Source organism: Erithacus rubecula, assembly GCF_903797595.1.
Source record: "Erithacus rubecula genome assembly, chromosome: 9".
NCBI lineage: Eukaryota > Metazoa > Chordata > Aves > Passeriformes > Muscicapidae > Erithacus > Erithacus rubecula.
In genome coordinates, this window is record NC_136660.1 from 27134087 (window position 1) to 27195034 (window position 60948).

Below are 60948 nucleotides of genomic sequence, written 5' to 3' on the forward strand. Positions count from 1 at the left end.
TGGTGCCCTGTGCTGTGGGGAGATGCTGATGGCCAGTTCCATGCCAAGGGAGAAGCCACCCTTGATGTCCTGCAGAAACTGCAGTACCTGAGTCCCTTCAGTCACTCTGTCGTGAGGAATTGGTGACATTCCCACTTCCCTTCAAGGGACTGGCTCACACCATCTGTGCTGCTCATGGAGAGCTGCACCAGCAGGGCCTGTGGAAATCTCAGTCACATGGATTCCTCCAAAATTTCAGCCCCATTAGGGAACACATCAATATTTGCAAAGGTTCTTCCCTGCTGGTGCTCCCTTGGTCAGAGCAAGGCTAGAAAGTGCATGTACTGACTGTTCACCTTTGGGTCTGTGCAGATGGCAAGGTCATCTGAGATGCTCTAAGAGCTTTTTTGGTTTGTTTCTCAGGGATGAACACTTCTTCCATGTATGTGCCTCACCACAGACAGCCACTTCCCTCCTGCAGGCTGGCCAGTGTGGAACTTGGGGCATGCCAGCCAGTTCCTAGAAATGCCACTGGAATTTTCAATGTTCCTTTTGGCCTCTTATCACCTTCTAATTTATTTCATGCCTTAAAGAAGTGGAGAAGCCAGACAAGGCTGATACAAATCTTTCATTCAGGAAAATCCCTTTAAATGAAACCTCTTCAGTGACCAGGAGCCCTTTGCTTGCTGCTGACAGTTCCTTGGTGGCTCCAACTTCCAACAGGACCAGCACTTTGGGGGGCACCAAGCTGCTGTGGTGGCAGCAGGACCTGCCACAGCAAGTGTCTGGCCATGTCCAGTTTTTCATCCTGGTGTGTCTGAGTTGATCTGTGCCTGAGAATTTGTTTTGTTTATAACCCAGCAGTGGAGGATGAAATTGAAACATTAAGATCATGGCTATCAGTGCTGTTAATCTTTGTAAATGTTGGATGTTTATGATGTTTGTCACAAAGAGTAGGGACATCACTGAGCTACATCCTTTTGTTATTTCCTACCTCTGTAAGTTTTCCCAAGAAATTTGTTTCTGTTTCTGTCTGTGTCTATAAAACAGCATAAAGCCATGGTTTATGCCTCAAAACTGTAGGAAGGACACTGCCTCCATCAGTGATGAGGGTTGCACAGTTCTTTAACCAGGAGAAGCCAATGTTTTCAGCAGCATCTACTGATCAGTCACATACTCTACACCAGGACACTTTTTGTCAAAATAACCTCATTTATATGCTAAATGTCCTTAAACTAACTAAATGCCCTACAGGAATTCTGGCCTTCTGTCCTCCAATTTGCCCCTCTTCTATTTTATTTAATGTCCAAAGTCATTCTTCACAGATGTCATTTTGCTTCCCAGCAATTGCCCTTGTGCTCCAGTTTCTAAGAATAAAAAATGTATTCTGGCAGCATAACATTTCTGAGAAATCCCCAGTAGTGAAAAAGTAGCTGGGGGGGAAAACAAAGAGGAAGGAAAACTCAGTCATGAGGAAGAGCTATAAACAGCAAGAGGGACTGTGGATAGGAAAAAAAATATATCAAAGATGGTAAAACAGGAGTTCTCTGCTGTAAGTACATTTTTGTTATATTTGGTGTTTAAAAAAATAAAAAATAAAGTCTGCTTCAGGTTATTTCCTAGCATGAGACAAGTGGCAGTAAATAGTACCTGCCCTCAAGGTCAGCTAAAACACTGGAATAACCCAGAGTAAATATGTGTCCAGTCTCTCTGGCACCTGGATGAAACATCCCCTGCACTATGGTCTGGTCACCCTGGGATCTTTCCATCCATTTGTCTTCTTAAGTCCTGCCAGTGGCACAGATGCTGATGACCAGGGCTGGGAACAGTGCAGGGATATTCTGGCTCTGCAGGCAGGAGACAGGAGGGTGACAGTGCCTGCAGGGGGGGTGGGCACTGCTGTCAGCCCCACAGGGTCCCACACCAGTGACCCACACCTGCCAGGGGGCTGTGGCACCATGTCGTGGTGTCAGCTGTTCCTTTGGTTGTGTTTGGTATAAAACCAGTGAATCAGGGCCATTAAAGTTCCTGCATTGCCCCATTCAGAGTCCTCAGAGAGCTCACAGACCCGAGAGCTGCTGCCACATCTTGAACTGAACCTTTCTGGAGCACGGGGAGCTTGTGGCAGGTTGCTGCACTGGTGGGATAAAGCCAGGATACTGTCAGGGAATGGTGCACAGCAAGGAGGTTTAGAAATGCTCAGAATTCCAACATTCCCCTGGTTATTCCAGCTGGAGTGGAGGGGACTCTGCCAGTGGTGCAGGATGCGACCCCCAACTCCTGCTGACAGCAGCTCCAGAGTCACTCCCTGCTGTCCTCAGCCTGACTTTTTCTCTAAGTCACCCTTTGCCAAATGAGCCCAGGGGACATCCCTGCTGCCCCCACCCCACTAATCTGCTAAGCACTTGGGTAGTTAATAATTTGCTAAGGAGCTGTCACTGACTGCACCACCGTCCTGCTGCATTCACCCCTCTCCCTGACACTACTTTGTCAAATACGGAATAATTTGGGTTTATATGGCAGAAATCAGGAACCTTCACACACTACTGGAAATGTTTGTCATGTCCATAAGAGCCCTGCCATGTCCCCCTGCCCCAGGGCTGTCAGTCCCTGCCCCAGTGATTCTGGGGGATGCCAACTGCCCTGCCTGGCTCTTGGCCCCACAGATGAGCTCCAAGGAACCAGCTGGGCTGTGACCATGAAGGTGGCAGTGGAAATCCAGGCTCCTGCTGTGCTGCAGAGCTCAGTTCCTCAGATGGTCGCTGGGTAGCAGCACAAAGAACAGAATTTCAGCTTTACCTCCCTTGTTCAGGCAATAGATGTGACCAAGAGCAGGGCAGAGAGCCAAGTAAATAATAAGGCCTCAGTAACAAGAGAAACCCAGCCTGCCTTTCTGCTTGCAGAAGCCCTGCTGAGATAAATGCTCCAATCCATCTCTTCTCTGAAACAGGAGCTGAAAAGTGGGTCAGATCCTGCTGCTGGCAGTGTTGTGTTTGGGGAGGTCTATGCTAGGAGCTGACAAATGAGTGGGGTGATCAGAAAAAAAATCAACTTTTCTTCTCACAACAGAGTTCACTGAAATCATGGCTTCTGCAGGGAGGAAGGTCGTGGTGGACAAGCAGGAGGGGAGGGAGGCAGCAGGAGGCAGCACATGCAGAACCCCACAGCCAGCCCTGCTCTTGCTGAACTCTGCCCCAAAGTCACCCTTGTTGGCATTTGTGTCCTTGTGTCACCTTTCCCTCTGGTGCAGTGCTTGTATCTTTTTCCCTGAGGTGATGAACTTTCTTCCTTTTCCACCCTTAACAAGCAAGACAACGTACAGAAGGAAAGGTGAGCAAAGCTTAACTGAAATGCCAAATGAGAAAGCTTAGAGGTTTTTAAAACTGTTTGGTTTATATAAGAACTTATTGGAAACTGGCAGAAACAAGCTACTATCTGCTCTGAGATACCAGAGCAGATGTGACAGAGTGGAAAACCCTCTTCCCTGCCAAAGTATTTGCTGGAGATTTGATAACAAGGTGCCATTGTACAACAGTGGGTAAAGGTCCAGAGTAGAAAGGAGAAAGACAAGAGGCCTCCAGGCAGTGCAGGGCTCTGCCCTGTGGGCTGCAGCTCCTCCAGCAATCCTCCTGCCAGCAGACAGCAGGCAGAGCTGGATAGATTCAGTGGGAAGGCAGCAAACTCTCCTGTGCTGCTTTCCTTCTCTGCAAACAGTGACAGACTGTCTTATCCCTTCATTTCTGTTAGAGGCTGAAATCTCCTTCCAGCTTTTTCCTGCACTGCTGGGGAGAATATTAAATTCAACACTCCAAATGCACATTTATAATCCACGGCAAGATGTGAAACTTAAGTACAAGATCTTCAATTTTTAATTATTGACACTGACAAGCTTTCAGTATTTCCTGTGAATTTCATTTATCCCAGTCATAATTCCCACTGTGTAGTTTACAGACATTAACACTGAATATTTTGCAAACACACTTGGTTTGGAATAGTGGCTATTGAATAAAATTTCAAATTGCATCATTTCACTATAAATCCTTAACACATAAAGCAGCCTGTGACCCACCCTTAAAAGTAATGGTCTTATTTATTTTGGTTCTGAAATGAGAAGTAGATGGTTTTCTGCAGCTAAGGGAGGATAGAAATGTTTGGGCTGAATTCTCTTTTCTCTAAACTTACCTGCTGGTTTTTTTTTACTAAAGAAAACTCAACAAAAATTATTCAGACATAGAAAACACATCAAAGCAATATCTGCATCTTTACCCTGACATGGAAATAAATCTCCCACAATCACCCCAAAGCAGTCTTCAGATCCAAAATTCATGTGCAGTCAAAATCAAGCCCTAATTGCACAAAGGATGTATCTGAAGTCACACTTCCTTAAAAAGAAAATAAACTTAAAAATGGCAATTTATCCTAACAACCTTTATGAAGCTCAAAGGAGCAGACAGGTTTGATCAAATAAGGGAAATCCTTTAACCATTCCAGTGGAATCTCAGTTCCTTTCTCCACCCAAAGTTCCTGTCAATTGTTAGTTCCCATCAAGGTTTAAGGAGACACTGGCACCCTGAGGTTCCCTTTAGCTGCCCATGTGCTTGTATTCTGCAGTGTTCACAGTGCCCTCCCAGCAGCCTCCCCAGTGGTGGCCCCAGGCTGTGGGTGCTGTTATTTATCCCAGCCAGCCTGAAACCCAGTGCCTGAGTCAGCACAGCCAGGAGCTGCTCTCCTCATCTCCCCTCTCTCCTCCTGCCACCCTTTTCCAACAGAGTTGCTTTTAGCTCATTTATCTGCCTATTGGGTGATATGTAATCAGAGCAGGAGTCCTGATGGGAAATACAAAGTGATTCTTTAGAGGGGCTGGCTTGGAAAGCCAGTGTTACAGCTGCCCCTTTCATTTGCTTTGCCTTCTGGCCCAAGCCTGTCAGCACCAGACAAACAGGAAGAGCCTTTGGGATGCTCCCAGGCCCCTCTTACCCTTGTGAAATCTGCTGGTATTTGTGTCAGTACAAGCTGACTCCTCCACCCCACTGTCCAGGGGATCCTGCTCTAGTGTTTCTATAGCACCACAGAGATCTTAGTCCCATACAGTGTCTGAGAAAAGGTGGCACCTTTGCTGCAGGCAGAACCCCCAGTCTCAACCACAATCATGGTTTCACCCATCTCTAATGCCAGCACTGCCCAAAGACAAACTCAATTCTTCATTAGGAAAAGAAGAGCCAGACTCAAAGTCCTAATTAAGGACATCTGTACAATAACACTGAAATTTAGTCTATCTGTATTCCCCAAAGGACTTAAAGTGCTGAGATCAGAGAGATGGCCCTTGGAACCACCAAGACAAGGGAAAAAGTCTTGTCACACATCTTCTCACAAAATTCTTGTTATATTTAGTTTTCCACATCTGCTAATGTGCCCTCCCACACAATCTAATCCTGTTATTAATCATGTTCTTTATTATAAAGAGAACAAAAAATAATTCAGTCCTGAGTTTAGATTCTGAAAATACTTTTTTTCCATAAAAAAGAGGCCAAATAAGTGGGTAAGATGGATATCTCCAACCACGAAAGTGGATGAAATGCTGTGGAATTCATCTACACAAAAACCAGCTGGTGGAAGTGCAAATACAAACTAGAAAGAGGGAGGAATGAAAGCACCCACTGGGCCAATGCAGGAATACCTACAGCAGAGCAGAAAGGCTCCAGCACTAAAGCCCTTCTGCTTTAGGGACTGAAACAAGCCCATGACCAACTGCTCCACATTAGGGCAGGAGTAACTGGGACAGCCCAGCACATAGCTGTGTCTTCCATGAGACACCATTCCTGGGAATAGCTTCAAAAATCAAATTTGCTTTCAAAAGAAAAAAGACCCAGCCCTTCATTCTGGGTAACAGGCTAGGAACTGATAGCAGGAGGTACAAGAGAGGTAACAAGTGCCTCACACTCATCAGGCTGCACTGAAAATTGAATTGTTTGGGTTCTGAGTTACCACTGGCACAAACTGAGGGAACTGTAAAACCAGGAGCAGCATCAGCCCAGGGGGATCCCCTCTGCACCCCACCCACACACACTCATTCTCTGTAAGAAGAGTTATTCTTGAAAATGCAACTATGGAAGCAAGAAGATGTCCGAGTTGTGACTAAGATTTGACTTTAGGGTGCTTATTCCAGCCTCCCATACTCTGTACAAAAATTAGTCAGGAAAAAGACCCTAGAGGCCAAACATTGCATGGCACTAATGCATAATTCCTTAATGATTCAACTGGTAAAAACAAGTGCCTGCTAAATCAAATCCCTAAATTTGCTCTGATTTGTACAGGGCATTAATTGAGGTTTGGTATTTGCAAAAGCCATAAAAGATACTTCTTCATACACCTCCAAAAAAGAGTGGAATCCTAGGACTGAGCATTCCAGTCCAAGACAGTTCTAGTGACAGCCAGCTAGCACTATGCATGATGCAAAACAAGAACTTCAGATTCTCTTAACTGCTTAATTTAAACTGAAGCATTTAACAATGTAATGTCAGAAATACTCACTCACAATTCTTTTAGCACAAAGAATCTTTTTGCCATCAGTTTCTCAGTTATTTCTCTCACAAGACAGAAATAAAACAAGTGACTTCACATTACAGAGCTCATTGCTCAGAGACAAGGATCTGTTTATACTTACATTGATGATTAAAAGAATGTTTTTACAACAAAATAGCACTGAGGATTCCAGACAAGCTACTCTGAGAGGCTGGGGAATGATTCTTTACATGTGATTCCATCCTGGAAGTCAGGAGAAGTTTTTATTGAAGTGATTAGAATTTTACTAGTGTGCCTGCATGCACACTCATACTTCAGTACATAAATACCAGGCAGATACAGAAAAAGCTGAACTGGATAATCTGGTGGGAATTGGCAAAAAATGCAAAGTGAAATTTATCTTTCTGCTGCCAGGATTAGTACTTGCTTTGTTTTTCCCAGAATTCAGGTGACAAACCTGTATATAAACAATCCTGCAAACCCCAAAGGAGATTACATGGTGAGGAACCACTGCTGTGCTTTGAACACCTGAGGAGAACTGGCACTGAAGACATGAGAAACTCTAGAGCAGCAACATGCACAGCACATTCACCAAAGATATTGCAGACAGGCTGTTCAGGATAGCAACTCTGGCACTGAAAGGATGTGCACTTTGCTCAGAAAGAACACATAGGCATAAGATACATTCTTTATTTTAAAAAAGATCACTAAAAAACAAAGCAGAAAATCTTGAGCAGATTGTTGAAATGTCTTTTGTAAACAATTGTCTAAAGTACATATGCTTCAGGAGCCCAGTACTCTCTCACAATATAAGTTTTTTTTTAGCAAGATATAAATCACAATAGTCAATTCTGCCTCATGAAATGAGCTTCTCTGAAGCCTGAATTGACAGCATGTGACATAACCTTAGTATTGTTTCATTTATTACAATAACTTGTTTTCAGAAATTACCCTGGAGACTGCTTAATCCTCAACATTGCACATCTGAGCATCTCCACAACCTGAGGAAAACTAAGAACAGGGGAAAAGGAGTAAGACAAAAAAAAAAAAAACCCTTAAAATATGAACTTGCAAAAATGATAAGTTATGGCAGGGGGGGAAGGTAGTAGATGTACAAGAAATCAAGGTGCCTTATTTTTCTTTCCCCAAATTTATCTATCTTTCTTCAAAGAATGGCAGTTTAGTCCTCCCTAAAGAAAGCTTTGTGGAAAAGGGAGATAAATAAAACTCACAGGAACTCAATTCCCAACCCAGCCTATTTCCTTTGAAATATACATTCTTCCTTATATTTATTTATGCCTATTGCTCTCAGTCATCCAGTCTCTAAAATGCATTTCCATCAAGCTCCTTTCTCTCCAGTCACCAACATTTACAGTGGGGATGATTTTCTGTGGCTTCAACCACTGAACAAAACGCTTCATTTCCAGGTAACTGCTGTGTTCACTGTAAGGAATTCCTGTAATGAAAACAAATCAGACATCTGTCAGTCTACTTAGCTTCCTCCAAGCCTTCCAGCTAAGAAACACTTAGATAAAAAGGTTTTTTCAATTCCTATTTGGGATCTAAATTTATAGCTAAGGTAAAACAATCTCCCCTCCTCCAATTTTCCCTTCTAGGAAAACTACCTTGCATTAAGTCACCAAGATATTCATCAGTACAAGACAAGCAACATCAGTGACCTGGTTAAAGGAATGGTAAGGGATCCAGCTCCACCCACCAATAAGAACTGAGAGGAAGACACTCTCAGAAACAAGTAAGATACAGAATGAAATCTTGGATCTGGAGCTACACTGCCACCAGCATCAGTCAGAGCAAGACTCCATCCCTGAAGTCTTTACCTGTATCAGATGGAAGTCTCTATAGTCTTTATTTGCATGAAAAGGACGTGCAAAATGTATGGAAAAATCTGCATTTATGGTGTTTGCTATTACTCATTTCACAGATCTCTCCTGAAGAGATCTGTTCAGTTTCTCAATGAATTACCAGAAAAAGCAGCAGTTACAAAAATCAGGAGTTTCCAGAATAAAAACAGGAAAAGCATCCACACAAAGCCAAATGCACTGAATCTCAAACTCTTATACCATATATAGTGATTTTTCCTCTTGTCTGAGGCTTGATATCCTCCAGAGAAAGGCATGAATCAGAGTAGGTCCAACCCGTGGGTTTGAAAGCCAGAATTTGATCAAAATTCTCAGAAAACTTATTCAAGTGATCTTGCAAACGCTGTGAAAAAAAATAGCATATAATTAGTCCAACTAAATAGCTGATTAGACTAAAGGTTGGCCCTTTCATGATTGAGAGGTTTCAGAGTACATTTTATTTTCATATGCTGGTGATTTTTAATTTTAAGGATCATCTACCTTGATATTATTAATGATAAATATTGACATTTGCAAAACAACTTGTCCCTTGGATCTAAATTTCTTCATTTGAATTAGGCACATATGAACAGCTATGCATTTCAGATTAGAACACAAAGAATAATCACACCTTCTTACAAATCTTGCTCCACAAATCATTCATTTCCTCCTCTAAACTAGTGGTCAGCAGTTGAATGGAGATAGAAGATGGCAAAATGCTGCTTCAGTACAAAATGATCCAGTTAATGCCACAGAGGTTCTGACACCTGCTTATGCCCAGAAGTAATCAGAGTTAATTAACCTACCCCAAAAAACCCTAACAGCAAGCCCATGCACAAGCTGAGTATTGCACTGAGCACTGAACCATGTTTTACCACCTCTACAAGACAGGAGGGAAATCAACTCTCATCTTCTCACTCTAAAAAGAAAATTATCTTGAAAAAGTTTCCAAGTATGTAAAATACTTGGAAAAGCAAAGTCAGTATTCCTTCACTTTAAAAATAGAAAATCAATTTCATGCGTCCTTGTATAAAATCTTACAGGCAATTTACTAATTTGAAAGCCCTACAAGGTTACAGAGCTCAAAATCATAAACTTTATATTAGCAGAAAGAGGAGTACAAGATAAAGACTGATGTAAAATGAGGGTAGAAGGGATGGATGGGCTGGGATAGAACATTACCCAACCTGTCAGACACTTGATAACCACAAAGCAGGGCAGCAGAAAACTGCCACATTTAATACCCTCACTGCAATGTCCAGTAGCAACATACAGAACCCATCAAATCAGGCACATAAAACAATTTCTAAAAACCCTACCACAGCAGACATTTCATTCAGCAACAGGAATTATGGCTCACTGCTGTGACTTTGAATACACTGAGAATGTTCAGTCCTCACTTGATTAAAGGTATGACTGTAGCAGTCTAATTCTCCTCCACACTTCATTTTGGGAGGATTAACATAGATTAAGGTAACGATTCATATATTTGCTCCCCTTGCTCTAATGAAATCTAAATATAGTACTTCAAATGCAATTATTATATTAACAAAGCTAATCTGCTTTTGAATTTTGTTATAAATCAAGTGTGCAACATTCCCATTAAGGATGCAATTTCAATTTTATAAAAAATATTATTGGTGTATTTCAATCACAAGCACTTCTGAAAGTCTCACTTCAATATCAGTACAAGACCTTGCTGAGTTAAACAACATGAAAGATTTATAGACCCACAGAACTCAGTTCCCTGGAAATTTTCCCCTGCATAGTCAAATCAGGCAAAAGCCTCAATTTTTGAGTTACAAAAAATTGTTTGTTGCAGAAGAGCCATGCATACATTTTGGAAAAAATGGTCTGTTTCCCCAAAGCAAATGACTACAGTGTTTGCTCATAACAAGTTCATTTTACATACACGTTTCAATTTCTCCATTTATTGCTTTAGCCAACCCTGTTCTAAACCTTCACCCCTTTGAATAGAAAATATATTTCACTGCAACACCAACCCCCTTCAATCACCATGACATCCTGATATTCAGAGTGCTGCTAAAGCCAGCAGTGTACACAAACAGATTCCATAAGGTAGGAAAACATTCAAACATGATTAAATATTTAATTTACCACCAGCCCTAACACCACTTAAACTCATCTGGCTTATTCAAGACAAGCCATTTGTCAGTACATACAGCAATCCCTGTATTTTACTGGGGTAAAACCAAATACTGTAGTGAAGTACCACATGTCTAGGTTTTTAAAAATATTTTCTTAATATACATGAAGTCCAAAAGTAAGATAAATATGAACTCATCTTCCAGCATTAAAAATTCTCCACATTTTACTGACAGTACCATCCACCCAGGCACTCCTCTAGCTGCAGCCTCACTGGCAGCTTGGCACTTTGAAGTGTCCCCAGTGTCCCCAGCTTACATGGACACAGCATCACTAATGATGGAATGAGAACTCAACTCCACACCTGAGGACACATCCCAGCATAGAGGGCCCTGCTGCCAGACCAGGGCTCTGACCCACCAGATCCTTGTGCCTTCCATTTTTCCTGGCCCTTTACAGGGTCCAGGTATGGCTTTTGTCACACTGCAGATTTGTCTAGAGCCTGCATGACACAACTGCCTTCCTCTGGGAAGTAAAGCTGTCCTTAAGCTTTGCAATCAACCCCTGAAAGTCCAGCTGTGTCAGTATCCATTCATGCTGGGACAGCTGACTTAGCAACCCAGAAATCTGCAGAAGAAACTAAATTACTCTTTAAGACAACACAACACACTAAAAATAAATCCATACTTATTTCCATTACTCATTTTCTGCTCCACCACAGAAAACATCACGGAACAAAGTTAAAGCATTAAGATACTAAGTTCATCTCCTGTAGCTCCATCCAAACCATATAGCCTTTTTTACTCCTTTTTAGGTCAACTCTGACCTTGACTAGTCCTCCAGCTAAATACCATCTTGCTCTGAAGAATTTGCTTGAGATGGCACAGCAGGCCTGAAGCAAAACAGAAAAATTATTCCAGGCCTGTAAGGCATAAACAACGGTTTTATAGGGTTGTTGGTTGTTTTTTTTTCTTGCAGGTTACCTTTAATCTAGAGCCTGAGGCTTCACATTACTGCCCTTCAGTATTTGGTAGTCTATTTAGAATAACCTAGGAATTACTCACCTTTCCAAACTAAAATTCCCAGAAAAAAAAAAAAAAAAAAAAAAAACACTCAACAACTGTGTCACAAATCTCAACCAAATGTGCATTTGAAATAAACTTAAATAAAATAATGTTTAAAAATTAACTGGTTTACTTGCTTTTGTGACAAATTAGAGAACTGGTAGTTGGCCCTGTTCATAGGCTGCCTCAAAACAGAAGCTCAGAGACAGAAAATCCTTTTAGACTTATCCTACACTGCACCAGGTAAAAGACAGGCTGAAAACAGGAACCCCATGTCCCAATATATTAATTGCTAAGAGGACAGATCAGGCAGTCATTACATAAATCTACTTCAAAAAAACCTGCAAAGAGCAGGTCTTTGAACAAGCCTCACCTTACCTTGTACAAGCACCACATCATGTTTGGAGAAGTTATTAATGTTTAATTGCATTACATTTTCAATGTATTGCTACATGTCAAAGCTCCACTAATTAATATGATCTGACAAGAGGCTAAAAAGCACCAAACACAGCACTGGTTGGGAGGAGCCAAGAAAATTTGACTAGCAGGTTCATCTACAGAGCCCATTTTCTGAACTTACCTTAAAATTTATTTGCATCATGGGAAGAACATGAAGCAAAGTACCCTTCCATTCCACACTGATGAGGGAATTAACAGCTGCTGACTCCAAGCACTGCAGGGTTTTGTACTTCTCACGGGACACACTTGCTTTTGAGCCCAGAACTTCAGCAATTGCTTTGGCATTCATTAGGAAGAAATCAGATAAAGAAAATTGTAAGAGTTCTTTTTTGGCTTGTTTTGGAGATGGTCCTGATTATTGTACAAGATAATTTTTACTATTAGAAAAAAAAAATCCATATTCAACAGGTTACAGTTTTCTGTATTACAACATTAAGAAAAGAATTCTCTAATGAGTGCTAAAAAACTTGGTCCCCTGCATTTTAAAAGCAGAATTTTTGTGACAATGGGAAAAGGAAGGAAGAGTACCTTGATAAATTCAAAGTTACATTCCTTTGGTAGAATGTTACTGAGGTGAACTGGTATTTGTTTCAAGGATGCCAGAAATGTACATTTTGGAATATGTGACAAATAGCCCACATTTAAGACAGACTAAATTTCAGTAAGAGTGAACCCTGTATTGATGACTTTAAAAATACACAAAAGCACAAACAGTGCACATCTGCCTGCTCTGAAGCAGATATTTGGGCAATCATGTTGGTTCCTGGTGCTGTAACTGAGTGAACCATAGCACACAAGATCTTCATTTTTTCAGAAAAGACATATAAAATGGAAGGAAAAACTCAAAAGAGAAGTCTAAGAATAATCTCTTTGCTGTTTCTTGACAGCATGAAATTATTAACAATAAAAATGTCATTAAGACCTCATTTATTTCTTTTTTAAAATCACCCTTAGCAATTTTCTCACCACAAATAATTAAAGAGGTTCATACAGTTAGTTTAAAAATTGGCCACATGTAGAGTCAGTGTGGGAGGAAGGTTCTAAACATGGTAGAACACTTTCTTTCAGAAAGTTAAAACTTATTGATTAGAAAACTAACAAAACAGCAGGGTTATTAAATACATCTAATTTCTTTACACACTATCTGAACACTCAGACTAAACAACCTTTTATATATTCAAGAAAGCCATTTTGTAACATTAAATTAGATATTAAATTAGTTATTCAATCCAGTACACTTCTTTTACATACCTAAGAAAACTTTTTCTTTTCCAATGGAGTAAGTGCCACAGACAACTAGAGTTCGTGGGTTTAAAGTCACTGTCTCAAAGGCAATGTTAACAGCAAACTGGATAACCTCTTGTTGTGCAGGAAAAGTGTACTCAGGGCTACAGTATCTGGAGCATGGAAACAAAATATATCACTTTGTTACACAAGATAAAAGACATCTGAAACTACCATGAAGGCTCTCAAAACTCCATGTACACAGTAAGTGAAAAAAACATTATACTTCTATACAATTGCAGTCTATTTGAAACACTGAGGTGCCCAAATGAAATTGTTGCAACAAAAGTTACACTGAACATATCCTTGTTTTCTCTACAACTATGCACTCTGACACTGAATTCTTACATTTTATTCTTCATAAATACCAAAGGTTCTTGCAAGCTAGATATTTGCATCATGTCCTTACATCTATTTTTTGTCATACACACAAACCATAATATAAGTCATTACTCATTCACAGAAATATATGGAACAGAAATGAAAGTCTGCAGCTGGGCATTAGTCATCATTCACACAAAAACAATTTTATATACATGAATCAGAGAAAGGTTTAATGAAAATCCCCAAAACTTATTCAGTTTGGCATTCTTTTACCTTTGCATTCCTTCACACCTCTTTTTGTAATAGAGTTGAATGCACTGAAAACTAGTGTTCCATAAACCTCTTGTTTTAGAGCTGAACTCCTGATGTATGAATTTTGACACCCAGAATTTAATACCACTTGTAAATAATATGGTGATCTGAGCAAATACTTCAGCATGTTTTCCACCACCCACTTCCATTCTCTAATGTAACAGCATAACCAATGCACAAGCTACACATACATGGACTCTTAATAAATATCTGCTTTTGTTTAACACTGAATAGCACTAACAAATGTTTTCACAGCAATGTAATTTACATTTACACTTACATTTAAAGCCTTACTAAACTGAAAAGACTAAGAACAAACCAACAAAAAAACCAATTTCCAGACAACTTACGTGGTATCAAGGTAAAGGGTGTGGACTTGCTGGCCCATCAGAGCAGGGTAACGCTCCATGGAAGGGTCTGCTCTGAAGTCCCCTGTGTGCAGAACAACAGCCCCACTGGGCAGGTAGAAAAGGATCATTGCTGCACCTGGACAACTGAAACAACAACAAAAAAACCCCACACAAATTAGGTTAGCTCTCTACATTGATAAACTACTTTAAGAAATAGCCTACCCTTCAGTAGTAGAAATGTGCAGAATAGCATTTTAAATCACAGCTGCTATGCAGACTAATTTAGCTAGAAATTCCTGATTTCTAAAGGAATTCTGCAGCCAATCCAATGGCTACATAAAAGCTTGACTTTAATTCTCATCTGAGATGGAAAGAGGAAACAAAAAACTCACATCAACAGTAAAGCAATCAAACATTAACTGCCTTTTTGGAATGTCCCACCACCTAGAGATAACAAAGATCCTGCCTCAGTTACAGTCATTCTAGTATTTGATTCAAAGGGGAAACAGCACACCAAAGAGAAGCAGTGTTCTTGTTCAAGAGAAACAGAATTGTTTTGCTGCAGATTCATCTTCCTTCCTGGAGGAATTACTGCAGCATTTGCTTTAAATTCTATTTGCATATTTTAAATGTTGTCCTAGATCCAGAACTCCCTGTTAATAAATACAACTCCCTTACTGGTGACAGTGAATCCATCATGCCTTTTGCAGTTGCTTGCCAAAGCTTTCTGAAGGGCAAGAACTCAGAGTGGAAAACCTGAGTGGGACTATTTTAGATATCAATCATCTGCAAAGAGTAAATGAAATCCCAAGAAAGAAAAACTGGCACGAGACCAAGTTAAAATGACAAATGGTGAACACTTCAAGAAGGTAACTTTGTAGCTAAGGTATGTACAGCTTTTAAATTGGAGCAGAGAATCAAAGGGACAAACAGGAAAAATGAGAAGTATACAATTACATTAGCAACAAGGTTTCCTTCACCCCTAGAGAGGGTTCTCAGAGGACTTAATGGACTTTTATCTCTCCGAGTATAAACAAATCCTGCCCTAAGCAATGTCCAAACCAGCTGTGACACAGTCCTGCATTCCAGGATGTGTACTGTAGGGAAGGGAGCCTTCCTCTAGCCCATGGCCAAACAAAGTTCCAAAAGGCAGAACTGCCACAGGACTAAAAGTCAGGTGCTACTGAACTTTAAATCCAGCATTATCACAGTGCCAGTCTAACAGACAAAAAATCTCACCCTTTATCACCAAATTCAGTAGAAATCTTGCCCAGATTTCAACAGCCTTTTCTTCAAATTTCAATTTTCAAAATTTTAGTTAGTGTCACTTTTTTCTTCAGCCCAGGATTTCCCTATCATCAGTTCAAGCTACAGAAACCTAATGTATCTGATAGCCAAACCTACTAGGTTCCCAACTAGACACCAAAAATCAGGAAGTGTCCAGACCAGAAGCAAACCATCCAACCTCTCAATAAACAAAAATTACAGAGTTACACATGGCTATTTTAACTTTTTTGGTGTACATTGTGTTAAATTTAAAAAAAGCCTGCTTCATTCCTGAAGATAATTCACCTATTTCAAAATTTGTAAGAAACTTTGGACAAGAAATGCAGTGATACCTACTGATTGGCATCAAGCAGCATCACTTTGATCCCATTGACCACACACTGTGTGTCCATCGGCAGCACGTGCACAAACTGCTCCTGGACTCTGAGCTTGCTCTTCACCAGATTGCCAGTTATCTGAAACACAAAGGATTTACAATAGGAGCAAAATCTGAAAGAAGCAGTGTTTGTTTTAGAAACAAAAGCTCTCAAAGCCAGTCTGGCTTACAGAGGAACTATAAGGTCCTAGGCATAATCAAGCCTTTCGTGTCTCAAAAGGCAAAACTGAGAAAAGCTGTCCTTAGATAGCAAACTTTACAAAGCCTATCAACAGGCTATGGAATGAAATCAGAGGGGAGGTAAACAAGGGGGAAGATCCTTTGCAGACTATCAAGTCAGGAGAAAGAGGTGGATAAAATCTTCTTTAAACAAGTGAAGAAGTTTCCAGGTAACAGATCTCTGGATATTATAATGCAAGACTGCAGTCACTCCAACTGCAAGGGCAATACAGGACACAAACATTCCAAGAAACTTCCAGGATGAATCATAAATAGTCTTCTTTGATGCAAGCTGTGGATGTGTTGATGAGGCAAGGTGTCCTACCATGTTACAAATAAAAAGAGCTGGTTGGACATACAACAGCTAATGGCAGTCATGACTATTCAACAACCTGAAGTACAGGACACAAAGCATCAGTCTAAAATAATTCCATTTGCTTAACATGGCAAACAAATGGTTCATGTAGAATTTATTACAGATTTCCAGCACTGGAATAATTAGAGAAAATGGAGCCAGATTCTTCATGATGCACACAAAAAAAAAAAAAAAAACAAACCAAGCCACAATGTCCCAAACAAAATGTGCTTTCCCCTGTACATATCCACTGACCCAATGCAAGAACCACTGATCCTCTATTTACTTCCATCAGTACAAAAGTGATTACAGCTGCATATGGATATGATGGTATCTTGAAAAACCTTACCTTATTACAGTAGATTGGAAACCTGAAGTTTTTTGTTAGTCCACAGTAGTGGTCAGAGTGAAAATGAGTAAGGAAATAAGCTGTGCAGCCTTCAATTTCCCCATACTGGAAGGCATCAACTGTAAAACCAGTTCCTACAGCAAAGAGGGAGGAGAAAGCAGTCAGTAAACATGCATAGTTCAGAACCAATTTCTAATCAGATGTTTATTTTGTTGTCTTTCTTTCTTCCCAATTAAAAGGTAATAGTTACTCTGCATACAACTGTATGTACAACCACCAAACAGTGCACAGAACTAATTCAGCTGGTGGCACTCAAATATTTTTCATCTTATGTTACGCATATTTCCCAGATGAGTTAGTTTTGAAGCTTTTTAAGATGCTGAACCATCATCCTTTAATTTACCTAATTGCTTGAGGAGACCCTGAGAAATTCTTGACTGTTTTCTTAACTAAACTCTTTTGCTCAGTTTTCTCTCTTTGTTTTCATAGTTGAAATGAATAGTTTCTAATACTATTGAATTTCAAATGCAAAATTAAACTCGATTATTTTACCTCAGTGTTGAGGAAATGACTGCTATTGACAATGGTATTTTCAGGCACAAATGAAACAATGCAAAAAATTAATTTCAGGAACTAGGAGCATGTATTAACCAGATATATTTTTAAAACAATTTAAGAAAGTAGTTATCAAGAGTAAAAGCACTGAAGTGTAAAATTAAGTAAAAAAAACACCCCAGCCAAAATAAATCTCTTCAAAAAACCAAGTTACCTCTCACCTGGTATTTTCTTGTAGAAGGGGCAGTGTTTTTTCCTTGGCTCTTCACCTGTAGCAGGTGATTCTTTAAATTTTTTTCTCCACCTTCGTTGGCCACCAGAAGGTACATCTGTAATGACTTCATCTTTACTTGAACTTTCTGTAACTGCTTCCACATCTCCCACAGATCCCTCAGCCTTCCTCTTTTGCTGTCTGGGCCTCTTCCCATTAGGAGATACTGAAGCTGGTTTGTGCTTTTTCTCATTCAAACACACTGCTCCTTTGCATTCCTCCTTTGCTTTAGGTTTTAACCCAAAGAAAACACCAATGTCCATTTGTTTAAGTTCTTTGGCAGGACTGGATTTAGTGTTCACAGTTGCTGATGAAAGAGATAGCACTGATTTAGAAGAGATGGGGCTGGGAAAGTATGCAGCAGCTGTACTAAGATTTCCTTTTTTCTCCACTGCTGTCTGCAAACTCTCCTGGCAAGCTGTTTTTTCAATTGCACTGGCAGTCATTTTATCTGTACGAGTTAAAATGTTACTTGGCTCCCTCAAAACATTCTGTGTCAGAGAGGCAGCATCTTCTCTGTCCAGCAGTGATAATGGCTCAGTAAAACTCACATGTGCAGAATCCAGAGCATCTTCTGACTCTGTGGTTCCTACTTTGGCAGCAGAGGAAATCAGTTCTGGGTGTTCAGCCCCCCTGTAACTAGGAGCAAAAGAGGATCCACTGGCTACCATCCCTCGCTGAGGATCTAGATGGTTCAGTGTATTTTCTCCCTCACAGAGCGTTTTTTTAGTTATGAAATTTTCCATTTTTGTATGCTCATACTGAGGCTTCCTCTGTGAGAGGAGTCTATCAAATGTTTCAAACGCCACAGAATCAGAATCTCCTTCTGAGTTCTGCCCTTCAAATAATTTAGTCTGTGATACTTTTACTTTCTCCTCCTCTTCATTTTCACTTTCCTCAAATGTACTTAATGGAGAGTAAGAAATTTCACAGTCATTGAAATCCACTCCTGACTGTAGTAGACTTGGCTGACTTGTATTTTTCTCAATACGCAGATCTTTTCCTGTTTCACTTTCTTGAGAGGATGCAAAATCAAAAAATTCAAATTTACAACGATTATCTGCTGCCTCTGGGAACTGAAGTGCCTGTTGAGGTTTTTCAACACCTGCAAAAAAGGAAGTACTTCCACTAATTATATTTAGAGACTTCATTTGTGGTGAATTCCGTACCATTGCTGCACAGTCATCATTTGGTAGGTGCTTTATTTCAGTAGAGGGTTTCTCACTCTGTGAGGTTTCCTCTGCATAGCTTGGGGAACAGCTGGGCTTTACAGCAGTAGAATATGGCACCTTCATCTCCACAGTGGTTCCCAAGGGGTTTACAAGATACTCCCCTGCCCTGTTTGCTGCAAGCAGGAAATGGCTGTAACGCTTGTAGTGAGATGGAATGGTGGAGGTGCACAGCAAACCATCAGGACACTCTGTGGAAAGAGTTAAACCAAGGTGTAATGTTGATACCTTTGCAAATATAGTTGGCATAGTTAAAATAAAAATCACACATGACAATATTCAGGAGCTTTTTCTTATAGATACAGCTGCTGGAGAACAGAAGCACAAGTAAAAAGGAATTTTCTAGCTACCAAGGCCTCTTGCTCTGAGCTGAAAAATGAGAATGTTTCCAGCCTAAAAGCAAACAGCTGCTGCTCATACAGCACTATGCCTGAATTATACAACCCATTAACAAGTATATTTGATCCTGTTTCGATGCTGTGCTTCTGTAATCATATGGGCTCTGATTTAGAAATGTCTTACATTCAAGCATCAAGCTCAGAGAAGTAGCACCAGAAACAGTCAGTACATTTCAAATATAAGTAACAAACAAATAAACCAAAGCTCAATTGTGAATTACCCTGAAATTACATTACACTCTAAGAACAAAAAACAACAACCAAAAAAAAAAAAGCAAACCAAACAAACAAAGAAAACCCCAAAAGTTGTGTATTCACCTATATGAAGAAAACATTCAGCATTCAGATGCCAGGGGAAAAAAAATCCATAATTCTTTCCTACTGACAGCTTACCAGCCTACCTTTTCAGGGTTTTAAAGTGAATGCATAAACCTATCAGGATTTTTCACCTGTTAATTATGGTAACAAGACAGAAATGAGGTGTTAAAACACCTGTCTTAAATTAAAAGCACTGTCAAAATCAGCATGAAAGGACTTACATGTCATTGTTCTAAAGAAACTCAAGGGAAGTTATCAAAATATAAAAGGAGAGTGGTTGCATTACCTAAAACAGTCTTTACTCACATGTCCTGACCGTATGTTTTCTGTTTTAAAAAAGTTATGAGGTGTATTAAGGACATAAATTGGATACCTGAATCTGTTCACATTTGATATTTCCTCATGAAACTCGAATTTGCATTGTGTCAGTTTTATTCCTCTTGCACAGAACTCAAAACAAACTGTTCTCTTATGACGAGGAATGTTAATCTCTATTTCTACAAAAATTTCCAAACCATAGTGGCCCACAAGCTAACATTTCAAGTAAATTAGCATATTTCAGCTTCCAAATGTCCACAGGCAACTGGACAAATCATACATCAACATGAATACAAGATAGTAAAACCTATACCTAGGGAGATAGAAGTTTCATGTCAAAAGTAGATCCCTTGTGCCTGAAGCTTCTCTTCTGATACTGACTTAGTAATTGTTAATGAAACCAGGTTTCATTATTTGAAATGTGCACCTTCAGTTTGTTCAATGAAATACTAAAACTTGATAAACAGTCACAAAACTTTCTCAGAGTTTTGAGATTAGATTCTGAAATGAGATTTTCATGTCAGATTTCCATGTTCTTCACAAAAAAGCAAAAATTTCATACAAAAATAGGAATGATTAGTAACAAAATAATGAAGCATGATAGAAGTCAAACCAACTACCGTTTCAGTTTTTGGGCTGAATTAAAGAAAGCCAGGTTTGCAGCAACATTTTGTGAGAAGTCTGCAACTTTTCTCTGATGGCCTTTTTCTTACTCTATTCATACCTTTTTCAACGGCTCCTGGAGTTTCCAAACATTCATAGACGTGCCACTGAGGTGTTTGGACCAAGAGCAAAGAGAAGGGCATCTGGCAGCTGGGACAGAATCCATCGTGAACAGGTTTTGTATTTTGTGAGCTCTGTTCTGCCAGGCTACTCACGCTTTCCTGGGAGTGCACACGACTGTCTTCTGTGCATTGATCCACATCCTGACCGGCCCGTGAGCTCTGTTTGCTTTTCTGAGGTGTATCAGTTTTTCCTGTGGACTTCTTTTTCCTATTTCTCTTTCTTTTTGGCCTGCCCTTGCCATCACTTACTTCCTGCCCAGGAGCAGAGATGCTCTGTGAATTATTCTGACGTTTTCGCTTCCTAATAGATTTGTAGTCCCAAATGTCCTCTTCCAATAAAGCATCTTCAGATGCCATCTTCATATGGCAACACATGAAATATTCCCCTTTCTTTTAAGCAACAGTTCACAAACCCGTCTTTCCTCCCACTAATATATTTTCTCTTCCCTCCACTCCTCACTATCTGAGGAAAAGTTCCAGAAGCCCACGTCAAAAAAGCAACACTGGGCCACAAACCAAGCAGGAGTCCCTGATGGGACAGGAGCATGGTGGATCCTATCCCAAAAAAAATTTAGTGAGCGACTCTTTGCGGGTTTGCAATTTCTCCTGTTACACAGGGCCCGAGTCCGCAGAGCCTTCCAGGGTGAGCCATTTCCTCCAGCTTCCCCCCAGTTCCGCAAGATCCGCCCGGCCAAGGCGGGGGAAAGAAGATTTTGAAGATTCCCGCCCGAGCAGGAAGATTTTACAACAAAACGAGGAAGAATTCAACTGCAGGATGGCTGTCGGGATGTCCCGGGATGCTCCTCCAGAGACTCCCGGTGCTGCTCCACGGCGTGTCCCGGTGTCCTTAGGGATGTCCCGATGACACCAAGTGTCCGGGATGCCCTCAGGGATGTCCCGCTGCTCCCGAATGTTCCCTGGGATGTCCCGGAGTACCGCGGTGTCCGGGCTGTTCACCGGGATGTCCCGGTGCTCCCGTGTCCCCCGGGATGTGTCCCGGGCAGTTCCCCGGGATGTTCCCCGGGATGTTTCCCGGGATGTTTCCCGCGGTCTCCCGGGTCCCGCCGGTTCCGCGGGCGGCGCCTCCCCGCCCGTTCCCCGCCGCGGCCGCGCATTCGCTTCCGCAGGTTCGTCACCGCGGCTGTGGCTCAACTTCTGCGCTTCTCCCCCCCAGAATGCCTAAATCCTACCGTTTAAATTAATGGAGCCTGGTTTCAATTTTTTTCTCCGGTTCAGCTCAGTTTTTACACCTAAAAAACGCTAAAGCAGCCGGGCGGGAAACACGGACTGTGTTGAATCTGCCGCGCAGGAATCGCCGCCGTGGGCTCCCTGTGGGAATGTGCTGCTGTGGACACCAAGGATACGTAAAAACAGGGAATAAGTGAGGAGCTCCAGCTTTGAGACAGACGAATCACTGCGTGTCTGTGCTTTGTGCTTTATTTTCCTTTTCAGCCGGTTTTCCGCCCCGGCGCCGCGGGCGGTGCCGAATGTGCGGCGGTGAAGCGCCAGGCCGGTAAACAGCGCCCGGCTGAGGCGATGGCGGCGGGCGGGCTGGCGGGGCTGCTGCCCGCCCAGACACAGCTCGAGTACGCGCTGCTCGACGCCGACACTGCCCAGGAGAAGGAGAACCTGGTCTACCAGTACCTGAAGAAAATGGACAGCCGCGAGCGGGACCTGACGGTGCCCGAGCTCGGCGGAGGTGGGTGGCGCGGCCCGGGCGCGGCCGCGGCGGCCCCGGGAGGCGGCGGAGCCCCGGCTCGCCCTCCCTGAGGGCTTTGCCTGGAGCTGCCGCTGCCTGCGAGGCCCCGTGAGCCGCTCTGTAAATGGCACTTGTAGCTGCAGGAAATGTCACTCCTGGAAGCACCAGGAGCGAGGGGCAAGGCGAAAAGACTCCTTTAAACATCCTCTCTGTGGTACTGGCTACAAAATCACGCTCTGTAAAGCCTCTCTTCTAAATCTGTTCCCATCTGTACTGTGTGTTTATATCTGTCGCCTCTGGTCATAGTGAGAACCTCACTAACCCTCCTGAGCTCTCTCCGTTTCCCGGAGCATCCCTTAGGATGTTCCCCAGCTCTGTCCCGAATTAGACACATTTGTGGATTTTTATGCCCCTGGTAATACAAACTGTGCTGGAGGTGTCATTCATCCTCCTGCGGTGGTTTGCCCCTTTCACACATTTCTATGTCTCTCCTTGTGCCAAGGGGGAATCAAAGGTTATGCCATGTAAGATCTTGCAAGTCCTGCCCAGGTTCTTTTTAACCTTTGAGAGGCTCCGTGCAGGGGCGGGAGTTCACATCACAGTGTGAGACAGAGACCTCAGCGTTTAAATTCAGAGTATTCAGGGTTGAAATCACACATATCATAGTAATGAATTATGGCTTTTAACCAGTGCAGCAAAAGGAATGCTCTCTCTGTCTGGATTTGAGGCCCTGAATTGAATTTTAGCTTTTGCCATTAGTGTTGTTTCAGTGTTCTGTCAAGGCTTATTTTCCTCTTCCAAAAAGAGCGCAAATAACTGGCCAATATCTATGAAAGGTATTTTAATTCTAGAGAAAAGCAGAGAAATGCTGTAAAATTATAAACCACCCTTTTCTTTTGAAAGTGAACAGCAGAGCTCCTACACTGAAGGAATAATGCATATACTTGAATATTCTCATTATTCTCACCAAAGCTAAAAGTGTAATCATCTATTTATATTTATAAATATATGGAGATAGAGAACAGTCCTCCTCTTAGTGCAACACAAAACAAGCCTCCTGCTGACTTGAGTAGGAATAACTTCTGGAGCAGTAAGAAGTTACTTTCTGAAACTGTCAAAGTGAAAGTTCAAAATTAGATAGCTTTGGATTTTGTCCTAAATATCTTTTCCCTCTATAATTTTCAGAAAATGTTAAGAATTAATACTGACAGACCACATTCCAGGATATTTATTTTGTACCTTGACACCTTGGGATCAGAGGAGGAAAGAATGTTTTTATGTCTCGTATCAAGTGGTTAAAATAAATTACCAGGAGTACTGCTGTTCATCTGAAAAAGTTGTATTTCTTCCCATGTGACAGAATTAATTGATACCTTTCATTTCAAGCTTTGAAAATCAAGATCAAAGCTATAAGCACAACAATATTCCAATGATCTCTGTAATCAGTTTTTTACAAAACCGTTGGAAAATGAAGAGTTTGACACTTTTAAACTTTTAGTAACCTTTGTGTGAGTTTTAAATAATAGATTGTTACCCAAATGGCATTGTTGAGGGTTGAATAATGTAGATAATGTTTTAAAATGTATGACATTTGTTCTGAGGCTGGTGTTATTTCAATTAAAATGTGCCTATGTAGAGATATAAATTACACTTTCATATTACAGTGAATCTTACTAATGATATTTTCATTTACTAATTATGAAGAATTGCAGAATGTAAGGATGAGTTAGATAAATAAAAGACTTTATGTTTGCTCTTCTGCCTGCATTAAAAGGGATGTCAAACTTTTTTTTTTCTAGTTAAAAGTATCAAGGGTGTTGTGTGGTGTTGGTGCCTTGCCCTACCCTTCCCCTGACTGGCTATCACTGTTCTCTTTCCAGATCTGCAATGGTTAAACACTGAAGGTCCTATTTCTCTTCACAAAGACCTTTGTGGAAAAGTTGTGGTGTTGGATTTCTTCACTTACTGCTGCATCAATTGCTTGCACCTACTGCCTGACCTCCATGCCTTAGAGCACCAGTACTCTGATAAAGGTAAAAGTGCTTTGGCTGGCTCAGAATAGAATTTCCTGGCACTGTTGCAGGCTGAGGAGCTGAGTCACTTTGTTGCTGGTTACTAAGCTGCTGGCAGTATTTCAGGGGTATCTAAAAATGTCTTCTAATCCTTTAAGTAGCCTAAAAAAGGTGACTCTGTATACTTCCATCACAATTTTAAATGGGTTTAAATAAAGTATCTGTTGTGTCTGTATAACTAGATAAACAGGATATGTGCTTAAGGCCCAAATCTGATACCTCTGTAAATAATACAACTTTCAAAAAGCTACTCAAGAATGTGAGATACAGGCTCAAAATTAATATAAGCAGGTGACTTTCTACCCTTGACTGACTCACCAGCTCTGACAAAAACATAGTACAGGTGGTAGAATGGATATAGACAGGTGGTAGAATGGGATATAGATTACTTTTTTTTTTCCATTGGCACTGAAATCACAAAATATGTAAGCTTGATGTAGAATTTTTTTGGTATTGGCATCATGTTGTATACATTAATAGCGCTGTATTCTAAAGAGGGAATTATGGTCTTTAAAGTCACATCTGAAATGAGATCTTTCTGTCATTCTGACTGAATATCAATGCAGGGCAATTTCTGTTTAGAATGCAGTGTCTTGTCACGATGGCTTGTCAGAGATAAGCTGTGGTCTCACACTGAGTGTGTCAGCTACTCACTTATCTGGGATATTTTAATAGACTTAGTAGGGAGATGAAGAAAAGTGTTTCTTTCAGTGCTGAAATACTGTATTAAATACAATATATATGTAGTAAATAACATTATTGTGTTTGATTCTCCATTACTGTTTCTGGTTGGTTTTAATTTTGGCAGTGTTTATTTTCATGTGTTACCTATTTCACTAGAGAAATAAATTTCAATATCTTTGAAATTTATGCAGTGCTTTAGATAGGTTACTTCACAGAATCTTCACAGAAGATTCAAACTATTTTTTCTACTTTGGAAAGCTTAAATGTTTGCTTTGGAGAAATTTGAGATGCAGTGTAATGTTTCAAATAATAGGAACATTATCTTGCAAGGAAAAACCTTCATGGCATTTTTTTGAAGGGAGTCAGTTTTAAATGGAAGGTGAATAACAAATGATAAGTGGACTGTTGTGGATAGCCATGTTGGGAAGGTCTGAATAAAGATTTTGGAAGATTATATTGGCATAAAATGATTAATACCTTTAAATGATATCTATTTTATAGTGTATTGTGAGTGTAATAATACATCTGCAATAGCTTTAATCTGTTTTTTAACGATAAGGCGTTAAATTAGCTGATAACAAAATATTAATTTTAACAACTTCTCCCCACAAATTTTCTCCTGAAAGTGCTTAAATATCTCTATACTGGTGTAGAAGAGGCTGCAGCACTCTGAACTAAAGGTCCACTTGTAAACATATTTTTTCCTTTGACTTGTATTAAACTTCTGTCACAGGAGTTACTACTTTGCTGATGGGTGATAAATAATTTTTGTATTTGAACTACCCCTGTTTCCCTTTGATTTCAGCTATTCTCTTCCTGTAGAAACTGGAGTGAGAAAATAGATGCTTGGGGTGAAAGTGGAGGTAAAGGGAAAGAAGAGCAGGTGTGTGGAACATTAATCTGAAATTTAAACCATTAGGAAGCAGAGGATAGCAATTGGATTCAGGAAGAGATTAAGGTGCTTGATAGTTCAAACAAAACGAAAAATACATTGGGTTTTTTTCACTGTAGATGTCCCTTTTGGTTCTTTACTGCTGTTTTAATGTCTTGATTGTCAGCCCTTTCAGGATTATTTAATTTCTTTGCTGTGTTATATGTCTAATCTTAACATTACAGTAATATGTATAGATATAAGAGGCAGTAAGGATGGTGGGTTTTTAAGCCATGAAAAAAAATTTTCAGTACATGGTCTTATATTAGTGTGCATCTTCTTCACCCAAGGCAAATGAGATTTACTAATTACTAGAAGAAAGGGGAGGGGACAGTAGTTGACTTGAGAAGGCTGAGAAAGATAAAAGCTGGAAGAGCAAAACATCTTGCTTAGGCAAAGCATCTGTCTCATAATGCATTTGGATCTTCAATCTCTCAGTCTCTTGTTTGAATACTTGAAGGTATATTGCCTGTTTTTGCTTAGTTACAAGAGTAAACCTTGATCTAGTTGGCTGTACATTGTGGACATACATACTCTGTACATACACACTCTGATGACTTTGTTTTAATGTGGTTCAAATGTCCTTACATGGAGCACATTGAAACTTCAGCTGATTGATCAGCAGACAGAAGTTTAAAGAGGAGGCTATGTTAGGGTGATCCTAAATCATTATAAATATTATAGTACATGTGCCATAGCTCTATTGTCTGGAACTTCAGGGGATCTGTTTCAAAATGAAGACTGCTTTCCATAGGATTGAATGTCACCCAGCATCTTTATCTGATATGCTCTCACTGCTATCTTCAGTGGTGCTATTTCTGTATTTCAAGTGGCATTCAGAAAGTTATTTTAAACCCCAGTGCATATTCAGTTCATGTTATCAGCAGTCCAGAAATTACTTCTATAAGAGGAAGTACTTTTTAATATTCAGAAATAGCTTGGCATAAATCCAGTGTTGTGCTCTGCTGTAATCCTTCAAACAAAGTGTTTTAAATGGAGTGTGTATTGTTACTTCTGAGCATAGCATCCATCATTTTCACAGTTTTCCTCATGAGGGGATGTTGTACCTTACTTGTGCTCTTCAGATGTTCATTGCAGAATTGTCTTTCTAGCTTTAAGGATGTTTTGAAGGACAGATACAAGCACTGGTGCTGATCCCTTTACAGTTAAAATATTTGATCTGCTGTTTGGATTTCAGCAGTTAATGATTGTACAACTTCAGTTGTCTGATACTGCAATATTCAGCAACTACAACACTTCTGCTCCAATAGAGTTGATAAGACTCAAACAGTTATAGTGATTTCCTAATTTTTTAATTGTGAAATTGTTATATTCAAGCCTGCCTTGTTTGTAATGACTGTTATTTGTCATAGTTGCCAGTGCTGTCATTTTTATTTTAAATACAAAATACTGTATGGATTTCAGAGGCCTATTCATTGTATCTTTTACTGTTTATCTAGAGGTAGATATGTCTAGGTAATTCTGGAGTTCCACAATTTGGTGTTATTTTTGTGACTTCTATTTAACGGTGAAAACTAATTTTCTAAAACACCATAATCATGTATAGGAATCAGAAGGCAAAGAGATGTCCTAAGTATGTAAAAAAAACCCCAAGTGTCAGTTGAACAGCTGCAACTTACCCACAATTATTTCAAAAGTATTTTCTGGCTTAATATATAGAGGTTCAGGAGCTAAGAACAATTCTTGTCAACCAGATGGGGAAGTAATGGACCTAAAATTTGGTAATTTTACTGAAATGTTATTTCTGAGTTTCAGTATTTTCTATTCATAGCTATCTATATTCCTCCTGAGATGTAATTGATTTCTGTTTGTTCAAATCCTCTCTCATTCTGAGAAGCAGTTAGTCAGATTATGAAATAACTGTGGTTCATTTTTCCTTTTTTTTTTTCTTCATTCAAATACATTTCAGTGTAACTTCATTTTTCTTTGCAGATGGTCTTGTTATTGTTGGTGTCCATTCAGCAAAATTCCCAAATGAAAAAGTTCTGGATAACATTAAAAGTGCCGTTCTGAGATACAATATTGTCCACCCTGTAGTAAATGATGCAGATGCAACACTCTGGCATGAACTGGAAGTGTCCTGCTGGCCAACTCTGGTCATTCTTGGGCCTCGTGGAAATATGCTGTTTTCTCTTGTTGGAGAGGGACACAGAGAGAAATTGTTTTTATTTATTTCTATAACTCTGAAATTCTATAAGGAAAGAGGACAAATCAAAGATAACAACATTGGAATAAAGCTGTACAGAGACTCCCTTCCACCTTCTCCTCTGCTCTTTCCTGGCAAAGTGACTGTAGATGATTCAGGAGAAAGGTTGGTCATAGCAGACACTGGACATCACAGGATTTTGGTCACTCGTAAAAATGGACAAATTCTACACACTATTGGAGGTAAGGACATATATGTAAGTTTATTGTAGCAATTTCAGTTTAGGAGTAGAATATTTTTGCTGTGCCACCTGGGCTGATTCTTTTCCTACAGAACCTGGCTGTCTGTAAGCATTGCCAGAATTTTGTTTTGCACTAAAATCACTTTTAGTCGATTTGGGGGGATATGGTGTAAAAAAATCAGTGGGGGACTGTTTATGCAATTGTTGGAGATGCCTAATTGTTTCTCATTGCTTCAATGACTAACATTCCTCTCTTCATGTGATGTCCAGTATGAATTACAAAAATGCATTTTGTATTCCTCTGAAGGTGTTGCAAATGGTTTTAGGTATAAAGGATGTACATCAGCATCAAGCAGCAAGGTAGGGAAAAGACAAGAGGCTGTAATGCCTCCCCTTCCAATAGAAGTGAATGTTGAATTGTGGTGGTGGTGTTGTGAGGAGAGGTTTTTCATGTGTGTTTTTTGTTTGGTTATTGAGTTTTTTCAATGGAAGAGTATTCCTGTTTAGGATTTCCTCTGGTTTCAAAAGTAGGGAATTATTAAGAACAGTACATTCCAGTACACAGGCACCTGAAAATGCAGTTGCCTTAGTACATATTAAAAAAACTGTGTTCTTTTCAAAACTGAGATGATAGTGTATAAACAAGTTATGAAAATAGTGAAACTATTTTGTAATAAATGTAACAAATTTAGTTACATTTATTACAAAGTTTAAGTAACATTTCAGCTTAAAAAAACTAACATCTATAGTTGCTTTTGTGAAATAACAATGTGCTTTACAAGGCAAATGAAAATTTGCACACAGTGTGCTTTACTGTTTCACAAATGAAATTGTCCTGTTTTTTAAACCTATTAAAATGGTCTGTTGCATCTTAGTGCAAGTATGTAACTGTTAGGATAACCATAATAGACAGATTTAGGAAGCAGTTGAATCCTCAAATTATTGAAAACAGTGGTTTGTTTGTGTCTCAGAATCAGGACCTGTGTGCTGATGTGTCCTATATTACTTAGTCTGGAATTGACTAATGCCTGCCCCAGGGCAGGATCCTACAAATCCCATAAAAATATGCTTTTGTTTAAAGAAAGGAAGAAAAATTCTCTTGCTATTTAAAGTAACACTGCACTGGCTAGACAGGCTATTTATCCAAGTTAATCTGATTTATCATTAAGGCATTAATCTACATACTTTTCTCTTGTAGAATGTGCAAACAGAATTTCTTATGACAAATATGAGAGAATTTGGTTTCTGTTTGATATGTGAGAAGAAGTCTCTGCTTACAAGCTACCCTTTAGTGTTCTGGGACAGTCATTAAACAGGAATTCAGGAGTGTCCTAAGCTCCAAACTGGTCCCCTCCTTTCTGTGGCATTGTGTGCTATTCCCTTCCCTGGGAATGTGCACCCTCTCACTTATAAGGGGAGCTGCTGGAGTCTGACACACCAGTACTTCAGTCCTTTGTGTCTGATAAGGTCTAAATTGATTTCTGACAGGAGGTTGTATAAGTTTGTGTGTTTCAGTGACTCAGTTAAATGATTCAGTGGGCAGAAAATAATGTAATGAAGTTGATAATTCAGTAATAAATGTGGGCATGCACAAAGGTTGAAATGGTTATTTGCATCATAAATCTTGGTACACACATAACTCATACCTAAGTGTCTTCTGCTGACACATCCTGCTAATGCACTTCAAGTGCTTCCTTCTCTGACATACAGTGCTTACCTTCAAACTGTTCTGTTCCTGTTTCCTGACTGCTGCATGGAGAAGACTGTCATTCCATCATTTTTAGTGGTCTTTTGTGTAATTAGTTCCATATCATATTTTTCCTAATTAGTTTTCTTAATGAGAAAATGTTGCTAATCAAATATTAGTTTCGTTTGTGATTACACCAAAATCTAAACCAATTAAATGGAATTGAGCTTTGGGTTTTTTTTTTTCCTGGTGGCTTGCTTTGATGTAGTCAAGAAAAAAAAACTTCAGTTTTTTGTTTTTGTCTTCCATTGGTACTGTTGTCTTTTAGTGCATTTTAGAACCTTATTAGGACTCCTTGAGAACAATTTAGAGCCCTATTAAGGCTTTTCTTTAAAATATGAGCTTAAAAAAAGCAGAGAACTTGTGCAGAATGAGTTCAGAACTTAATAGCACCAGGCTATTTTGATGGCATAGCACAGTGACTAAAATAACAGTACAGCAAATAGTAATAATCTAAAATGTACAAGGTACTGAGAAAGCAGCTATGTAATTTTTCTAGAGGTTTAAATGTATACACTTTATTTTTAAGGTGACTTTTTTCAAAAATTACTTTTGAGTTTGCTGTGTTTTGTTTGTAGGTCCAAACAGTGGAAGGAGAGATGGAGGATTTTCAGACGCAGCTTTCAACTCACCACAAGGAATCGCTATAAAAAATAATGTTATTTATGTAGCTGATACAGAAAATCACCTTATTAGAAAGGTAACTTTTCCATAAGGAAATTCAAAGTTTAATTCTTCTACTGTATTCTAGTTACACAGGTGAAAATTTATACCATATGAATTTGTCTCCAAATAATCTCAGAAAGGAAATTTGGTGCACTATTTTATAAAGAAATGCTGTTTGCAGAGTTTTTTTAAGGGCTACATATACATTTGTGCTTCCTTTCAAATGCAGATGAGGTGAGCTACTCCTTATAGCCTAACAGTGTTTTGTTTGGGTTTGGGTTTTTTCCTTTAATTTTCTTGCTGCTACTTTTTCTTACTCTTACTTTCCTGTTCCGAGAAACATCTATTCTTAGTACTGGAAGCAAAAACTGGTTTTGTTTCACTTCCAGTAGTATCAGATTCTTATCTAAAGTTATTGTAGTGCTATGGTGCAGTGAATATCCAAACTTCCCTTGGCTCTCAAATGCAGATAGCTGCCCTAATACCAGAATTGACTGTGTGTGTCTTCTTTTTGATTAAGCACTTGCAAAGTTCTAGCATGTAGGAATTGGATCTTATATTAGGTTAGGTCAAATTTAGGATAATCAGAAGGTAGGTTTGGTGATGCAATGTAATATTGCTTTATTATTTAAAGTATTGTGTGCATCTCAGAAGATCTTGGACTCAGGTCCTCATCAATATCCCATTTGTGATCAGAGGAGGTGCACCCTTAATGCATCTCAGGTGCCTTTGTACAGATTATTTTATATGGAGATGGGAAATACTGTTACAGTATGTGAGTTTTTATGTCATATTCCTATATGCAGTTAAACTTTTAAAAAACCACATCCATTTTTCCCCTAAGTATTTATCTAGAAATTTGTGTTGCTTTCTTCTACAGCTGTTGAGCAAATGCTGACAGAGCTGCATTAATTTTTGTTGCACAGGGAACAGAGCTCCATGTACATGGTATTCAAGCATTCTGCTGCTTCCCCACTCCCATACTCCCCGTCCATCAACAAGCATTGTAGTAAAATTAATTATTTCCCTAAAAAACAAATGCCTGATATTTGTTAGGATTTCTCTGGTTTTGACATATGTCTCAAATTATCTGTAACTTTGGTCTAGTTTATTTCATACATTGATTTAACATGTCATTTTGCTTCACACAGATTGACCTGGAGTTGCAGGTGGTGACCACTGTAGCAGGCATTGGGGTACAAGGTTTTGATAAGGAAGGTGGAGCAAAAGGAGAAGAGCAGCCCATCAGCTCTCCATGGGATGTGGTTTTTGGAAGTTCAGGTACTGTATCAGTTGAGCTTTAGCATCTCATACATTACATGTGTGAATGCTTGCTAAATGTTTTCCTGTTTTGGTATTAATCTGAGATAGAAGAAGTAAATATTTACATTAAAACTGAGCCTAAAACATAATAGTTTCTATTTCAAATCGTAACTACAGTTCTGCTTTGGATCCTGAAATGTTACTTGATCGAAGAAAAATTCTTTTGTATAAAATTCTGTAGTTACTGGTTCCAAACACAGAAGGAAATCATGATTTCTTTTGTTGGGCCAGTGCCTTAAGCCAGGATCACTTAAGAAGCAGGTACATTTTACAGGAAGTGAGCATTGTCTAAAAGTTCCTTTCCTTGACTATACAGACATGTCCAACCACTTGTAAATATTTGAGTTTAGGAAACAAAAATAATTTTAGTTTGGGACTTCTGTTTATTCCTGTTTAGGTGACATAAAATCATTAGGCTCAAGATCACTATAGAGTCAGTCAGATAGGAGAGGAATACCTCAGCACAAACCCTGGAAGCATCGGGAGGTAAAATAAATCTTTCCATAAATAGGATGTAAGAATCACCTTCTGAGGACTTAAGTAACTTTCTTTCACTTAACACCTGAGCCTGGCATCACATAGCTGCCATGTTTTCAGCTCTTGCTGACTGTGAGTTGAAGCACAATTTTCTCATGTATCCATTTCAAGCTAATTTAGAAGCTGCAGATGCCAGTTTATTAACAATGCTTGGATGTGGCATAAAACCCTTAGGTTGGTATTTCAGACATGAAAGATTGACTTCCAATATTGGGATTTTCTTTAATCTGCAGATGAACAGGGTGGAGAAGGAGCATGATTTACCTATAATAACTTGAAATTAGAGGTGCTTTACAAGTTTACTAACATTTTACTGATGTGGAAGCATTTGTTAAAATCTTGTGTCAGTTATGAGGAAGGAAAATACACTGAAATGTAAGGGAACCTAGAATCACAGAATGGTTTGGGTTGGAGGGGACTTTACAGACCATTTTTCCCACCCTCCTGCCATGGCAGGGACATCTTCCATTAGATCAGGTTACTCAAAGCCTCATCCAGCCTGGTCTTGAACAATTCTAGGGATGTGGCTTCCACAGCTTTCTTGGGCAGGGTAACCTGTGCAAATTCCTCACCATCCTCACAGTCACAAATTTCTCCCTAATTTTTAATGTACATTTGCCCTCTGTCAGTTTGAAGCCATTTCCCCTTGTCCTATCACTGCAAGCCCTTATCAAAAGTCCTTCTCCAGTTCTCTTTTAGCCTCTTTATGTACTGGAAGGTGCTCTCAGATATCCTCAGAATCTTCTCCATGCTGAATGACTCCAACTCTGTCAGTCTGTCTCCATAGCAGAGGTGCTGCTCCAGCTCTCAAACCACCCTTATGGTCTCCTTTGGCCTTCATGCAACAGGTCCATGAATCTGGTTCAGAAATTCTGATAGTGTAAAATCTGGTACAAATACATTGTCAGTATAGACAGACTACAACCAGCAGCCTTGAGTACTTGAGTGACCAACTGAGATGTTTTCAGATTTAACACTTCTATTAACATGCCTTGTACAAAAAAAATCCTGCCTTTTTTCAAAGCTTTGGTCAGCAACTCTTACAATCTGTGTTGAGCATATGGAATCCTACTTGGAAGAGCAAGGAGGAGCACCTGAAAGAGAATCTCACTGGATGTTGGCTGCTACTAAGCAGGCACAAATTTTACTGAATTTTAGAAATCTGATTTTCCTTTTATGAACCAGGAGACTTGTGTGGCTAGATGGTGTCATTTTCAAGAGATCTTGAGCCATAAAGCTGATCCCTGTGGGATGGTATTGCAGAGCTGTTTCACAGATCAATAAAGAGGAGACTAATAACTGGTTAGTGCTTCAGAAACTTGAGCTGCTTAACAGAACTATTCAAAATATCCTATAATTTTAATTTTTCATTATGCTTTCTTGTGCTTCTGTCAGTAGTTAAATATATGATGATATTTTTTTTAGTTTTGAGAGCTCTGTTTGTTAAATGTTAATTGATATGATAATTGTTATCAACATGAACATAGTATTTACTGAGTTAGTCACCTGTAGAGGATTAGTCATCTGTACTGTTCAACACTGACTGCTGAATTTTAATAAGCATTTGTGTAGAAATCAGATCTTCTAAATGCACGTTGTTGAGATCAGTGCAATTTTTTTCATATTCAATTAGAACTACTAGTCAGTTGTCTGTTTAGATTGCCACAAAATAGAAAATAAACTGTCAGTTAAGCAGAGATTGAATCAATTTAAATTCTTTTTTCGAGAGGATAATAAGCCTAATAGATAAACTGGAGGAAACATTACTGTTGTAGCAGTAAATTCTGAAATTCTTTAGAAAACTATAACCAGAGAGAGTTGTAAAAATGGAGAGTTTTATTGAATGGAATGTTAAGAGGAATCTGTCCCAGGGGATGAGGAGCCAGGGCTGCAGTGCATGTCTAGCAAGCATTTTTTTACTGTCAGAAGCTGCAGTGACTTCTTTCAGTTTGTTGCCAGACATCAAAGTAGCTTGTCAGCAATGCAGCAGTTTGCCAAGGCTGCATTGTTGAGTTGCAAATTGCCAAGTTGCAGCTAGCTTAATCATAGTGGGATCTTCTGCTACTCTGCAGTATAACACAGGGTGTGTTTGTGCTCTCAGTCCTGTCCTACAAGCCTGTACCCAGTTGTCAGAATATTAAAACTGCTCTGCCAGTGTCTGTGCAGGCATTTGGATGGGTGAAGTCACTTATGAGAGTTTCAAAAATTACTTTTGTTTGCACCCACACAGCAGTGTCCTTTTTTTTACTTAAGCTTTTATCTCTCTGTGCAAGTTGCAGGAGTTAACATGCACTTCAACAAACATAAGTTCATTATTACAAGTCTTAAAATTTTGACTTCTGTGTTAATTGTTGTGGCATGAGGAAAATAACATCATACCTTCCCATTTTCCTTAGATCTATATAGATTAAATCTGTACAGTTTCAGAAAATAGATTTATAGTTGCTTTTTTTAAATGAAGGTTTTTACAATTTTTAAACAAGTGAGACTTCTGGGAGTTTCCTTTCAGTGTTCAAAGCCATGCTTTGAACATGGTCCAGACCATGAAAGGGAGAAAAAGGAAGTTGAAATGTTTAAGCACATTATATACTACATTAGATAGTATTAAACTGCTTATACTATCCTTTTTCAAAGTCTCAAAGAGAAAAGATTGTCTCTTAAGAGAAAAGGTTTTCCTCTGTCATTGACATTTCTTGAGTTTACTCCTATATACAGTTTAGAGTATGTATTGACCAACTGAAAACAAGGATTTTTTCTTTAAAACCTTAATATGTAGGTGGTTGAGAAATGGAAAATACTGAGAAAAACTTGGAGGATGTGGATGTTAATATTCAGAACTGATACTATGTAGTATTCTTTTAAGTGTTCACATAGTATTTTTCTAAGTAGGCTTTTGTTGCCCTGTTCTATGCAGATGCTGAAATCTGAGGCAGAGACTGAGTGTGAAACACCATTTAAACAGAATTTGGGACAAATATCTCCCAGGGGAGTTAATGGAGACAAAACAGATGGTAGAATTCAGACAGAGTATTTTTCCTTTTCATCTTCTTTATTTCTTTAATTGTGGCCACTGAGCTTGTGTTTTACCCTCCTGTTAAAATTCTTGAATGAACTCCATGGATTAAATTCTGGCTTTGCTGAGGTTGGTGCTGAAATTTGCATAGATTGTGTGGGAAATGGAAGAGGAGGGACAGCAGCTTAAAAATACGTTACAAAATTACTGTGTGCTTTTTTAGCTTTCTCTGTTGTGCTCTTCTATTTTTATTTAGTGGGTGTTGAAAGCAAGTGATACTTTAATGCACAGTTGATTTGAGCATGAAATGTTCTTGATAGCTGCATTCTTGCTGAAAGGATCAGGCAATGACCTGTGCTTGATGACATAACCATGTGTTTCACATTCCAAAATCTGGTTTTAAACTGCATGATTGTAATCTATTTATAGAAAGTACATTTTATAGAAATTTTATAGTACATTTCTATAGAAAGTACATATTTATTGTAAGTCCTAAGTATAGTATTGCCTGTGCTTTCAGTAAACTTGTTGGAAATTTTTATAGCAGTTTAAGTATTATGTAGATATGATTTTAATGAAAGTACAGTACCTTATCATACTGGTGCAATTTTTATAGCCCTTAAAAGGCAGAAGTATGTAAGATATTTTTCATCCTCCTCTTCTCTGTGTTTCTGCTAGAGGGTTGTTTGGTACCACTGCATTCCAGAGCAAACACTTTTTTTTTTCCCTGTATTACTCATGGTGATTCTTTCATAATGTAAGAAAAAACTGAAAATCACTTAAGCAGCAAGCAGTCAGCAGTTAACTTCCTGCTTGAGCTCAGATCATACATGAAGTGTTTCTGTTTGAACTGTCTGTATCTTGAAGGGATGCTTTCTTCCAAACGTCACTTTTTTCCTTCTAATCTGGTTTCATTCTGTCATTGAGGCTCTGGCCATCACTGTCCTGTGAAAGGTAATAGCTGGGTAATAGCTGAAAATAAAAGAGCTGCTTTTGCTATCATCAGGCTTTCATTTGGAATAATTTTTTGGACAAAGCAAAGCTAGAATTCTTCCAAAGATATGTTGCATATGTGATATGACTTCATGATGTAGCAATGTGGATTTACTTGGAATGCAAAAGGCCTGCTCATCTCTTCAGTAGATTCCTAGGCAAAGGACAAGCTAAAAGATAACCCATTTGGCTTTGCCCTTATACAGGTTTAGTTCTGCAGAAAATCATGGTAAGAGACATCACTGACACAAAACTGCATTGTCTTTCCTTTCTTGTTGAGCTGGATCCTAAATTACTTGTAAATAGCCATTATTTTTTATTTTAGATTTAGGAATTTCAAAGAATAAACTTCATTAAAAAGAGGGGTGAAGTAAAGTGAGAGAGTTACAGTAAGGTTTTATTCCTGTGTAAGAACTGTTTTAAGTGAAAAACTGTTTTGAGAAATAAGAAATTAGGAAGTTACAGGGCAGGATTGCAGTGAAGCAGGACCTTACCCAGTCTTACTTTGGGTTTATGAGTATTGCTGAATAGTAACAAAATTGATAAGTATTTCACATGTTTGTTATAGAAATAAAATATTATTAACCATTATAGAAATAGGTTAAGAAATTAAGTACTTATGTCAGCATTTTAGTATAAACACACCTGTGGCATACAAAGGCTGAAGTCTTGATGTATAGTTATAATGAGAGCAGTGACTGAATATTCAATAGTAATCTTACTCAATTTAGTTTGACAGACTACTCTAAGTTAGACTTCTCTATATTCTGACAAAATGTGTAGTGACAATGTTTACTTTCTGCAGTAAAAAAAGAAGCAGATGGATTAGCAGTTGCCATCCTAACAGGTGTCAAGCTTAGAATCATTTTGAAGTCCATGACTTGAATCTGCCTTTTGTAAAAAAAGCATTACATTTGCACATGGAGTGATGGATCTCATTCTCTTTGTCCCACAGTCTGATTCTAGGAATTAAATCTATGTTCACAGTAAACAAGCTGGAACTACAAATCAGATTTCTAAAGAATAGTTTGCCTATCAGTTCTTAATTTCAGATGCAAAACTGCTGAAAATACCCATCTTAACAAGACTTAGGCTTTGCCAGGCATGCTGGGGTAGGAAGGAGACACATTTTTGAGCTGTTGCCCTTTGAGGCTAGAAGTGCTTTTGAATATGGAATGCAGGTGTTGGAAAGCAAGGAGACGTGGGCCTGAAGTACCCTCAATTAAGCTGGCTTAATTAGGAATGAGTAAAACACACAACCAGACAGCTTCTCATGTAGGTTTAATGATGCATCCCAACACTAAATAGTCCAATTTTTTTTTCATGTTTGCAAATACTATCTCTTCTGCTTAGGATTTTTTTGAAATGTTTACTGCCATTACAGTTAGAGGGCCTGAGTTAGAAAACTTGGGAAACAAATAAAAAGTACTTCATTATAGTCATAATTTTTAGCTCCCTATTATCTCCACTGTATGAAACCCCCTTGGTATCTAAATCCAAGGATTTCCCTTAATGAGAGGGAAGGTATGTTAACTAAGGAGGAAAATTCCAGAAGTGTTTTGTTTCATAAGGGTCATGCTGTTTGCATGATGCAACACTATGTGAAAGAGTGCCAGGTAGCAAAAGAAAAGAAAGAAGAAAATTGATTTTTAGTCATCCAAAAAGGATGATGTTTACAAGTAAAAGTCCAGGCTTCACTGATAAAGCATTCCTTTGGAGCTTTGTTGTTTGTGTCTCACTGAAGAATACTGATTCTTTATTCTTTTGTCATATTTGCATTTAATTTGCTGAATTTCTACTGACTGAAGAGAAGGTGAGATGGGTATTCACTGTGCACATGCCTATCTGTGAACTGCAGGGTGTGTTGTTAGCCCCTTTTGCTTCTTGAGAATTTGCAGAGGATGAGTGCACCAACAGACTTCTTCCTTGGTTCTTTTTATTTCTTCAAAGATAAAATTAGTAGACAGAATAATATTTTCAGACTTCAGTCTATTTAGAAAATGTCAGTGGTGCCAGCCACAAAATGTAACTTTGATTCCCATGCTTTTAATTCCCAGACTGGAAGTAAGCATGCAGTCCCAGATAGGGAAGCTGGAAGTGTGGGTAGTCCTGGGAATGGAATCCCTTCAAACAGACACTGCTCATGACTGATGCCAAGCAAAGTAATTTCTGTGCATTCAGATTGACTCATCAGTAATGGTCAGCAGTGTTCTGCCTGTTTGAGGATGTGCCTGTCTACAGACTGGACTGTGAATTCCTACACAGATACAGCAGAGGCAGATTCAGGAGCTACAGCATTGTACAATAACTGAAGCATCATCTAATACAGCACTCAGAGCTGTATTCAATATTAGTGAATGTTTATAACACAAGGTTATCCCATTTGCAAGCCATACCTCACTTGAATAACTGCACACCACAGATAAGAGAGCACATATCCTAATAAGGAGAAACTACTCTGCATTTTTAAAACAGCTCAAGATGGGCTGGAATGTAGTGCTTAATTGAATAAATGTAAGAGAATTGCTTTATTCTCTTATGTTGTTTTATAATAAATTTTTTAGAAACAAATACTTTCCATTCATGGATGATAAGGAATTATTATAATGATGGCATTACCATAATTTTAGCATTCTGGCTCTCCCTGGCCTCCTTCTCCTGTGAGAACTGTACAAGGATAACAATGGTGATATCCTCAAACTGTTCTATCATGAAAGAAAAAGGTTTTCTGCTTTTCTATCTGAACATAAAGCATAAACCATGTGAGGACTATTGGACTATTTATTGTGATAAAATACCTTAGCTGTGTAACGTTAATCTTCTGGGTTTGTGTAATTTTTTTTATTAAAGCTCTGAGAAAGAACTTGTGCTGTTTCCATGCTTGCATCCATCCTTTTTGTTCTAACATCCATCCAGTAGGAAATATTTGTGTTAAAATTTATGACAGTTATGGAGCTCTTACTTACTTTTACTGCCTTATTCTCTAGTTGAAGAAGAGATCTTCTCTCTATCAATCTTACATATTCAGTAAAATTTGAATTTAATATTTATACTTTTTTCTGATATTTCATATGTCTTGCTGGGTGCAGAATTAGAGTAAGAAGCCTTTTCAATTTTTCAACATCTAGCTGTCACAGGGGAGTTTTCAGTCTTTGGTAATAGGGAACTGGATAGATGAATTAAATAGATTTTTCAACAGTACTCAGTTCAAGTCTTACTCCTTCATTTAATTGGTGGATAAAGTGAATATTAAATAATTAACAAAACTTTCTGAGATAACTCAGAATGAATTGCATAGCATAGCAAGATAAAAAAGCTCACTTTCTGAATAGACCAGTAATTTTAACAGTTTTCATTCTGGGGTACTTAGAATAGTAACATCTGAAAGTGCAAGATATGCATAATGGAAATAGAAAATCCTGAAGCTGAGCACTTAGTATATAGGAAGGAGTGGAATGATCTCATAATCTATTTTCTCAATTTAAATCTCTTAGAACCAAGCTCTAATCAAAAAGTGGTTGGGACAGGGAGGTGTTGTTTTCATTTTTTATGCTGGAGTGTTTATGGCATTGTTGGAACTTTGGCAGCATTTCTGGTAATTTATAAAATGTGTGTTTTGCAACTCAATTTGCAAACCTTTTTTGATCAAGAAAAGGCTTTAAGGCACTTTGCAAGTTTGACTTTCATTTTTGGAGCTCTAGTTTATGTAAAAACATGGAGCCACAGGGAGATACAGAAAAGAGTCACCAGAGTTACTTTGATAACAGTCTTGGGAACTTGTGTATTGATGCAAGAAACAGAGAATGCTGAAGAAAAAACTCTGTTAAAAATGTTCCAGAAATATTCTGAGAAGATCTCACAGTTTAAGGAAATTCTTTCTGGAGAAAGAAGGATACCTTTTTTCCCCTCTTGTGGTGTGTAGTGTGGAAAAGATTTGAGATTAGAAGAAAAATAGCAGGATTTTGGGGGAATGGTGACAATTTGATTTTTTGGACTAATTTGTCAGGTTTAAAATGCCTGCAAGCATTTTGTATAACATTGCTTTTATGTTGAAACTCCAGAATATCTTTTTGGTGGAGGGGGGAAATTATCCATGAGATTATTTTCAGGAGCAGCTATGAGATGCACAATGCTTTACAAATTCATGTAAATAAAACATTTATGTGAGCAATTTGAAGGTATTTTTCTGTTGAGTGGCTGATGGTTATTCCAATACCTAATACATTTATTTAGGGAAAAAGTGTCAATGTTGTCTATAACTACATGGGACAGTGTTAAAAAGACAATACTGTCCTCATTTTGATGCAGTTTTTGAATGTCAGTTTTCTGTTCCTTAAGATTTTCAGGAAAGTCTAAGGTAAGTAAATATCTTTTGTTTTTGGGCTGTTGAGAGTTTTTTCATTGTCTTTCACAACCTGCCTTCATGCATTTTTTACTGATTAAGTTTAAAGCTATAAAGTAGAAATATGTTCTTCAGTTTCCACTTGTATAATTTTCTTTGTGAAGTATTATCTGGGAAAGCCTTCTGTAGTTATTTATAGATTTGGATTTCTGAATAGTAGTTTTATACTTGAAGTAGAAAAAAGTAGGTGCTTGACACATGCTTGAACACTTCTTGACCAGAGGGTCACTGTTCCACAGATCTGCATCTTGCATTTGAGACACCACATTTACATGTGCTGAGGGAGAACAACTTGGAAACTAGGTGATTACTTCAGGGGGAAATTAGGAAATGCCCAGGTCACATTTACTGTTTGAATAAACTGCAGCTGATGCTCTCCAGGGTAAGCATCAGTTGCCCTTAGGTTAAACATTATGTCCTTTGTGTATAATGTACAATGTTACTGCCAGGTTATTTCTTTCAAAACCTGTAAACAGCTCCCAGTAATTTTTTTGAGTATCTAATTTTGTTACTAGTGTAGTAAAAAAAATCAAGATTCCATCCCCCAAAACCATGCTTAGCAAAGATAGGTATTTTTTTGTTGGCTGGTATGAGTCAAAAATAGCATGTGAAACAGACACAACGATAGAATGTTGTAAAGAGCAAATCTTACTTGAAACGTTGTCTTTATCAGGTAGGGATATTAAAACCATGATTTTTAAACCCTTGGGAATAAGATAGCAAGAAGAAATGAAGAAAGATAGCAAGAAGAAAAATAGCAAGTTTTGGTAGATGAAAGACATTCTCTTTCTCTCTCTCTCTTGCTCTGTTTTTTTGGTTGTGTTTTGTTTTTTTCCCATATGGGGAAGATGGAGTAGTGGGTGGGGTGAACAGCAGGGTTGACTGGTGATTTCTTTGTGTTATAAAACATTTCCAAAGTGGATTTTTTCAATCTGCTTTTCTGTGTCCCTTTCTAAGTTTCAGGGACACAGGAAGATGATGTGTTATGGATAGCAATGGCAGGCATTCACCAGATATGGGCACTGATGTTGGAAGGTGGAAAACTACCAAAGGGAAGGTAAGCAACTGCACTAAGAGAAATGTGAAATTGCTGCTTGTCTTGATAAGCAGCTTTCAAATCCCAAAGAGAGAGATAATCAAATTAAACTGAAAATAATTTAGTTTAAAGACTTATATGCTTAAAAGTCTGCCTCCTTATCCCACATCTGTTAGATGAAATGAAAGATGCTACTTCAGCTATACAGCTATGACTTGGTGAGGTCCATTCACATAATTGAATGTTACTTTTCCTTGCATTAGCTGAGTTACCTAGAAATGAATGATGTGCTGAGGTGATATAAAAGCACAAAGGCCTGAGTTACTCCTCACTGCTGCATTATAATTGGTTTATAACTCACTGAGTGCCTGTTTATGCGTTTTGTCTGAGCCGTTTCAAACTCTTGATTGAAACCGGGTGCTCTTTGCCTCCAGTGACTTAAAGAAAGGAGTCTGCCTTCGCTTTGCTGGGAGTGGCAATGAGGAGAACAGGAACAATGCCTACCCCCACAAGGCAGGCTTTGCCCAGCCCTCGGGGCTGTCCCTGGCCCCGGAGGAGCCCTGGGGCTGCCTGTTCGTGGCCGACAGCGAGAGCAGCACCGTGCGAACCATCTCGCTCAAGGACGGCGCCGTGAAGCACCTTGTAGGAGGAGAGAGAGACCCATTGGTAATCACCTCAAACTTCCCCACACTGCCCTACTAACATTCCTCAAGCCTGACCTGGAGGAACCACTCTTGGGGTGAGAGGGCAAATCAGTTTCCATGGCCATCAATTTCTTAACTTCACTGCTTGGAATGCAAATGTGTGGCAGTTGTGACGCTCAGGTTGTAGTGCAGACTGTTGCTCCTTAGATAACAAATTATTTCACTTATTCTTGAAATAGCCAGTTTGATTCAGCATTGTGTGGTCATTAAATCAGCTGGATTCATACTTATAACCTAGATGTGAGAATTTCCATTTCTGTGGTTAGCATCCACACTTCCAGGTTTCCAGTGTCCTTGTTTTAAAATTGTCATGGTTTTTATTTTTTTTTAAGTCAGTGAATTTCCATTTAATTACAATCATTTAAATTCATGCCCACGTTGAATCATCAAATCTATTAATTAAATAAAACAATTTTTCAGAATTTGTTTGCTTTTGGTGATGTGGATGGAGCAGGCATAAATGCAAAATTGCAGCATCCCTTGGGAGTAACATGGGACAAGAAAAGAAAGCTGCTTTATGTGGCAGATTCCTATAATCATAAGGTAAGTGTATAGTAACTTTTTATATACAGACTTGGAAATTTTTATTGCTGCTAAGAATGGTTTTAGTATTTTTTTGCTTGGTCCTGTTAAGATAAGGAAATTAATTACACTAATTACTTTGTGGGTTCTTTTTCTTTCCTTCCTTCCTTCCCTTCTGGATCCTTCTCTTTACCATTGTTTTGCTATCACATTCTTCTGTGTTGATATGATGGTCTCTTGGGAAAGGTGAATTTAAAGTGCCAAGTTACAGTTCAGACTAAAGACTTTCTGTGTACCTACCCAAAGAAACTGAACTACAGTAAAAGAGCTAGAAGGGCTTATTCAGGAATACTGCAGGTTTGATAAAAGTGAGAGGAAAAGAGGACTTGTTTTTCTCTTTAAAAAGCCACCTAAGTTTTGAGAAGTATTATGGGTTACCTCCATGGAACTCTGGGATAAAGGACATTGTTTTACATGATAGTTCTTATGTGATATTACATAAGCATTTAGAGGGTTTTGAACTGTACACTGACTACATGCATTACAAGAGAAGTAATCTGATTTGAAGAGGGAGGGTATATAACACTAAATCCTTATTGAAATTTTAAGGTAAATGATATTTTGTTTCAGATCTTGTATAAAACAGTATCTTCTTTGCTTTTTAAAAAAACATCTATTTGTAGAAGAAAAATAATCTAGAAGTTAGCCTGCCCATTTTGTTCTGCACTCACTGTTTTGCAAATGTTTCTAGAAAGGCAGAAAACATTAGAAAAACAAGTCTTCCAGCATGCTTTAATTGCTGAGGGTTAGGTACCTTCAAAGTAATGGAAGGGAACTCGGAATGAAGACCACAGGAAGAAGTGAAGTCCATGAGGGAGTGGGGAGAGGGAAAGATGGGACATGTCACTTGGTAAGGAGTGGTAACACAGCATCTAGGCTGCACACCTGGCAGCTGAGGTACTCAAAATGCAGGGCTGGCTAGTGGAAATGTGGGACTTGAGATAATACACAACATCTAAATCCTGCTGGGTTTTCTCAGAGAAGCTTTTTGTGTCTTTGTTGATCATAGATTAAAGTTGTGGATCCCAAGATGAAGAACTGTGCTACCCTGGCAGGCACAGGAGAAGCAGGAAATGTTGTTGGTTCCAGCTTTACCCAGTCAGCTTTCAATGAACCAGGAGGTTTGTGTGTTGAGGAAAACGGCCGCCTGATGTATGTTGCAGACACAAATAATCATCAGATTAAAGTCCTGGATTTGGAAACAAAAATTCTTTCCATGGCAAGTAATACTTATTAAACAAGCTGATAGTGGTGCTTCTTGATATGAATTATTATTTCAGACTTCAGCAAGTGTGATAAAAATGAGACAGCTAACCTTGTGTACAGTAGCTGTATCCACAGGATGTTTTTTGATGCTCAGGCAAATAAACACTGCCTGTTAGCACAGATGTTGAAACCCTCACTCTTCAGAAAGACAACTTCTGCATGAAAACAGAAAGTGACAAGCCTCTAGAAAAAGTTAATACAGAAATGTCACTCATTAAAATGTTCAGCCCAATTTTTCAGCATGAAAGGCATTTCATGAGCATTTTGTAAAAAAAAGGGAAGTGAAGTCAATTACCAAGCCCTGTAATAAGCTGTAAGAGATGATTTTGGGAGGTTTGCAACTTAAAGCAAGATACATAAAGGGCTTTCAAGTTGTCAAATCAAAACCACTGTTGAAGTTGAACACAGTTTTTTTTGGATTGTAAACAAATAAATCTCTTCTCATGTCCACCTTACAATGCCACTATATCTTAATGATATTTTGAAATTTTATATATATATATATATATTTATGACATAATGGCCCTAATGTCTCCTCATGTTGGATTTAATAGTACACAGTCTCCATGTGTGTTTAAATTTTCATGTCATGTAACATGTTGGTGGATTTTCTGGGAAATTCTCCTTTATTTTACTGTGCAATGTGCACAGTTAAAATCCTGTATTTTATTGCTGAAACATGCAGTTTAATACCAGAATTAGAAGGAAATATATTTACAGTTTATATAAAGCAAAAAAATTTAAGGGATACTATAAAGTAGTTGTGGTTTTTATAGCTTTAATAGTAAATATTGCATTCATTTGGATTAATCAGGGTTCTTTAATTTTAAGAAAACATTTTTCCTTCCCTTTTTCTATTTTTTCATAGCATTTTGCATGCTGTCAGAAAGTTTTAGACCCATAGTCATGTGATGTCATTTTGAAACTGTGGTTGTGTTGTGAAAGCCCATTTATTTTCAGTACTAATAAAAATAAATGTTTGATTTCCCCTGATAGTTGCCTATCCTGAAGCCAGAAGCATGTGATGTTCCAGATAACCTGCCTGTGCAAAAGGATAAAATAGCAAACCTTCCACGACTGCCTAAATCTGCACCAAATATTCAACTTCCTTCACTAACTGTAGCTCCTGGCCAGACAATTCAGTTTTTATTAAAGTTGACTCTTCCTCCAGATTCAAAACTGAATGAAGAAGCTCCCAGTGCCTGGTTTATCACAGCAGAAGGTAAAGTCCCTGATTAGGATGGGAAGTGGGATATATCAGCACATCCTGCAGTGCAGGGGATCTGTCTGATGAATCAAGACATCCTTCCCCATCCTGTGTTCCTGTTTGACCTTGTGGTGCAGTACATGATATTTAGAAGTGATGCATTTAACAGCTGGAGAGCAAAGACTGAAAAAAGCCAAACACCTGGTAGACTGCTTTTTTGCTTGAATTAATACATGCTGCATGATTTTATGGCTCAATGCAATGAGTTAGGTGTATGTAGTGTACAGGTCATTTTTTAGTTCACATACTCTCAAGTATTTAAATAAAAGTGAAACTCAGGTTTCATTCTAACAGTCAGCCTGAGCATTGTTAAATTGCACCAACCCATCTGTAAGACCAACACTACTGTTTGGAAATGCCATGATTTTACCTACAGTTTAATGTATTTATGGCAGATATCTTACATGGTGTATTAAATCTGTGATGCAAATGTATGGTACCCATTAATTGAAGAAGTTTTGCTTGTGCATATCAAAATAAATTTTAATAGCCTTTAAAGAGTGCATAGGAGAAATTGCAGTTATATTGCATTTAAAATATATGTACTGTATATAATACACTTATAATACACCTGATGCAAAGCCATGGATCTCTCCATTTTTAAATGACTGATAAAGCACTAGTAAATTATTTTTCCTTGGGGTTTGTTTTTTTGGGGTTTTTTTTGTGTTCACGACTGGAAAAATCAGGAAGGAAATTTCCTCTAATGTTGCATGTGGAAAGTCCTTGTTGTCCTATAGGTAGAATTAGTGTTTTCTGTGGCATTCAGACATGGTGTTAAATACTCTAATGATAAAATCTGTCCTTCTTTTGCAGATAACACCTGGTTGCTGCAAGGACAGTATCTGACAGGAGAAATAAAGGATGTTCCCTGTCAAACTGTCATTCCCTTTCAGTTGCCTGGGAGCTGTGTGTCAGCTGAAGCCACCTTGGCCATCAAAGCATGCCTCTACTACTGCAGCAAAGGTAGCAGTGCCTGCATGATGGCTGGGGTCTCATTCAGGCAGCCCTTGCAGGTCACTGGCACAGACCATGGCAGCTCAGCTCAAGTGGAACTGACTCACACCTTTGTAACCAACTAACACACAGCCAGCTGATTTCACAGTTTATTTTGCTGTCCACCATTTCTGTGGGAGAAAGTACAAATAGATAACTTCACTCTATTTTTTCCTGGAGCTTATGACAAAGCTAAGAAATAATGTGCTTGGTAAAATGAAGTAGGTTTTCCTACAGCCTAACAGGAAAATTTATCATCACAACCTCATTTCTTTACATTACAGTAGCAGCAATAACTTTGTAATACTTTAGACTCTGTTGCCAATTGTGAATTTACTGGATGTCTACCAGTCTTAAGAAATGAGCAACAATTTTTAGAGTCCATTTGAAAGATCTGGTGTTACTTTGTGGTGTTACTGTAAGATCTTTGCACTGTAAATAGTGTTAGAGTAGATAATTTTGGACTAACATTTCAAAATTCCTTTTGTGCCCTTATTACATTTTAAGAGAATGTCAAAAGGAAGTTTCTTTCTCCAGTCTATAAAAGAAGTATCTTGCTTATTCTTCTGTAATGACACTTATGACACATGTATTTTGAAAATACACCTTAAACTAGGTTCACCTCTAGTTTTATGCAAACTGAGCATTTTGCTTTAACTCAACATGACCGCCTTACCTGAAGAGCAAAGGTTCATGGAGAATTTTCTGTGAGAGGAAGTGTTCAAGTTCCTGCAGAAGAATTTAATGCAGATTTTTAACAATGAATGTGCCTCTGCAATGTGTATATGTATATAAAATAACCAGCACAAAGCCATGCTGGAGCTTTTCTGATACACACATATTTACATTTTATAGAAGTGGTAGATAATGGTTGAATATCTACTGCAAAAATTAGATGTCAACCATTTCAAGCAGGGTGATTCACTCCCATTTTCATGATTTCTCTGCAAAGACTATTCTGCAAACTTCTGTCTTGCATATACTTAATATTATGAAGAATATTACACTCAGTCTTTTGAAGTCACTGTTAGTCCTTGGATTTGTTAGAGTGGCACTGAACCAGAATTGTATACTTGATAATGAATTATTTACATTCATGTTTAGACCTTCTGATCTTTTGCTAGAACACTGGTAACATAATCTTTGAGTAAGATGCTTTAAAACTCTATTGCAAAACTCTGTCCTTGGTGGTTAAGTGTTTTGCAAATAAAATTCCCTCAATTTGCCATAAGTAGGGGCAGGGTGATGGTGGTGCAAGTTTATTACTTGAACTGGAAGAGTTTCCATCGTGCTTAAGTGGTAATTGGGTTAGGCCCTGTGCTCTGGTCGTGATGATCAGTTCTGAGAAGATGATTTTAAGTTGAAAGATAGTATTGTCACACATATTATAAAGTGCAGTAGTAGAAGAATTTTTTTTAATATAGTCTTTTCTAGAATAATTACTCCTGACACCTATCAGTAAATCCCCACTATCAGTTGTTGTTTTTTCTTGCTTAAAGGACTGAAATGTTGGTCATGAACCCGAGAGGCTTTTGTTTAAAGGAACCATATAGACTGGTGTGGTTCTTCCTTCCATTGAAATGCCAGTCTAGCTGAGAGTTCTTTGTGGCACCAGAAATGGTTGTTATCTCACCTGTCAGCAAAGCAAGGGCTGAAATGTTATTTTTGTTAAGTTTGGTTTTGAAGCAACTTTTCTAATTCATTGTTTCAGCTCCTTTGGGTAAGCCTCTCAATTCTCACATGCCATTTTGAAGAGTGAAAAAGCTTTTCTACTTTGTTCAGAGATGGCAAATGCTGTTGGAAGGATGAAGATAAAGAAACTGATTTGGCCATTTATTATTTTTACACTTTAGTAAAATTCAGTCTTTCACAATTTTTTGTTTGTCTGTTTACCTTTGGATAGTAGCCTGGAAACTTTCAATCAGTTTCTAGGTGGCCTGCAGATTTTTCTGTTGCTCTCTGGAAACAACAAGGATTAGGTTCAGAAGTTCAGAATAAGGAACCAAACTGTCACAGTTGCCTTGAATGTGCAGTTCATCAGATGGAACCTTTGTCTCTCATTTTGTCCCATCATAGGATGGTTTGGGTTGGAAGGGGACTGGAAGTCCATCTTGCTCCAAACCCTTGCTGTGGACAGGGACACCTTCCACTAGAGCAGCTTACCCAGAGCTGCACCCAGCCTGATTGTGAACACTTGCAGGGACCTGGCATCTCCAGCTTCTCTGGGCAGCCTGTGCAGTGTCTGACCACCCTCACAGTAAAGAGTTTCTTCCCAATATCCAATTTTAATCTTATTTCAATTTCACCAGTTTCCCCTGCTCCTATCCCTACATGCCCTTTTCAAAAGTTTCTGTCTAGCTCTTGTAGATCCTTCAGGTACTGGAAGGTGCCAGAAGGTCTCTCCAGTCTTCTCAAGAATGAACAACCCCAACTCAAATTTTCAGCTAGAATGACATTATATTTTTCTATTTCAATTGGATCAGGTCATCAAATTCTGCCTGTATTCCAATATTAAAAAAAAAAAAAATTGTTATTGACACTGGCAATTAATATATTGCTGTAGGGAAAATACTGTATTTCTCACTTTATTTAACTATAGTGTACAATGTTTAATTGTAGTTATATTTTCTATCTAAATGTTTTCTCCTGGCTCAGTCTCTGAGTTCACTGTGATTGGCCTTTAATCCTATAGTCTAACATAAAGTTTTGTTTGTCCAAGGCATAAGGATGCACATTCCCAGAGTCACTACTTCTGTTTCACTTGTAGTGTACAGATATTTGAATGTTCAGTGATTAGAAAAGCACAGATTTTTTAGAGCTTATTTAGGGATACTATTTCCATTTCTTCCTCCAGGGTTTACAAGCTGCTCTTACAATAAAGCAACAAGTGCCATAAATTTCACCAGGCAGACAAACAGTATAGCAAGTACAAGCTACAGAAATTTATTTAAGTACCAGAAAGAATCTTCCAAATATGATGCAGAAAAATAGGAAATGTTACTATTCTGTCTAAATATTGAAAAATCAGATATATTGATAACTGCTACCTCTTTCTGTAGGAACTTAGTTTTTTTTGGTGTTCCCTGATACAAAAATTCTAGCAGGTTAGAATGGCTCAGCACTTCCAGATTTGTGTCTCACAGTAAAAGTTTGTAATTCAAGGCCTTTTCCAAACTTTACTTTCTACTGGCTTTACTTTCTACAGGTTTTACAGCAGACCTTAGTAAAGAATTAAATGACTATAGCAAGTCTCTAAGTAGAGTATTGGTCATAGTTGATTTGTATAATGGTAAAAAAATTCAGCAGCAATTCAAGTTTTTAGTTGTAGTGTTTGAATTTCTGGGACAGCTTTTGGTTTTGAATGGATGTATTAATAATTCTATGAGATATTTTTAGTAAATTTATTTAATTTCAGTATAATTTTTTTTTTACTAGGCTAGAAAAAAGATAATGTGGCTTCGAAGAGGGAGGATAATTTTTTTAATAGCTCTTTCATGTTGTTTGAATTCAGTAATATCTTTCTCTAGTTTTTGCTCTCTTCTGTTGAAGGAAGGGTAGGGATGATGACTGTGTAAACCTATTGATGGGCACATATTTTATGCATATATTTCTAGTTGATTTCTTTATGTGTTAGATTCTTACATCATTTTTAGCTTTTCTCTTGGATGCAGTTCTTCACAGTTTGTGTTTGGCCTCTCATATCTTCCACCTGTAGAGCATTATAATGTTTGTATAGTGCTGTGGTTTGTGGTACCAAGCAAGTTCAGAGCAGGTGTGTAATACATGAGGAAGTAGTTTCATAGCATCAGGTAAATGCCTTATCTGCTTATCCTGAGAAAAGGTGCATATGGCTTCCAGTATATTGTATATATTCTTAATGCACTGATTTTATTTTCGTAGGAAAATATTGTAGCTGAAACTATGGGTAAAACTGTTTTATGGAGAGAACAAAAAAAAAAAAAATATTCCTAACCTCTTGCTCAGAGGAGGGGGATGATGAAAATGAAGAGACTTTCCTTTTAATGTAGGGCCATGTCCTTTTGTTCCTTTAATTATTTACTATTTATTTTAGCAAAGATAGAGGCATTATTGACCATAAATTGTCTTGAATTTTTGATTCCTAACAAGATTTCCTACATACATGGAAGCTTTAAATGTCTGACTTTGTAGAGTTATGAGTGATAGATCTAGTTTCAAATGGGTTATAGTTTAATAGACAATAGCAGAGTTTTATGTACATTCTTAAGATCTGTAATTTTTTAAAATCACTGGTATTCATTAAAACTTACCTCAAAGACACACTGAGGCTACACTCTCACAGAAGTGTGAAGTGAAAATTAAGTTTTCTTTGGTGTACAGTGTGTGTGAGATGTGCTGTGACACATTGTATTTTCCAGGCTGCAGTTGTGCTGCCTAAGGAGAATTTTCCATGCACAGCAGCTCATCAGTCACCCCCAGTAATTCTCCACTGAAATCTGCCAGGTCACTTGCTCATATGAGCAATTAATATTACTGATTTAGGTTAGCAAAGATTTAGCATTCTGAATTTATCATTACAATTTTCATCAAAGTTGGTTTGTCAGGGATTAGAGGAGCTTCTCTGTCCCAAGGAAATGAAGTATGGAATGGTGACAAGTAATTGGTGATCATTTTTGAAAATGTGAGACCTGACTATTTTTTTAATTAAATCACAACATCTGTTTTGGCTTTCAACAACAGCTCATTAATTTATAAACAATATTCTAATATTCTACAATATTCTAATATTTTACATTCCATTATGTTCACATAACCAAATTTGACTACTGTCTTCCATTAGAAGCAGCTGATCTATATTTTATAGTTTTTGTACTCTTATAGATACAGTCACTGCTCTCATTTAGGATTAGGATTCATTCCTGTTCAGGACTCATCACATCTCTGATTGAGTTTCCAAGTTTATCTTAGTTTCTTTGTCATACAATTGTGGGGGATTTTGGTTAGATTTTTGGGTCTGTCCTTTCCTCCTGTAGTTCCCACAGTGCAATGTAGCCCATATCCTGTTGCCATGGAGGGATCCAAGCAGGAAGGATAATTCCCTCCACTCCTCCAGAGGAGCTCTTTGCCCCTTTCCTGCTCCAGGGATGGGGATGGGAACAGCAAGCAATTCTAGGTAGCATTAGAATAGGATGATGTCCTCAGGTCAGCTTCATCAAGCTCTGCTCTGATGCAGCTGCTGTCAGAAGTTTTACCTTTACCTCTGGCCCTGTCCAGTGAGGTCCTGGAGCTCTTTGTAGCTGTCCCAGAGCATCCCATCAAACTTGAGTAGCCTTTGCAGGGATTCTGATGGCTCTTGGTTTCAGGAAAATTTCATACTAGAGATTAAGTACTTTAGCTGCTATAGGTTAAGAATTTTAGCTACAATGTCATTTGCTGTCTGGTTGCAGGTTGTTTAATTATTTTCAGGTAATGCACTCCTGCTGCAGATGAGAAGCTGGATGCCTTGGGTGTGAGTTGAGGAATGTTTGTGTAGCTATAATTAAATATTGCTTAGTTTACCTCTTTGGTGGTCCATTGCTTTCAAGCATACCAGGGAGCTCTGTCCAATTGCAGGCTCTAGGGCTAAGCAAAAGAATGGCAAGCATTTTTAAAGTCTTGCCTAGTTTCTTTGAAACATTGACAATTTTGAGCTAAAGAAATCCCATATGAAGAAAACCTGTTCATACATCTGCCTTAACTTAATGCTCTCTACTCAACATGCCTCAGAAGGGAGATATTCCACCCTGTATCCTTTCCCATTTTGACTCAGGATTGAGAAATTCAACCCATCTGGCCATTGTCAGACTTCATAGAAAGCAAAACAGCGATTCCCAATTTGATTTTGCATCTATTAAAAAAAAAAAAAAGTATATTTTTCAAGCTTTTGATTAAACTGAAATACAGGTTTTGAACCATATGTTCAAGGAATCTGTCCTGAGAGTTGCTTGAATCAGATTTCCAAATCTGCAAATTTAGTTTCGAGATTTTAAAAACGAATTGATAGTGAAGTGGAAAAACAAATTGCTAAATGTTGTATCTATTTAATGTTTCACTTCAGAAGTGCCCAATTTCCCTTTTAAAATAGAATTAGAACAAATAAAACATTCTCCTCTCTGTCATTACCATTAATGTACCATTTATCATTGTATCATTAAAACTTGTGATGGATCTGTGTGATTTTGTAAGAAAATCCATAAAGAAAAAGAAGGTAGTTGTTAAACAGTGATTGGGTGAAATCCAGGTGCTCCAGGGTTAGTAGCAAATATCTTTAGGGCCAGGAATTTGGGTCAATGTGACAGAAATTCTGTGTTTTTATTACATCTTGATGGCTGAAGGAAAAAAAATCAGTGCCTTTTGTAACAATACTTGAAAGTGTTTCTTTACAGAAATACTGGAGTACTGATTGAAATAAGGTATTTGACCTTCATGGTTTGCAAGCTTCAGAGGGATTTAATTCTACTAATTCTGAAACTGTGAAGAGTTTTCCTTCTCTGTCATGTTATTGAGTTTATTTGAAATTAAGGTGCTTATTTGTCAAACTCTTTTCTTACAAAATATTTCAAAATGAGGTTGTTTCTCGATCTTGTGAGCTTCTGAAATGATTGTTACCTCTTTTGTACCCTCCAGAACAAACGTGGCAGGGAGACTTCAAACAGCTTGCTGAAATTGTGGTCTGAGTGAGATGGAAGGAAAAACATGCACTGATCTAAAGGGACAAAGGTGACACCTCTTGGTATTTGAGGGGTGGAGAGTTGGTTTTTGTTTTGGAGTTGTTTTCATCTGTTCTGCAGATCAGCACAGCAGAAGGTTGTGTGTAGGAGCAGTCAGGAAGGGTCAGGTTATCTCACTGTGAAAACGTGTAACTTCATTTAGATTCTGCTGCTGGGACATCTGAAAATCCCAGCAGTGTAATGCTAGTGAGGAAAATTCACATTTGAGCACTTAAAACCTTAATAAACATCTCCAGGTGGTTTAAGGGAAAGACAGAAATTTTACTTTCTTCCTTGAGAAAGTTGTTGCTTTGTAGGCATTGCAAAATTGTGTCTGTTTTTTGAAATACTAAACCTTTGTTTCTCCATTACATTTGATGCAAAGCCTTTCACGTATCTGAATATTTTAAAAATGTGGTTTACATTTGTTATAAAATATGAGAAGAATTAAAATGAAAGCACTTCATCTGCAGCTGATCTAGGTCACATAAATTCTTCACTAACAGTGTTGCCTAACAGGGTTCTTAACAATATTCATAGATTATGATCCTTTTTAAAGAAAGGGTAAATGTCCTGTAATATTATGAGAACAAATAATACACTGTAAAAGAAATGTCAGCCTTGGCTATCAAACCAACAGATAAACAGTGATTAAAGAATGTACACTTCTGAGCAGCCTCTCTCTCCTTGTAAAGCTTTTTCATGGAAAAATAAACATCAAAAAATTTTATGTTTTCTTTCATGGCTGGGTTTTTCTGTCAATCTTTGTGTGAACATAGATCTAGAAGTTATGAAATGTCTGCTGTGAGGGGTTGCAGCTTGAATAAAAGACTTTAATTAAGAAGTACTGTTTGTTTCCCTTTGTAGCCGTGGGTGTCAGTCCGCCCTTCAGTGACCAGGGGTCTGTAAAACAGTGTGAGTCGTGAGGACTCCCCCCTCCAGGGCTGTGGGAACAAGAGATCTGCTTTTATTTTCATTTCTGCACACAGGAGACATTAGAAATGATGCACTGCATGAGTCACAGGCTGCCTGATTGTATCCTTCAGTTTATTGCAGAGAGCAAATTTAGCTACGGGAAGAGATCCCTTTGCATGGAGCCCCACTAGAAGCAATGTTTGTCCCTGTGGTTACACTGTGCCACACCTTGCAGCACGTGGGTACCTGTGTAATTGCAATTATGGTTGAACTGTATTTTAACAGCAATGTCTAAAAAAACAGTTGTTTTACGCTGCTCACAGTTCTGCAGCTTTGACCAAGAACCTGTGGGTACAGGTCAGTAATGCAGGCTCTCATGTGCTCCAGTACAGCTGGAGGTGGACACCAACATGCCTACAGAGATGGTCTCTTATTTGTGCTGCTCATCATGTTTTAATTGATACAGTGATTTCTCATTAATGAAAATATTGTGACAAAAATTCTGGAATATCTACTGTAGGTCAGCCTCATAAATTGTAGTGTAACTATGTTGAATTTGTGTCATTCCCACCACCCTACTAGATTATTCCTTGTGTTTATTCATCTATTCAAATATTTAAAATACTTATACACGGTACTTACAAAACTCAGCTAACTTTGATTTCCATGCAGAGGCAATATATTCTGCTAAGCCTGATGCAGCAAGTCTGGATTTGACAGACACACAAATTCAATTGTAACTTCTCTATTTTGCTAAAAAATTCATCAAAAGCTTCTGCCAAGCTAAGCTGAGCTGGTTTAGGCCAGGTCACACAATCTCTCAGCATCTTGGTGGGCGTTTGTCACAGATCACAAACCTTGACTGGCTTTCAGTCATCATCTCTGAAGTGACACCTTTACTCCCAACTTCCAAATGTTCTTAAAATACTGTGTGAACACAGACCTGTACATGCTACATGCAAAGAAGATGTTTTTGTGTCTAATGCCATTTGTGGGACTGAGCTGGGCTGGTGCATTTTGCCAGAAATCTGCCTGGTGCAGATATCTGTGGTCACTAAGTCACTGCTCTAGGAAACTATTAATTAGCTTGTTTCTAAAAGCAAGGGAAAGGAGACTTTCATGTTAAAATCACTAGCAGGGCCAAGATATTTTCTTGTTATTGCAATGGATTCTGCAATCTCCTGCCAAGAGCAATTTATCCGGAGATTGGGTAAATGGGGCTTTAAACAGCTCCTCTCCCTGCCCTGTCCTTCCCATCTGAAGTAGTTTCCTGTGCCTGTTCAAACTCATGACTCCACTGCCTCATCTGAATTTTATCTTTTCTGCCTGTCACCCTGGGATTTGGTGCACACAATCCCATCAGGAACTGAAAACAATACCTGATGGTTATGTTACATGCCAGTGTGGGTAGCAAAGTTCCACCCTTGCTGTAGCGGGGCTTTCTGGGGTGGGTTTGTGCTCCTTTGTCCTCTGCTTTAAGCACAGAAATCAGAGGTGAGGGTTTGAGCCTTTCCATGGAAAGGAGTGGCTTTCTAAAGTGTTGCTGCAGCAGCACATACTGTTTCTTTTTTTGGAAAAGCATTAGCAAGTTACAACCTTTAGTTAAATTCCCCATAATTTTACTATCTCAGACATTCCCTTTAGCAGAGTATATGGGAATGCCAGTGTTCAGAGCTCCTAGCTCCAGCTATAAATCCTGGATATATTTTCCAAACACTGAACAAAGCTGTAATATTAAGGAGTAGTTAGATATTAATGAAGATTTTGTTTCACTAAAACCAAATACTTAGTCAAACTTACCCTTGTGCTGCATAACTTTTGAAATCCATTCACCATGGAACTTCAGTTCATTTTTGAAGCCAGCATTGCAATTACTGTCCTTGAGAACTAAATAAATGTTCTAACACCATCTTTATTTTCTAACAAGAAAGCAGCACATCAGGTTTAATATCTATTTTAGACAGCAGGGCTTGTGTGAGCACATCACTTCCACAGTGAAGTGAACCCGTCTGAGATAACAGCACGTGAAGTGTGACGTGTGTTAACCAGAGCAAAGCAGAGTCAGCAGTTTAATGATGTTTTTATTGATAAAATGATTTATCATTGATGAAAGCATTGATGTGTGTCAGCAGCAAGCATAAGCAGCCGTTTCATCAAGGTCTGAGCACCTTCCCTCCCCCTCCTTGTGCTCACTGACACACTTGACCAAAGCTGTGATGTTTTACAAGTTATCTGGGGTTGATAGTGAGACACAGAGGTCACCAAGAATAAGAGATGTAACTGTTTTTTTCAGAGTTTTAATACATTCAGCAAGTGGAACCACAGGAGAAAATATAACATTGAAATGCACTAAGCATTGTGTAGGTGCATCAATGCCTAAGTGGCAGTTAAATCCAAAGGAAACTTGCTGGGGGCTACTGAGAAACCCATCATTTAGATTTTTCTGTCCTTTATGCAGTTGAGTGGAGAAGATGGATTAAATTTGCATTTTTGCCATGCTCTTAGCAGTGGAAGTGCTATAAAGTGCTGTTGTTATCATTGACTCAAATCAGACGTGCATGTGGCAGAACTTCTGAGAGCTTATGAGGAAGATGCAGAGGGTGTAATGGAGTCTCTAGCAGACAGTGACAAAAATTTGCCTCACAAATTCACTGTTAAGTGTAAAATGAAACATTTACTGAATCATAACTGGATTAGTTATGAATTTAAACTAGCAGGGGATTAAAATTCTCATTTACTTGAGGCTGCTGAACAGAACGATTCTCTTTACAGGAGACTTAGATTACATGGAAGTACATAAAATAGAGAAAAAACACAGAACTTAGCCAAGAGATGTGAAATAGCATGGATGGAATATTTTATATGGAAGTGTCTTTTCTCCAATACTTTTATTTAAATGTTGGTGGATGGAGGTCTCAGCAGCTTTGAGACCCATTTCTGGTCTATGTGAGTGCATCACCTGTAATCATGAGGACATGTGTTTTTCTTACACACTTGGTACAGGGTTTTTCCTGCTTTTATGATGGTGGCCTGATCATCCTGACACCCTCTGGAACTCTGCATATCACAGGTTTTTTTACCTTGACAGTATAAGAGAGGCTACCTTGCTGCAGGCACCTGACAGCAGGCATGCATCTGTTTGCCAAGAACAGCCTGGCTCAGATAAACCTGTCAGAGTGATTGTTTTCCACCTTCTCCTAACATGCAGAAAGCTTATGGACTACCTTGTACAGAGACAAGCAAAAAATTACCCAGATTTAATCCATGCTCAGCTTCCCACAGTCTCACAGGAAAGTTGTATTTGCAATTAAAGTGCTCCCAGGAAAGAAATAAGTTGCTGTTTGCAAAAAATCCCCGCAAGGTAACCTAGAAAATTTGTGTGGTTTAAACTCAGAAATGTTTGCACTCAAGCAAAGGAATTTTCAGAAGGAGGAATCAAGTTATCCCAAAGCAATTCTGACTTACCTCCTTAACAGTGTGAGGACTGCAGTAAGCAGTGATGCATCCTGGTGGAAGGTGTCCCTGCCCATAGCAGGGGGGCTGCAATGAGATATTCTTGATAAACTCTTACAACCCAAGTCATTCTATGATTCTACAATCCCAAACTTTCAGGTTGTGGTTGTTGTGGTTGTTGTGGTTGTTGTGGTTTTGTTTGGGGTTTCTTGGTTTTGTCAGCTAAGGAAATCAGTGAGGGAAATCCTCTAGAATTATGTTCCAGCACATCACTTCAATAGCACATCTCAGCATTAGAGCCTACTGGTTTCTCCTCACTTTGGGAAGAGGTTCAATTCACTGGTGAGTTTGATTCTATGATATAAACCACATGAAGGCTGAACCCTCAGATGGAATATATTTTCCTGCTTCTAAATGGGCAGTGAAGGTTATCCATTTCTCTCAGACAGCAAATAGATGCATTTATCCCTGCATTGCTGTGTTCTTCCTGTTAATCTCTGCTGAGTTTTTTTCTTAATGACCATTATGTGACCTTTTTCACCCTCCATTCATCTCTGTAATTAGTTCTCCCAAGGCTTGCAGCCCAGTAACTATCTGCTTGTAGCTCTTTTCTCTTGAAAGAAAAGCAATTTAGTTTCTCTTGTACTCCAAAAAATTACTACTCTGTGCATCCCTTTCCCTTTTATTTTTAATCTCTTGTTAAGCAAGAGGTTCTGCTTTCTCTGTTTCACCACTACATCACATCCAACTAATGTGGCTGTCTCCATGCTGACCACTGAAATTGCTCTCAGCAAGATTTCTAATTATCCATTGCTAACCACCTTCAGTCTTCTTGGCCTCCCAGTTGACTTCAATGGATACAAACAGTCTTTTAGTTTTGGAATTTTCATTTTGTTTGCCTCTGTTTACTTCCCTTTATTCCAACACTTTATATACTTTGGACACTGCTCCTTCATCACGTCCTTGGTTGAGTAGTTCCCTTTCCCATGTCCAGTTTTTAGTGGGAATTGCTGTAGACTGCTATTCTGTTTTCCCTGCTCCCTTTGCACATTTTGTCTCTGGATGGTACAAAGCTCCTCAACCATCTGTGCTGAGGAGTCAGAGTCCTCCCTCTCTCCTCAAGAATTATCTCTTAATACTAAAGAAGTCTCACCATTTATCTTCCTTTCTCCTAACCATCTGTTCATTACTCCTTCATGTTACTTCTTTTCTATTGCAAGAAATCTTTTGCTTGATTACAATTAATCTGGTTACAGACAATTTATTATTCTGATTACAGACAAGCCAAAGAAGTTCAGTGTTCATTCAGGTTAAAAGCTCACTGGTTCCTTGCATTTGGAAAATATCTGAAAGTTTGCAGATTTTTTCCACCTTTTCTCTGCTCTCTCCAATCTGAAAACTTGTTTAAGGTTTTCTACCTCTTGTCTCAGTTTCTGGAATACACCATGTTAATTACAGAATCTTGGCCTGCTCCTTCTTATCCCAAATGTGACTCTGCCAGGTGTTGATTTCATCGTCCAAAGGCTGGTGGCTGAAACATGAATCTCTAGAATCCAAATGCCAGCTCTCCCTGCTTGCTGGTATCACTCACATTCTGCCCTTCACATATTTCACTGTGCCTCTTTGCTTGGTCATTTCCATTTGTGAGATTCTTTTAATTCTCAAGGTACCAGGGGTTTTTTAATCTTTCTGCACCATCATCATTGCTGTTATTCTTGCGAATATTGCGCAGCTAAGTTCTGAGGCTTCACTTAATTTTTCAAAAGGATTTCCTCATCAACACTGACAAAGCCTTTCTTACAACACTGAAGTGTCATCAACTTTTAGGCTCCCTAGACTAAGACCACTCCCTCCTACACCAGTAATATCTCATTGTTTGCTGTCAGACTCTGGCTGTTGGCTGTGCCATTTGGGTCCTGGTGTTGTCCATCAGTTGTAAAATCTCAGTGTAAGCTCTCCATGGACATGGGACTTTCTTCTCCTCGTGTGTTTACACAGCACTCAGTGCCACATAGTTTTTCCTGAGAACTGTGGTAATATAAATGGTAATAACAGTTGGTATGACAGGTTTATTTCCCTGGCAGTGCTTAATCTTAGCAAAACAGCTTTTAAAATCGATTTGGGAGCCAGAAGAATTAAATAGGTGACTGGTACAAAATTTTAATTTCTGCTTCCATGATTCCAATGTCTTGATTTTGCCTACTTGTTTGTAGATAATTCTCCCATTGCTTGTCCCATTGAAGCTCAAGCAATGTGTAGGAAAATAAATGTTAAAAAATTTTCCTGAACTGGGGGAATTTTTTCCTTAGTCCAGGAGTTCTAGAGGGGCACATGGAGTTCAGCTGAGCTGGATGTCTGTCCAGGTTCAAGTCCTAAAGGATCCAAAGATTTTATCATGCTTTTTATAGGGATGTTTAATCACATACTGAAAAAATGTTGAAGTTGGCTGGAGATGCATCTGCCTTCATGATATTCCTTGGCTTTTTTTCTCCTCTGGTGGATGAGGAGACAACTGAAACAGATAAAAAACACAGGAGTGTCACACATGGGGGTTGATCCTGGGGTGTGACCTCTGACTTCCTTCAAAACACAGCAGATCCTACACAAGGGAGGGAAGGGATGAGGCTTCCCACTGTGGGCTGCTGCAAAGGGGACAGATGCAGAGTCTGTGGGACAAGAGTTTTGTGGCTAAGTCTTATAGAATTTTTGTGTCTAATTCTCATAGAACTACAGTCCATGGCCTTGGAAAAGCCACCAGGCTGTCCCCTGCACTGCTGGCTGTTACCTTTCTGTGGGGATCTGAGTGA

The 60948-nt window shown here is 38.7% G+C and overlaps 2 protein-coding genes across 2 annotated transcripts; one reads left to right on the forward strand and one right to left on the reverse strand.

Moving 5' to 3' along the window:
- Window positions 1–7171: 7171 nt before the first annotated feature.
- DCLRE1A (DNA cross-link repair 1A) lies at window positions 7172–21806 on the reverse strand. Its single transcript, XM_079313086.1, is given in 10 exon segments — window positions 7172–7801; window positions 7803–7957; window positions 8583–8724; window positions 12111–12265; window positions 13241–13386; window positions 14260–14403; window positions 15883–16001; window positions 16846–16979; window positions 17622–19091; window positions 20659–21806. Coding segments are annotated over 10 exon segments (2946 nt in total). The 5' UTR covers window positions 21095–21806; the 3' UTR covers window positions 7172–7756.
- A 232-nt stretch (window positions 21807–22038) lies between these two features.
- NHLRC2 (NHL repeat containing 2) lies at window positions 22039–54503 on the forward strand. Its single transcript, XM_079313088.1, has 11 exons — window positions 22039–22418; window positions 24299–24451; window positions 28059–28514; window positions 30839–30960; window positions 32078–32207; window positions 42152–42251; window positions 42665–42896; window positions 43355–43477; window positions 44526–44735; window positions 45779–46004; window positions 46866–54503. Exons 1-11 carry the CDS (start codon window positions 22256–22258, stop codon window positions 47129–47131), a joined length of 2181 nt encoding a protein of 726 aa, XP_079169214.1. The 5' UTR covers window positions 22039–22255; the 3' UTR covers window positions 47132–54503.
- The last annotated feature ends 6445 nt before the right edge of the window (window positions 54504–60948 follow it).

What these genes read in the sequence shown, in the direction of transcription:
- NHLRC2 (XM_079313088.1), top strand. Translation starts at nt 22,256, where the DNA reads ATGGCGGCGGGCGGGCTGGCGGGGCTGCTGCCCGCCCAGACACAGCTC. An exon ending in GGTGCCCGAGCTCGGCGGAG is followed by an intron (nt 22,419 to 24,298) that starts GTGGGTGGCGCG and finishes TTCTCTTTCCAG; the next exon opens with ATCTGCAATGGTTAAACACT. An exon ending in GAGGAGAGAGAGACCCATTG is followed by an intron (nt 42,897 to 43,354) that starts GTAATCACCTCA and finishes ACAATTTTTCAG; the next exon opens with AATTTGTTTGCTTTTGGTGA.